This window comes from Urtica dioica, chromosome 2 (genome assembly GCF_054948205.1).
Source record: "Urtica dioica subsp. dioica isolate 48M chromosome 2, U.dioica_male_clone48M_v1_H2, whole genome shotgun sequence".
Lineage (NCBI taxonomy): Eukaryota > Viridiplantae > Streptophyta > Magnoliopsida > Rosales > Urticaceae > Urtica > Urtica dioica.
Genome location: NC_142757.1, coordinates 32,132,273 through 32,204,361, shown reverse-complemented (window position 1 = coordinate 32,204,361; position 72,089 = coordinate 32,132,273). Strand labels below are relative to the sequence as shown.

At 37.1% G+C, this 72,089-nt stretch overlaps 3 protein-coding genes and 1 pseudogene across 4 annotated transcripts; 2 read left to right on the top strand and 2 right to left on the bottom strand.

The window, feature by feature from the left end:
• The first annotated feature begins 18,480 nt into the window (after positions 1-18,480).
• On the top strand, positions 18,481-22,424 carry LOC149404391 (uncharacterized; annotated as a pseudogene).
• A 3,897-nt stretch (positions 22,425-26,321) lies between these two features.
• LOC149404390 (factor of DNA methylation 1-like) lies at positions 26,322-28,869 on the top strand. Of its 2 annotated transcripts, XM_089608052.1 has the most exons (4): positions 26,322-26,495; positions 27,041-27,973; positions 28,164-28,271; positions 28,384-28,517. In XM_089608052.1, the coding sequence occupies exons 2-3, from the start codon at positions 27,079-27,081 to the stop codon at positions 28,265-28,267; spliced, it is 999 nt and encodes a 332-aa protein (XP_089464178.1). In that variant the 5' UTR covers positions 26,322-26,495; positions 27,041-27,078; the 3' UTR covers positions 28,268-28,271; positions 28,384-28,517. The 2 variants fall into 2 exon arrangements, with proteins under 2 accessions (XP_089464178.1, XP_089464177.1); XM_089608051.1 differs by lacking the exon at positions 28,164-28,271 and having other exon boundaries at positions 26,362-26,495; positions 28,384-28,869.
• A 25,819-nt stretch (positions 28,870-54,688) lies between these two features.
• LOC149404389 (F-box/kelch-repeat protein At3g06240-like) lies at positions 54,689-55,876 on the bottom strand. The gene has a single exon (XM_089607507.1). The coding sequence runs from the start codon at positions 55,874-55,876 to the stop codon at positions 54,689-54,691; it is 1,188 nt and encodes a 395-aa protein (XP_089463633.1).
• A 15,213-nt stretch (positions 55,877-71,089) lies between these two features.
• On the bottom strand, positions 71,090-71,512 carry LOC149404388 (uncharacterized). Its single transcript, XM_089607506.1, has one exon. The coding sequence runs from the start codon at positions 71,510-71,512 to the stop codon at positions 71,090-71,092; it is 423 nt and encodes a 140-aa protein (XP_089463632.1).
• Positions 71,513-72,089: the final 577 nt, after the last annotated feature.

Genomic DNA, 72,089 nt, shown 5'->3' with positions numbered 1-72,089 from the left:
GAACGTTCAACTTGGACTTGCTGCCGATGGTTTCAACCCTTTCGGGGAAATTAGTTTGGCGTATAGCATGTGACCGACGTTTTTGACCGCGTACAATTTACCACCATGAATTTGCATGAAGTCCGAGTACTTGATGTTGATGCTTCTGATTCTGGGCCTGAAGTCGCCTGGAAAAGAGATTGATGTGTTCTTGCAGCCACTCATTGAGGAACTGAAAGAGTTGTGGATAATAGGCTTCGATTGGCGAGATAGGCCGAGAACAATGAAGTCTTTTGATTGCGGGCCGCACTCCTTAAAACAATCAATGACTTTCTGACACGAGGCAGTTTATCAAGATTGAGTGGACAAGGGTATCTTGAGTGCCCCACATGCGCAAAAGACACGCCAGCGTAGTCAATCAGAAACAGAGTTGTGTATTACGACCATCATCGGTACTTGCCAAATTCTCACCGTATGAGAAAGCTCAGTGGTCACTACAAAATGCGCGTCGAGAAAAAAAGGCCTCCAATGAGGTTGACCGCGAGTCAGACGAGAGGCTTTAAAAAACCTCGTGAATTGACTTGGGTTACCAATGGAACAGCTGAACAATCTTTCTGATATGACTCCATGCAAGCACTCTCGGGGTCCGAAACAAAAGCAAGATGAGAGCGAACTAGACTCGACCAAGAAAAGCATCTTCTATGAGTTATCATACCGGTCAGAGTTGATGTTAATGCACAACTCGGATGTGATGCACATAGAGAAAAATGTGTGCGAAAACTTACTTGGTACATTGCTCAGCATTGATGGGAAGAATAAGGACACCGAGAATTCAAGACAAGATTTGAAAGACTTGAAATCAAGTCTACTTTTTTTGGATTTGAAGCCCACAAGAAGAGTAGTAGTTATTACTTATATGCATTTGATGTAATAAAGTCTCACAAAGACTCTTACTTGTAATGGTTGAATAATTAATAAAGAGTTGAAACTTTCATTCATTCTTTCTTGTTTGTTTGAAGCTTTATGATAAACCTTATTTTTTAGTCCTTAAATAAACCTAACAATAAATGAAGAGTCAAATACAGATTTGCATGAACAAACTGTTCATGGTTTGCTTAAAACAGTATATTCACAATCTAAGGATCAAAGGGCTAATGATCTCAATTTGATTGTTAGGAGAACCTATGATGTCTGGTTATGAGACATAGAGAGTTGGAGACTCTATAGTTCTTCCTTGGTATCTTCAGAAGGTACTGAATTGACCAGTGCAATTCTAGAGACAGTATAAAAAAAACCATTTAACCTCTTATGTCTCAAAGTCACCATGTATGAATTGCATCATGCTTACCTCAATCCTAAATTGAGACATGTCATTTCATAACTTACATACTCTCATTTGAGAAAGTAAGAGTTCTAGATTCACTATGTGATATAGACAAGACAAATTGATGAAGTACTAAGTTAAGAAGATGTCATGAACAACTTTGTGAAGATCTCATAGATATGGAATTCATGTACAAGATTGCTGAAATGCAATGTATATCACATCATGCTTTGTTCCTTGGAATGTGAATAAATGACCTAATCAGTGTCCAAATTGAGTCATGACTCTTTTGGATGAATCGATGTGACTTGTTAGCTCCTCGTCAATACATTGTTTCTAACTTATTCACAAGCGACAAAGGAGTTGAGGAAATAACAACTAGAAGGGTAAAATGGTAATTCTATAAATCCCATCTAGTTGATGGTATTCATGAAGGGTAAACATAGAAAATATTCAATGGATCCACTCATCACAATTAAGTAGAATTTTGAGTAGAAAATATATTCATTTGAACCGAGAGATTTTCAATGTCAACTCTTTAGTGGAGTCAGTTGACATTAAGCTAGAACTTGGAAATGATTTGTGAACTTTTGTGTCCAAGTATGCTAGCTCAAGCTTGGTTCATTTGGATCCATGAGGTCACTACCACAAGTCATTAGAGTAGGATTTGTTAAACTAGTAGCTAAGTCAAAACAAGTTCGAGTGTTGAAATAGACGAATTTTACGAAAATTGTCTAAAGGGTAATTTTGTCAATAAGTACATGAGATGGTATAAATGTTAAAATAAAATTTTGGATATTGTCATATAATGACAATGTGAATTAAAACACACGGCCAACATAGGATTTGGGCTTTGAGGATTGAATTTCATTTTATGGAATTTTATGTGAAAATTCTACCTGCGCTTTTCTTGTATTGTCTTGAACAAATAAAGAAACATCTAGAAACTTGTTCTAGATGAAAAACTCGTGGACACCATCAAGAGAAAGAGGGAAATTATTTTGTGCATTTATGTATGAAGGTACTTGCCAAAAAAGGAAAAGAGGAAACAAATTTATAGCATATAGCTATTAAGTCACACGGCCAACATAGAGAAAAAAAATAAACAAATTTACAGCCTTGGTATTATTATGATAGGAATGGAAAACAAATATTGTGCCCATGAATATGTGATATTCAACCATAATAGAAAAGAGGAAATTGCCTCTTCAAGGCAATCACCCACATTCACAATGGTGAAACAAGTTTTTGGTGAGACCTTCTCTCTCTAAGTTGGCCGTCCACCTCTCTCTCCCTCTCTTCTTCTTGCTCTTTTGTTTTGGCATGTAGGTCTTCATTATACCTAGCGTTTTGTATTAGCTCTTTGGCTCTAAGACTAGTTCCTGAGTCATTGTGTTTAATAGTGCCCACACACTAAATCCTTTCTAAACTCGAAGACTCTAGTGGTAGAAACTATCGTCGTTACTCGGATTTCAGAAGACACGAAGAAGACAAACTAAGTGAGGAGACGAGCGATTCAACCAATCCAAAAGATTCTCAACGCTCAAGCTTCAAGCAAGGTTGGTACCGAGTAAAAACTCATTATAGTTTTTTTTTAGATTATATGTTTTGTCTAGGTAGTAAAATCGTTTTACATGTTTTAAATAATTTTTTATATTCCGCTGATTACAAGAAGCGATAAATTATTCCTAATCCTAGAACTATTCCAACAAATGTTATCAGAGCTATGATCAAAGTTTAAGCATGTGCATATAATTTAAACTATGAGTATGAATTTTTTTTCTTAATTTTACTCGAGTAATGAATTTGCTAGAATTGTTTTTTAGATTTTTTTAATTTATTGCTCGGGGCTTTAAATTAAAATGCATGTTGATTTTCTACACTATTGGGATGATATTAAAACACATTACAATCAGTTCTAAAAGTTTTTAATTTTTGCATAATCAAAATCGTGTTTTGAGAAGTTTGAGAATTTCGGGTAATTTCATGAAGAAGTAATATTGTCTTGCTTGCTTTATTTATTTACTCGCTTGTTTTATGTTTGTTGTTATTTTCTTTTGTGCTATATTATTACCTTGTTAATAAAACATATTAATAAAACTTAACAACTCAATAAAACATTTCATTACACCTAATTCTTTTGCATTTTTGTCCTCGGCAGAATTTCTGTCCAAAATTCCTTGAGCTTAAGAATACATCTCGGTAAAAGGAGTGCATCTCTCTGCTCGGAACTCGGATTTGAATGGTTCTTGAACCAAATTAAAGGCATGTGAGTCTACTTACCAAATCATTTAAATTAGCTCAATTGAACATCGGAGCCGCCGTCTACGATTGTATTTCTCCGAGGTACTTGCAGTCCGGGATTCCATGATTTCTGAAAATTTTGGATTCCGAATCCCCGGATCCCATTCCGAGAGTTCTAGAACTCGAATGAAAAAAATTTCCTTGAGCAAAAATGTTTTTTTTTAAGTATAATAAACATAATGTGTAAGATTGAAAAGTTTTGATATTTTGAATATTTACTTGAAATTAAGATTTAATGAAAACTAGTTTGAATTTTGAAAAATTGTTTTCACTTTCAAACTTGAAAATGTTTTGTCATCCAAATCAAATTTATTTTTCAAAATGTTTTTAAAAATATATCTATATCACTTATGTTCAAAATTTACCGCTCTTGAAAATTTAAGTGGGAGGTCTCCTCGAAGACTAGTTGGCAAGAAGATGCAAGAAGATGTGTAATATCAAACTTCAAGTGTTCAAGTGAGTTAAATGTTAAAACTTTTCTCACACACTTTCCCTTTCAGAAAACAGGAAATGTCTGAGTATGTACCTTGTACCTTTGTGCATTAACTGCTCTCCGTAGAAACATGTCGATCTAAGAATCAATTTCTAAAATTCCACTCTATCTCTCTATACACTAGAAAACGTGTTTCCGAACATATAAGAGACGATGTGCGAAATCTAAAAACTAAGTGGGAGGGTTATACTTGTTGTTTGCAAACCACGATCCCCAACACTAATGAAAGGTGCAATTGTTACCAGACTAAGAATCACCGTTGTGGCCCTCTCTTAAATGAGAGTACTCAATGATGCTTTTCCCTGATCGTTGATAATAGAGCTACGTCTGAGAATGAAACGATGAGACAAGGCCTCCCCTCGGTGGATTCTTTTTCAAAGTAGATCTCATGGACTAAGTGGTTGGTTACACACTTAGACTCAATCCTTAGTAATCCTCCCTCGAGGCCCTGCGAAAGGATATGAGTGATCAAACTTTTTTACAAGGTGGCTAGTCAAAATTGATGTATTGACATCTTGGCTATGCATTAATGATGAGTCATTTACTTATGAAAGGAGACTCTTTTCGGCCTTCCCTCGAAGAAGTAAAGTATCATTTCGTTCATAACACCTTTGGATTTCTTCTGTCTTGTTCAACCTAAAAACTTAAAGAAACTTAAATCCTAAACCAAAAGACTAATCATAAACCTTTTTCAAAGCAAGATGTCTCTCAACCCTCTCTCAACCATCCTTTCCTCAAACAAACTCGAAGGCGAAAACCACGTTGATTGGAAACGTAACCTCGACATCGTCCTTACCGTTGACAAGCATAAGCGGGTACTCACCACTCCGTGTCATCCTCAGACGAATGTTGATTTGACTTAAGAGGAAAAGGACGCCTTGGCGGCCTGGCTCCGCTCTGATGAGATTGCAAGGTGCTATATCTTAGCATCTATGAACAATGTGCTCCAGCAGCAGCATCGTGACATTGAGACAGCCGCTGACGTGCTCTATAATCTCCATGAGATGTTTGGAGGGCAAAGGCGTCAGGCCAGACAGCAAGCAGTCCGACAGTTTATGAACTGTCGCATGAAGCTTAAGACTCTTGTCAGAGACCATATGATGCTGATCATTAGTTATCTGAATGAAATGGAAATCCTAGGATCGGAGAATGATGGAAAGACTAAAATAGATATGATCTTGGAAACTCTCCCCGAATCTTTCGATACCTTCAAGATGAACTACTTCATGAACAAGCTAGAGTACATTGTTACCGAGCTAATGAAGGAGCTTCACACTACTGGAGGTATCACTAAGAGAAAGAGGAACCAAGGAGAGGTACATGCTACTGAGTACAAAGCCTCCATCTCTGGATCTAAGAAGAGACCTCACAAGGCCGAGATGAAGAACCAAGGCAAGGTTCATAAGAAGAAGAAGCCCCAGGCAGTCAAGGTGGACAAGTCTAACGACAAATGCCACCATTGCAATGAACCCGGACACTGGCGCATGAACTGTCCTGCCTACCTCAAAACAAAGGAAAAATGTATTGTACTTATTACCGAAGCATGCTTAGTAGCTGATAATGTATCAACGTGGATTCTTGACTCCGCTGTTACTAACCATATTTTTTGTTCCTTGACTAGTTTCAAGAAAAGCAAAAGCTTAGAGGAAGGTGACTTCTCCTTCAGATGGGGTGATGGGAGCTCGGTGTCAGCAAAGGCCGTGGGATCAGTGACGCTATCTTTTGAGGATCGAACTTTAAATTTGAATAATGTTTATTTTGTTCCTTCCTTCGGGAAAAACTTGATATATGTTGCTCGTCTTATTGAGCAAGATTATTGTTTAAAGTTTATTAAGAATGGAATTCGAATTTCTCTTTCCAATAATTGTTTCTTCATTGTTGCATGTATGAAGAATGCTCTTTTTTACATTTATCCCACGTAACCTTCGCTTTTAGACACTGAAATAGATAACGATCTATTTAAGCAGCCAAAAAGGATCAAACTTTCTGATTCCTCCGATCTTATAAAATCAACATATTTCTGACACTTAAGACTTGGTCATATCAGTCTAGACAAGATTAAGAGACTTGTGAGGGACGGTCCACTCCAAGCCTCTGCAGTAGGTTCATTGCTTATTTGTGAAACTTGTATAGAAGGAAAAATGACTAAACGACCTTTCTATGCTAAGGGTCGAAGAGCCATTGAGTTATTGGAACTCGTACATTCTGGTGTATGTGGTACGCTCAGTACACATGCACGTGGAGGATACGAATACTTCGTTACCTTCACCGATGATTACTCAAGATACAATTTTGTCTACCTGCTTAAACACAAATATGAGACCTTTGACCTATTTAAGGTCTTCCGGGCTTTAGTGAGGATGTCATAGATATGGAATTCATGTACAAGATGTCATGAACATCTTTGTGAAGATCTCATAGATATGGAATTCATGTACAAGATTGTTGAAATGCAATGTATATCACATCATGCTTTGTTCCTTGGAATGTGAATAAATGAACTGGCCAGTGTCCAAATTGAGTCATGACTCTTTTGGATGAATCGATGTGACTTGTTAGCTCCTCGTCAATACATTGTTTCTAACTTATTCACAAGCGACAAAGGAGTTGAGGAAATAACAACTAGAAGGGTAAAATGGTAATTTTATAAATTCCATCTACTTGATGATATTCATGAAGGGTAAACATAGAAAATATTCAATGGATCCACTCATCACAATTAAGTAGAATTTTGAGTAGAAAATATATTCATTTGAACCGAGAGATTTTCAGTGTCAACTCTTTAGTGGAGTCAGTTGACATTAAGCTAGAACTTGAAAATGGTTTGTGAACTTTTGTGTCCAAGTATGCTAGCTCAAGCTTTGTTCATTTGGATCCATGAGGTCACTACCACAAGTCATTAGAGTAGGATTTGTTAAACTAGTAGCTAAGTCCAAATAAGTTCGGGTGTTGAACTAAACGAATTTTACGAAAATTGTCTAAAGGGTAATTTTGTCCATAAGGACATGAGATGGTATAAATGTCAAAATAAGATTTTGGACATTGTCATATAATGACAATGTGAATTAATCCACACGGCCAAGATAGGATTTCATTTTATGGAATTTTATGCGAAAATTCTACATGGAGTTTTCTTGTATTGTCTTGAACAAATAAAGAAACATCTAGAAACTTGTTCTAGATGAAAAACTCGTGGACACCATAAAGAGAAAGAGAGAAATTATTTTTTGCATTGATATATGAAGATACTTGTCAAAAAAAGAATAGAGGAAACAAATTTATAGCATATAGCTATTAAGTCACACGGCCAACATAGAGAAAATGGGAAAAAAATTTCTAGCCTTGGTATTATTATGATAGGAATGGGAAGCAAATATTGTGCTCATGAATATGTGATATTCAACCATAATAGAAAATAAGAAATTGCCTCTTCAAGGCAATCCCTTCTTCTATAAATATCACACCACATTCACAATGTTGAAACAAGTTTTTGGTGAGACCTTCTCTCTCTAAGTTGGCCGTCCACCTCTCTCTCCCTCTCTTCTTCTCGCTCTTTTGTTTTGGTACCTAGGTCCTCATTAGAGCTAGCGTTTTGTATTAGCTCTTTGGCTCTAAGACTAGTTATTGAGTCATTGTATTTAATAGTGCCCACACACTAAATCCTTTCTAAACTCGAAGACTCTAGTGGTGGAAACTATCGTGGTTACTCGGATCTAAGAAGACAGACTAAGTGGGGAGACGGGCGATTCAACCAATCCAAAAGCTTCTTAATGCTCAAACTTCAATAAAGGTTAGTACCGAGTGAAAACTCATTATATTTTTTTTTTTAAGATTATATGTTCATGCACTTTGTCTAGGTAGTAAAATCGTTTTATATGTTTTAAAGAATATTTTATATGCCGCCGCTTACAAGAAGCGATAAATTATTCTTAATCCTAGATCTATTCCAACAACTTTATAGCTGCATAAGCATGGGAATAGGTAGTGTAAACCACGAGCTTCATACGTTCTGATACCGATGCAAAGGAAGGAGTTTGCTGAGTTTCTCAAGTTCGTGAAGTTTCCTAACGAACTTGTTGGAAATTTGAAGAAAAATGTCACTGTTGATGGGAAGGTGATATGGTTGAAGACCCGTGACCTTCACGTGATCTTGTTGGAGATCATTTGCCTCATTTTCTTGGAGATAATATTCATGACGATATTGAGATAGAAGAGAATGACTTTATATGCGAGGATGATGATTGAGTAACGTTTTAATTTTTTTATATTTATTTTTAATTAAGTTATATTAATAGATGCGACTAGGAACACTCTAATTTCTTTTTCAAATGCACTATGTCCATAAGCTTAGGTGGTGGCGGTGATGATCCGCCGGAGACACCTCCATATGGTGGTCATAGTTTTCTGTCCGAGAAGAGGGTACTGCATTGACAAGATGGAGGCCGATGACTTCTAGGGAACAATTATTGTACATTTTTCTGCAAATAATATTATTAGAAGCTAGATAACTGACCAAGTCGAGGTTTGCGCTTGCATTTCACGGAAGAATCAACGCTTTTTATATTGATAGTTCTTTGTAGTGTTTAATGATTTTCATGTACAAGAGAGCAAAAGAGGGTATGGTATGAAAAAAGAGGATTTGGATCTAAAATGCACAAGAAATTACCCCTGAGAGCCAAAGCCAAAGCTAGAGAAAAAGTCAACTAAGTTTTATGCGTCCTGCACCTTCAGAGCGCGATGCGCTTGACCAACAATGCAATGCACAAGCATCAACCAAGCATCATAAAGAGCTATTGGTCCTATCGCAATGGACACGTTGTCCCCCAAGCGACGCGATGGTAGATTTCAGAGTTGCGCGACGCGCCAAAGGTTGTGTGTGATGCGTAAGGTGACGGAACCAGATATTTAAAGAGCTCATTTAAGAGCTAATTTTGACCCTTGGATCTCTTCCAAGGGCTTAAAATGCTCCGAAAATATCCATTGGATGCGATAAAGTTTTAATCAAGTCTAAATGGATCAAAGTCTCCCATACTAAACATTACTCCAACGTATAGATCTAGGGACCCATTTTTTGAGAGAAAAACCATTAGAGAACTCTTGGAAAGAAGAAGAAGAAGAAGAGAAGAAGAAGAAGAAGAAGAAGAAGAAGAAGAAGAAGAAGAAGAAGAAGAAGAAGAAGAAGAAGAAGGAAGGAAGTGACATCTCATTCATCATCCTCATCAAACTCACTATTTGTTATCCTTTTTTTTTTCTTCTTTTCTTTATTTTCTTGTTTGTTGAACAATCCTTGCTTGTTTTCGAAGTTTCTAGTTGATTTTGATATTTTGGAGATTTGGATCTAAGTTTTTAGTATTGTTCTTTGGTATTCCATACTTTGATCTTGTTTTTACGGTCATTTGAGTATTGTAACAACTGAATCTTAAAATTTGTATAGTGATTTGAGTTTATTTTTTAGTTTTGATTCAATATAATGTCTCTTTACTTTCTAGCTTTCTTATTTTTATTATTGTTATTTTGCTTTGTTCTATATCTATTACGAGTAGCTAGATTTGTAAAGGGACATGACGTACTTAGATAAGTGATGGTGGTTCGTTTGCTTAGGAATAGAGTTAATTTTCATGAGGGAAAAAAAGAAATCTTTGAGAATGGGTCTTGTGTTATCTCTAGTTAGAGTAGTACCTAGCTAGCGAATCTCTAGGAATGTTTTGGAATAGAGAGGTAATAAACATTCGAACTCTACCTCTCGTCATAAATATAGGTGTAGACGTTTGATCGGACCCGAGTGTACTGCGGTTGTGTATTTTAATAGGATCCAAGCTGAGAGTTGTAAGTTTGTCACCCAACTACACCCCTAAAGACTTGAGAGAGATTAGTGGATAATCAAGAAGGGTGAGATTTAGTCTCATACTTTCCCAATCTAAATGTGAATCTAATAACCGAACACATCATTGAATCGACGAAGTCATGTCCCTTGTTTTTACCATATTTGCTTGAATCATTTGAGTTTAATTGCTTGTTTCTATTCACATAACAAACTTCAAAAACCCAATCATTTATTGTTTTCTTTTATAAAATTAGAATTCGAAAAGAAGTTGAGAGATTCTAGTATCGAGTGTCTAATCATCGTTGGATCAAACTCTGCTTTGCATGTGGAATACTTGACAATTCGTACATTTGCAAAAGTGTCGAGAGAAATCTCCTGATAATTCGTGCTCTTTGCCTTTGCTATTCGTTTGTACATCTACGTTTTTGTCAACGTGGTAAGAAACCCTAGAACTTGTGTCTTCTACATTTTATTTAGCTTTTGAAAATTAGTGTGTGATTAATGGTTGTAGGATATGATTTATTTGGTTTGAATTTGTTTCGTACTAGGTCTCAATTTCTAAAAATTGATATTTTTTTTTTACTGAATTAGGGTTTTAATTTTAGGTTTTCATGTTGTTGAAGATGTTTTCTCAGATTTTTGTTGGAAGTAGGATAATGAATCTTGTTAATAGTGTTGAATTGGTTTGTTTGACGATGCTCAAGTTTATGGTTGAACTTATTGAGAATTTAGAATAGAGGTTTTGAAGTTTATTATGAAATTTGTTGTGCGAATTATTGATTTTGTTGTGTGATTATTTATAATTTGTGTAATTGATTTTGTAATTGAAAATTTGTAAAATTAGATTCGATTAGCTTATAATTGTGAGATGTAAAGAAATTTAGAACAATGTTTTATTTTTTGACAATTGTGGAATACGGGGTTGTGGCTAGATGGACAAGTCACTACAGGCCGTCACCGCGGCTATTGGTCTTCTAGGTGTGTCGTTCGTAAATGGCGGGCGTAACAATTGGCATTTCAAGCGAGCGGATTTGACTACGTCAACCTAAGTATATGTATACTCTATATGTTTCTCCCCCTGATTAGTCATTTCACCGAGATTGACCGAGCTCATATAAACATGTGTGTTTGTGAAACTCACGAATGGTCCGTGGATTTTGGTCGGCAAATCAGTCAAGGCAGCAACATTTTAAAATTCGTACCGAATAGAATTTCTAAGCACCGTTTTTTTGCTCGAAGGTAAATTTATTTACATTCAATTTTTTATGGTACTCTAAATACTTGTGTTTAATTCACTTATATGGTATTTTCTCAAAGGTCCTCTGAGAAACCTTGTTCTTGCTCATGCATTACTATAAATAGTTCATTTTGTGACTTGATTACCTTGTTCTTGGTTTCTAACACTCCCATCGATACGCACGGCTACAAGCGGACTACAATGCTCGACAAATCGAGGAATTCAACGAACAATATAAGATTTGAGACATCAATCAAGAGGAGTCAACAATATTTCCACCATACCCTCTGTATATTAGCTATGTACAACCACCACCGGAGTGAACTTGAAAATATTTTAGTATGGTTTAATGGTTTTCTTCAATGTTTTTATTATGTTTCTGAAACTTGTTTAATTACTTTATAATTGTCTTTATTTAGATTTAAACTAGTTTATGTTTTATGTGTTAAAAGTTGTCTTAATTTAGGTTTGAACTAGTTTAGGTTTTGAAATTAGTTTAAAGTTGTTTTTTCATATGTTTGTAATTATGTGGTTTAAAATCTTTTAGGATTTGTATATGTTGAGTTAAAATTATGTATGTTAGATTTGAATGTTTAGGTATTAAAGACATAAAAATTATCATTTTTTAAAGTAGAAAATGTATTTTTGAGGAATAGACGTGACAGGTCGCGATGCCCATTTATGTTGTGGCGACGATGTTGATTTTTCGTGACGGTTTTTCGTTCCAGTGTTGAAACTCTGGCTTTCGTTGCGATGTGAACAATTAGCATCTAAGCAAAACCATCCGAGGTTATGATGTCAATATTTTCCGTCGCAACAAAATTTGTAATTTTAAACTTCTGAGAGCATGTATTATGGACTTGATTATCGTTACGACCCTTGATTTTATCTCGCAACAGATCCTTTCCTCATCATGATGCAATTTTTAAATTCGCATGGAAATATTGATGTTTCAGTCTTCGAGAGCATGTAATTTTTGGAATGTTTTCATCACGACGTCATTTTTCACGTCGCGACTAGTATATTCTCTCTCATGACACTGTATTCTTTCCATTACCGCGAAATCTGTTTAGTCGGGTTTAAAACACGTTTTCTTCACTCAAAAATTGTAGTTCCATCATTTAAAAATAAAAAATCATTCAAAATTACGATTGTTAGACCACATTTAATTGCAAACGGGATCATTTGAACGTATTAAATAAGGATTCATCATGGTGAGGTTTTTTTGTATAATGGATTTATACGATAATGATGCTAGTGACGAAGAAGATGCTAATGATGATATGCTTGGAATGATGGATGATTTGTAATTAGATTTTTTTTAAACGATTAGATTTGTTTGAGTCCTTGATGAATGACGCTGGGATACCATTTCTTGATGGGTGTACAAGTTTTACGAAGTTTTCATGTCTAATAATGTTTCACCTAAAGGCGTCGAGGGTTGGACCAAATCTAGTTTCACACAACTGTTGCAGACTCTTTAAACGAAATTTCCAATAGCTAAAAAAGTAGCATCAAATATGTATGATGAAAAGAAGACTTTTAGCATATTACGTATAAATTGCGAGAAGTTTCATGCATGTCCAAATGTTTGCGTTTTATATAACACATGTACAAAAACTTGGATGAATGTCGTGTTTGCCACGAGTCTAGATGGAAGAAGGGTAATATACATTGTAACAGTGACAGAGTGACTCCAATAAAAGTATATATATATATATATATATATATATATATATATATATATATATATATATTCTCTGATTCATTTTAGTTACAATATTTTCAAGTATTATGGTACATCCGCTTTTTGCCGCGATTTCAACATATGTTTAATAACTCTCTACATGCAAAAAAAAATATGGTGTGATATTCCGATAACCGTATCGAGCGTGAGATGTGAGACATCTTGCTAATGTGTCACAATGAAAATCATTTTTATACGGAGTTTCTAGAATTCAGTTCAGATACTCGAAATTTAAGATTTGCTTTATCGTCTAACGAGATTAACCGTTTTGGATGCATGAGTACTCAATATAAGGCTCGTATTTCTGAACACAAAACTGTTTAAAAGACGAAGAAGCACAAACAAACTTGCATAGGGAAATAATTTCACGGAGGGTTGAAAATTTACCTTATTGGGAGGCACCTCAGCTATCTTCAGGACCTTTGCCATTTTCGAACCCCGAAACTGAAGCGGCCTCGGTAGGGGCCTTTCCTTGTTCTCCATGTTGGCACCCTTCTGGCCGCCGGCCTTAATAGCTTTTCTTGACTTTGCTTCCGCTTTCTTAGCAGTGCGATACTTTCTCATCTTGTTCACATATGCGCAAAGATGAGAAATGAATGAGAATCGAAACAGATCGGGAATGACACAAACAAAGATTCTTACTAGAACTGAGAGGTCGATCCAAATACTAATATAGTAAAAGCGATGCAGCGTGAAAAACTTCCACTCGGTCTGACCATTTAGAAAATTGGCTAACATCTCCTCCTGACAGGATGTGAGTGGCTGAGAAGGAATCACAGTCGCAACCAAGAAAAGAGCTCATCAGAATAGATAAGTAAGAAAAAAGAATAAAAGGGTTAAAAATTTATAAAATCTAACTAACTACAACTCTTAGCTCCCTATTGTTTAATAAGAGTGTCGTCTCGCTTTCCTAGGCTAGCCGAAGACTCTCAGAAAATGAAGTATTCCCTCATCAATACATCCTTTGTAGGGAGTCCAAGGATAATTTTCCATCCATCTCGTGCAGCAAGGTAGACCGTGCCCACTCCATTAGGATTATTCTTGGCCTGGAAGAAAGCATCCAGGTCGGCAAGCTTCAGAGAGATGTCCATTTACGTGCCAACACCTGCATGGCCATCATAACTCGAGTGAAGTTCGGGCAGAGTTGAGGCACGACTAAGGTGAGGTGTTGAGCGTACGTTGAAGATGGGGAATCTAAGGCTACACCCGTGGAGGTAGACCTTGTAACAAACATAATATCCCTCCTTCAAAGTCCTGGCATCCTCACTGGGACCGGCGCGACCGAGGAAATATCAACCTCAGGAGGTATGTTGTAGTCCATCTTGATCAAAAGGAGGTCCTCATTTGTCAGGATAGACGGAGGAAATTCCTTGGCCATTTGCTCTGGAAGAACCGTCGCACTAGAGGAGACCATCTTCTCTTCTCTAAAAATCACATGAACCTCCTACTCTTGCTCTACCTCGCCAACTAGAAAACTGTGGGCTCAAAAACCTAGAACGAACAATTTATGGGTTCGAAAAATTCAAAACCCAGAACCCCCCAAATATAAATCTTACTTCTACGAATCCAGGCGCCCACAAAGAGAAATTCAACTGAAAGAAAAAAGAATCCTAGTCTCTATGCAAACATAAGTAAAAGATTGAAATGCAAAAATTTTTAAACAAAAGCAAAAGAAAAAAATTTCTCTGAAATAGAGTAAATTAAAAAGAGAGAGAGAGAGAGAGAGAGAGAGAGAGAGAGAGAGAGAGAGAGAGAGAGAAATGTACCTTTTTAAAACTGAAGTGTTTGAACTGACCTTTCGATAAGTTTATATCGACCAAAAAAAATAAGAGTTGGAACAATAATGGCCTGAAAAACTTGAGTTATTATAATAGAGCGCAATATTCAAGGAAAATATCCAATTTAAAATCTATTGATACGATCGCCACAGGGTGATATCAAAGAAGTCTCAAATGACTTGGATGAGATCAGCATAAGCATTATGCCACGGCACCGTGAGATCTCCTCGATCTCGTGAACGACATGTCGTACATACCTCTCCTTCCATTTCATTTAACTATGTCATGACACTTAAACGAACTGGGTGTCTAACTGTTGGTGTGAGACTCACTAAGATAATTAAGGACTTTGGATGCGACAAAAGTCGCATCCTTTGGCCCATAGCTAAAGTTTCTGGATGCGACTTGTCTCATCCAAAAGTAATGAAATTAGTTGACTTGTCGTACCTAAAACTAAAGGTGTGCACGATCCGGTCCGGTCTAAAACAGGTCAAAAAAGCGGAGACAGGTTGAACTCCAACATTTGCTGCGTGGTGGGAGTAAAGAACTTGATGGAGTCAGGCTGAACGCCGTTGAGAGTACTAGAAAAGACTTGTTCGCGGATGATTCCAACACCTCAACAATGGACAGAGAGCTCATGAGCAAAGACTTGCACCAAACATCATACTTCAGGCTCCTAACAATTCTCCTCTGGCGGTTTATGAACAACAAGATTATGGTCCCTTATTTCCCCGCATGACCCGTTCGCGACGAGTGAAAACCAAGGCCTTTTAAGGCAAAGAAAATGAGTGAGTGGAAAACCAAAGGAAGGAATGTTGAAGTGGTTATGAAGTTGACGTTGGGTATATGAAGCCGTCGAACTACGACATCGGTGGAAACAAGAATGGTTAACTTCTCTTGACAGAAAGGTTCGGAGTTCTATTCCTCTGGTGTTGGGATATGTCTTCGTGCAATGCCTTCGAAGCTATGCTGCTCGTTAACGCCATCGACAATTCATTTGATCGGCTTCATCGTGGAAAAAAAATGAACCTTCCCCCAATACATAAAAGCACACACACATACACTTAGACACACTACACATACAACACGTAAATTCACACACTCGCACATACACAATTATACATGCAACCCGCATTCACACACAGAACACACAATCACACTTACACACATTCACTCACACATACTCACGCACACCAAACACACACACACACACACACACACACATACACACACACACACACACACACACACACACACACACACACTCAGTCACAAACCACACAGAGAAAATTAGACACACACACACCTATGGTTTAAACACCATCACAGACACAAAAAATATCACTCACAAATACACTTACATTCACATTGTTAACACACACACACACACACACACACACACACACACACACACACACACACACACACACATTCACGGACACACTCACACATTCACAGACACAAACACAACACATATTCACACATACTAGGCAGATAGATAACAAAGGGAGAAGAACTTATAAGATCTTGGATAGCGGACAACATCTTGGGGCATTAGCTCGATCGGGATAATGGCACTGAAAACAATAAATAAAATAAAACAACAGATAAACACATTCACATGTTCTCAAATGTGACAATTTGGCATGTTATATACTAGCTCATAAAATTAGTTTTACATCTGAACACGTAACAACAGTAAAACAGACAATAATAAACTTGCAATGCAATAATGATAAAAAAAAAAGATTTAAAAAGGAAAGAAAGGAAAGCTTTACTTAGATTCGGGGCAGAAGTAGAAGCCAACCCAAAGAAATTTGAATAGTTAGCCACACTTGGAACTTGTAGATAAAACCTGAAAAACAATAACCACCATGTATCTCCAATCATCTTCATATTTGTCTCTAGAGCAAGATTTTAACTCCAGCTTTCCATATATTGAAACACCTTTCCACACCACACACACATACACAATCACATATTGTGCCTAAGATAGAGAGAAAGAGACAGAGAAAATAGAAAGATAAAGACAAAGAGACATGGACAGGGACAGGGACACATACACGGGCGCGAGCACACACACACAAATCTAATTCTATCAGTAATTTGAGTTAACTAAATGGAACTAAATAAAAAATTCGAGACTCAATAACACTAAGGAATAAATAACACATCCTAACACACGCTGAAAATAATAAATAAAAATTAAACACAAATAATCACACACACCGGAGCTAAGCGTTTAGAGTCCAGAGTGTAATTGAGATAAAAGAGAAAGAGTCGGAGAGAATGGAAAGGAAGAGGGACATGGACACAGACACGAACAAACACACACAAACACACCATTCCCGAAACACATTCCAAAAAAAACCCTAGCTCTTTCCAATACAACACATGAAAAAATCAAATCTATTGTGGCATTGATGGTGGTGGATCCGGTGGTGGTGATGTATTCGCTCTGAAACATGATTCTTCAAATGATTTGAGAGAGAGAGAAAGAGAGAGAGAGATTACCTCACCCGGAGAAAGAGCTTTGCGGCGACGGTGGAGCAGCGCGAGGTTGTGACAGAGAGCAAAGGCGTGCATGATAGTGACTTAGAGAAATACACAGAGACTGATGAGCGAGAAAGAGTGTGAGGGAGAGCGAGGAAGAAGGTTTTTCTCGCCCAGGTGAAAGGAAAGAGGAAAATAATTTACTACACCTAGCTTAAAAATCAAAATAAAGATAAAAGTGAGAATTTGGACCCGGCAAAATTTTCACAAATATCAGATGCGACAACGTTGCATCCAATACTCGTATAGACCTTTGTATGCGATACATCGCATCTAAAAGTTGAAAATCAAAATTAAAATCGCCACTTTTTGATAAATTTCTATGATTTTTTTGGATGATCCAAAGTCTTTTAGATGCAAGTTTTGGATGGACCACCTCGAAACATTAGTCACATGGGCCTTGAGGAGTCGAGAGACATTGCTCGAACGACAATACTAAGAAGGACCACCTTTAAAATTCTACAAGGACCAATAACATACGATAAGGTGATGCTTATCTCACCCCAGGAGCACGATTCCCAAAAAATCAACGAGATGATCGTAGTAGACTTGACGAATTTAACGGTCAAGAACGTAGAACGAGCCGTATTCGCACGAAGTGGAACCACGTGAAAGATGTTACAAATTCAAAAGAGACGTTACCTTCATATCATGTGGGAGGATCAGTTCAGGATCTCGTGTAACATGATGCAGCGACGAAGAGAGATCATGGCAACATTGCACCAAAGACAACGGAGGACGTGGGACGTGAGAACAGTTATAAATAGAGTCTCAACCTCCAGAAATCACACGCACAATCCACCACTCTCGAGCACAATTACATTTTTCTTTTGTTATCAAGCAGTTGTTTCGATTCTTTTCATGTCTCCATTGTCGTGATCATCCCACGTATATTTATTGTAGTATCTTCATATTAACAACAAAGCTTTCTGCATTATTTTTTTGTACTTGTTTTTCTCTTGATTTTGTTGAGTCAAATCTATTGACGAGATTCGAGACTTTTTTTATTTCTCTACTAACAAATTTAAATAAACTAATAATTATATTTTTGACCACTTGACCGGTGAAACGAATCTCACTTCATCAAACATTATTAATTTAATTTCAAAATGCAATTTCTATCTTAAACGAACGCCAGAGCAGGCTTGTTTTGTAATCGGATTAGGCTTGATTGGAATGCTAAAGTAGCCTTAAAACGGTGCGTTTACGCTGTTCCGTGTCAAAAGTAAAGAGAAATTTCATTTTCTAGACCCAAAAACTATGAAAATATCACCATTAGACCCGTTACTTAAAAAATATCCAAAATTGGACTTTTGGACACATTTCGGACAAAAATACCCTTATTTCAAAATAAACCCTATCTTCTTCTCCAACCACACCATTCTCACTCTCTCACTCTCACTTTCTCTCCAACCACAACCACACCCATTCCGACGCCCATTCCGACGAAACCACACCCATTCCGACGCCAACCACACCCATTCCGACGAGTTCCGACACGCCTCCGACCGAAGCTCCGTCACGCCTCCGACCGAACCACCATAGCTCCAACCTTCACCAAATGACAAAAAAGGTTAGTTTTTTTTTATAGTTTTTTCATGGTTTGATTAGAGTAGGAATGATAGGATACAAGATTTGAGTGGTTGTTAGTTATTTTAGGTTGATTTGAATGAGATTTGGAGGTGAATTTTTTTTTTTTTTTTTAAATTTCTGGGAAATTTCCGATGAATCCCATCGGAATTCATCGGAAACTGTCGGATCCGACAGTTTCCGATGAATTCCGATGGAATTCATCGGAAATTTCCGACTAGTTCCGACGTTTTCCGACCCTTTCCGACCTCTTCCGATGTATCGGAAATTCCGACGTTTTTTTTTTTAAATGATTTAAGATAAATAAAGAGTTTTTTGTATTTTTTTTTAAATGATGAACAACATAATTAATCTAATTAGTTGTTTGTGTAATTAATGATTAGTTTTTTTTAATGATTAGTTTTTTTTAATTATGAACATCATAAATAGTTTTTTTTTTCTAATTAATGATTAATTATTTTTTTTATTATGAACAACAATTGTTTTTTGTAAGTATATTTTTTAAATGATGAACAACATACAAATTAGTTGTTTTATATAATTAGTTTTTTTTTATTATGAATTCTTGGAGTTATGAAGTTTGTTGTTTTTTTTTTTAATTATGAATTCATGGAGTTATGTTTAATTCTATTAATATTTTGTGATAATTAAATATGTAGGATAAATTGACGTATTTATGCGACCACGACTTTGCCGGTCGAATCACGTACGGTGGTTCGGGGCATATTAAGACGGTGAAAGAAAAATTCACCGATCTCGGTCTACTTCAAAGGGTCGCGGAGAGTCCCTTCGCTCAATTCTTCGAAGGGAGCACACTAAACTTTTCTACGGTACTTCTACACTCTCTTCTTCTACGTAAGATCCATCCAACAAAAAGGGGGGAGATTCATTTCGGAATAGGAAATAAACGCGTGAGATTCGGGAGACTCGAATACGCATTGATACCGGAATGAGCATGGAAGATGGTCCATCGAAGGAGGAGCAGAATGAGCGGAGGAGCGATAGGCTCATTAAAGATTACTTGAACGGCGTGTCAAACGCCAAGTTCGACGCCTTGATTAGCGCGTTCAAGACATGTCAAGATCCAAACGACGCGTACAAGCTTGGATTATGTGTGTTTGTCTTGGGATATCTCCTTGGACTAGAACACAACAAGGCAGTCAACGACAAGTACCTATACATGGTTGAGGATTTGCCGTTCTTCTATTCTCTGCCATGGGGGAACATCTCGTGGGCTGAGACGATGTCTTCCCTCTCAGTAAACTTGCTGCGGTACTACAAACGAGTAAAGGAGAAATCTCTCAAAGAGAATGTCCTACAGAAGGAGGCGAAGTATTCCCTATCAGGGAATTTGCACGCGGTGCAATATTGGGCGTTCGAGGCGATCCCGGAGATTGGTCAGCAGTTCGGGAATAACGCCGGTGTTCGAGTACCGAGGATGAATTCTTGGTCAAGCACTCGAGTGATCACGCGCAAGGACGTGGAGAAGGTTTTGCTCAAAAAAACGGTAATTTATAATTTTTAAAAATATTTTATAACTACAATTATCTAACTTATAAATTTTAATAAATTTTGTTGTCTTGTAGCTCGGTGTTTTTCAGATGTTGAGACCACGGACCGGAGAGCGCGAGTTCTTCGAGCTACTAGAGACGCAACTCAGTCAATCACTCTATCCGACTGAAGGCGAAGACGTGGTTGAGCCACGTAATATCGAGGAAGAGATTGACTTAGTAGAGTCAACAGCGAAAGAAGCCGGCGTGCTCAGACAAGACGAAGAGGAGAAGTTGTGGAGTGATGAAGACGATGACGAAGCCGACGTAAGTTCTAGTTTATAATTTATTAATTAGTTAGGCTAGATTATTTATTAATACGTGATTAGTTTATAATTTATTAAGTAGTTAGTAGTTTATTTATTAATTAGTGATTAGTTTATAATTTATTAAGTAGTTAGTAGATTATTTATTAATACGTGATTAGTTTATAATTTATTAAGTAGTTAGTAGTTTATTTATTAATTAGTGATTAGTTTATAATTTATTAAGTAGTTAGTAGATTATTTATTAATACGTGATTAGTTTATAATTTATTAAGTAGTTAGTAGTTTATTTATTAATTAGTGATTAGTTTATAATTTATTAAGTAGTGATTAGTTTATCATTTATTAAGGAGTAAGTAGTTTATTATTATTCATTTCAGTTCGAACTTCCCGATCATTCCGCACCTCCCGCTCGTCCCGATCATCCCGCTCCTCCCGCTCGTCACGATCATCCCGCACCTCCCGCTCGACCCGATCATCCTGCTCCGTGGGCTTTGACGGAGAATATGTGGAATCAAATGATACATTCTCAGGCAACCGTCCTGAGAGCACTGAGTACGAACGGTCGCAGGCTAGAAAGAATGAGGCAAACTCAGGTTAGTATTAATTTTCGTTTAATAAATAAGTTTCTAATCAGTCGTTTCTATAAATGTTTAGTTTCTTATTCAGTATTTTGTGTCACAATTTATAGCTTGACATGCTTGAGAAGATAAACATCATGTTCGAGGACGTGACAGGTTTACCTCCGGGGCCGTTACCAACTACGCAAGCTGGTTCACGCCGTCGACATCGATCGCGTAGTCCTCCTCCTCCTGGTCCTCCTGATCCCCCTAGTCCTCCTAGTCCTCCTAGTTCTCCTAGTCCTCCTCCACCACCTCCTCTTCCTCCTCCTCCTTCACAGCCGTCCTCTTCGACAATACCGCCTTCTTCGACTCCATCGTCGAAGAAGCCACCCTCTCCGAAAAGGAAACGTTCACGACGGGTCGATGTATCGGAAAAGACGCTACCACTGTCAACCCTAGCGCAGAAGAGGCTGAGGTCGGAAAGCGACTCGGTACGAACACCATCTCAGAAGCGTCACCGAAAAGATACTTTTCCCTCCGATTTCACAGACCCGACGCGGCCGAAATACTCCTCGGAGGTGCGGGTAACGCCGTTCAGACCATTGAAGGAAGCAAAAACTTCTGATTGGAATGACTGCGTGAAGTGGACCCGCACTTCTAAACTTGAGGGAAAGTTCTTGGGCCGAGTTTATGTGAAGGTCGCTGATGTGGAGACCGACTTCTTCAAGCTCCTTTTGGAAAATGGAAAATGGCTAACAGATACGGTAAGTTGAATTACATTGAGTACGTTTATAAAAAAAAAAGTTAATTAATATGTTTGTTGTTTCATACACGATTACAGCATATTGATGCTATTCTGGATATGCTTCGGAGACGTCAGCGACAGTATGCGGAGTATCGTCAAGACATATGTGTCATGGATAGCCGGTGGGTCCAAAACGTATACGGTCGTTATACGAAGCAAGAGGAGAACAAGAAGATAGCCGCAGAACAAGGCACAGAGGTGGAGCTCGTAGAATGGGATCGCAGGGTCGTGTTCGACCCGATGACTGGCTGCAGAGATTCCCAAGTCATTCCATGGACTAGAGCGCGAGAGATATTGTATGTCGTCAACTTCAAGAACATGCATTGGTTCACGTTCCGGGTCAATCTTCAAGAGTGGACCATAACCGTCTTGGATTGCCAGAGAGATCTTGTGAATATGCAACACAATTAAGTTGATTTTAACACGATGATGGCAATGTCGGGGATGTTCACCGAGCATCCAAATGCGGAGCGAGAACTAGATGGCGGCGAAATTCGACTTCCTGAATTTCGATGGCTAGTCGATCAAAAAGTGCCACAATGTGTGACAAGGTATGTAATTTGAATAAGAACAAGATTAAGAGTATTTTGTGTATAAATTTTGTGATTTTGTCTTTCAGTGGTGATTGCGGGATGTTCGCAATCAAGTATGTGGAGCACATCCTTGTTGGCGTGGGGTTCGATACACTTCGAAGCGAGAACATGAGGACGTTCAGGAAGAAATGGTCGACCGATTTATTTTTCCAATTAGAAGCGCGATGATATGTATTCATTAAATATTTGGATATTTTTGTGTCATTAAATATTTTAAAATGTTATGTTACTGTTCGCTATGAAAATATATGATAAATAGTAGATATAAATTATATGAAATTACATAAAGATGAAGTTCACCTTAAACTACAAATATTCAACAAAACACGTACAAAAGTTGTCAACATAGAAATGCGTCTTTAATTCAAAACAAACAAAATAAAAGATAAATGTTGTCACTCTCTCCAAGTGCACGTCTTCCTGTTATGGCCCATACCACCACATTTACCACATTTGCGGTGAATAACAACTTTTTCGCCTTGCGAAGGATAACGATTGACCCTGCGCCTTCCTTGTTTACTTTTCTTCGGTCGACCGGCTTGTTTCTTTTCAATTGGTTCTGACACCTTCATGTTCTTTATGTCATCCGGAACGTTCCATTGGTCTTCGTTCCCAACAGGATATATGGATTCCTTGTACATCTCAATCAATGTTTCCTTCGAATAGAAAGGACTGCATAAAGAATAGATGTCGACACTCCTGTGTTGTGCAGATGCAATGGCATGCTCGCATGGGATTCCAAGTAGTTGTGGTAGGCCGCACGTGCATGTCTTTCTCAATAAATCAACATCAAAGTCACCTCTCTCGTCTTTTACATGACATTCATACATACCGAGTCCATAGGTATTGACGAATTGTGCCTTTCTGTTTAGATGGGCGAGATTGTCTTGAAACTTCGGGGACAGTCTTGTATCACATTTTCTAGCCATTTCTTCTCGATCAAAAAACCACGTTTGAAGTGTGAATCTAATAAACTCAAGCAACGTGGTAATTGGAAACGTTCTAGCATTCCTCGTCTTATTGTTGAAGCTTTCTGCATTATTACTTGTCATTATATCGTACCTATATACACAGTTACATATTAGCGACGGTCTAGTTAAAACACTTGTAATGACAAAGGGAAAAGTTTTAGTTTTACCGTTTTCCAGGAAAAAATTCTCTTGCCCACCGATCAAAACCGACTTCCTCGAGATACTTGGCCATCTCGACATCTTTTCTCCTCAATTGCTGAAAATGAGCTTCGAAAGCCCTCTTATTGAAGGCATAAGCGGCTTCATACAGTTCAATTCCACAATGATCGGTCTTGAATTTGTGCTGGACATTTAGTTTGAGATGATGGAAGCATGCTCCATGAGGGATACCGGGAAACACCACTTCGACGCCATGTATGATGCTAACATGTCGATCGGATATGAACACCAACTCTTCAACGTCTTCACCGATAGCTTCTCTCAACTTTCTCAAAAACCAAATCCACGAAGCATGACACTCGCTATCTACTACCCCGAATGCAAGTGGATATAATTGTGAATTAGCATCCATCGCAATTGCGCATAACAACTGTCCACCGTATTTTGTCTTCAAAAATGAACCGTCTAGTGATATCACCGGTCGACAAGGCTTGAATCCTCTACGACACGCCCCTATAGAAAAGAACGCGTACTTGAATCTATCGCCATCTTTCACAAACGCAGTCAGAGTCCCAGGGTTCTTCTGCTCCAACATGTATAGCCAAGATGCTAACTTCTGATAAGATTCTTTTGGCGTACCCCTTACGTATGAAATTGCTTTCTCCCTGGTTCTCCAAGCTTTCAAGTACGAGATGTCAACACCCCATCTTGTCTTGACTTCCTCTCTTACGTTATGTGCCGAATACTCAGCCATAGAGCTAATATTGTACTTATCTTTAAAGACGTGACCAATAACCCATGGTGCAGCTCCTCTATGTCCTTCTGTTCGAACCACACGCGCACAAGAATGTCTACTCTCGTACGACGTAATCTGCCACATTTCAGACCACTGCACAACACCCCTCAGCTTCCAAGTGCACATCTCATTTTTGCATATGACATACCATCTACTTCTCGAAGAGGATTTCACTCTAAACTCGAAATTATTTTTTAGAGCAAAAACATGAATCTCTTGCTTCATCTGCTTCTTGGACTCAAACTCCTTCCCAAGGTATATTTCTTCTGTGCTACCTATTGCATTCAATGGTTCAATGGTTATAATACATATAACATTACATTTTTCATTTAAGAATATAAGTACATCTTATTCTTAATACCTGTCGAAGAATTTGGCAACCGACTTGGATCGTCATTATGTTCTTCCTTGACAAAATCATTGGTTGTGAACTCAGGGGCTTTCCATGAGTAAGACACGCAATCTGTTGGTGGTACAACTTTATGAGAGTTACATGATTGTTCACCGTGTCTCGATGGTTCACCCTGTCCCGATGGTACTGCAAAATGTTTTACAAAATCTTCATATTCTTCAGTGTTCACGAACTCTTCAAATTCTGTTCCTTTGTCATAGTTGTTTCCATCCTCTACGTCAAACTTGTCGTCATCATCCAGATCGTTGTTGTGGTAGTCATATCTATCACGCTTGTATACTTCATCGTCTCGGTCATCTATTCGACTGTTGAACACATGATTATCATCTCGATCATTTGTAATAAGATTATGTTGTCTCTTGTTGAGTTCAACACGAGACAATTCTTCGTTCATCACATTTTTCCCTTTATCTTTTTTTTTTGGAGTTAACGCCTTGACTTCTTTCGATACCAAAGTTACACAAAGTGCATAACTTCTACGACTTTTATTCTTCGTATAATACTTAACGTCCATATCGTCCTTCAACAAAGCAGGCTCAATTGGCATATTACCAGCCTCATATGGAACTTCAAACTTTAAGTCATACTTTGATCTGTCTATATCGACTCTCTTGTACACCTTGTCGACTAACTCCATGTAGGTTGTCTCTTTCGAAACTTCAAGCGGAAATGTTCTCGCGTTTTTGAACACGTATAAGTGTCCATTTCTCTCCCACGTGCCGTTAACCATCAATAAAACTGCAAGAAATATAAAAAAATGCATTAAACTTTGATTTTTTCCAAACTCATCAGAATAGGTCGGAACCGGTCGGAATTGGTCGGAACCGGTCGGAAATGGTCAGAAACCATCGGAAATTTGGTCTTGTCGGAATTGGTCGGAAACTGTCGGAATTTGTCGGAATATTGGCTTAAATTTCATCGGAATTTTTACATGATTTTCATCCGAAAAGGTCGGAATTCATCGGAAATAACGTTAAATTCCGGAAACTTTTACCTACATCTACCAACTTTATTTTTTCTATACAAGCTATATGACTAAAGCAATAAAAGATGAATGGAGAAGCATACTTACCCATTTTGAAGGAATTACACCAATTGGATACGCGAAATGATGAAAAAATGATAGAGAATGAGAGAGAATGAGAGAAGTAGAGAATGAATTTTTTTTAGAAGTGTTATATGGTCTTGTAAGGGTATTTTTGTCCGAAATGTGTCCAAAAGTCTAATTTTTGATATTTTTTAAGTAACGGGTGTAATGGTGATATTTTCATAGTTTTTTAGTCTAGAAAATGAAATTTCTCAAAGTAAATGTCCTTTTTATTTTGAGCAGCGAATGAACGATTTCTAATCAGCTACGGTGTGGAATATGTAAATCCGTCATATTATTACTCAAACTAGCGTTCTGAGCTTGAGATCCACCTCCAAATCAAGTACACGCGTCGACGTACGGACCTCGCTAAGAGTGCATAAAGAGAATAAAAAGGTCTTACCATTTCTGTCCCTCTATAGGCTCAGCAAACCATTTTTTTGTGCGACTCTTGCTCTTCGTCTGTAAGTCTCTTTCTACCACATTAGAGTTCATGATTTTTTTTTAATTCACCTTTCTCTGTTTTCATAGCTGCTTGAATGAATAAAGTTGTTGCTCTTGAGAAAAGTGATTTTTTTTTTTTGTTAGTTTGCATGCGGAAAGGATTATGTCGTGTAAAAATACATTACGTTGAAAATCTTAGGTCTAATGGTTTCTCATATTTGGTTCTCTTTTCCGGCCGAAGCTTGTACTTTTCTACCACATTAGAGTGGATTTTTTTTAATTTTTTTTTTTTTTTTTACCTTTCTCTGTTTTCGTAGCTGCTTGAATGAAAGAAGTTGTTTCTCTTAAGAAAATTGATTTTTTTTTAGTTTGGATGTGGAAATAATTATGTTGTGTAATAACGTATTATATTATAATCTGTAATTTTGTATGTATTTACCGTTATCTTGTACCACATGTAATTGACATACAAGTGTATGTAATGATCCATGGGGTATCCGTGCATGATTTTATTTTATTTGTTTTTCCTGATCTTGATTCAACTTGTGGTTCTGTGTTTTTTCAGCTTGTTATCTGGTGGAGCTTTAGAACAAAACAATTCGGATGGATCATAGTGACTCGGATGTCAGTGACTCCGAAATCCAGGAATATGCAGAGAAACCATATAGGCAACTGAAAGACGGGACGTTCAAAGTGAAGGGTCTTAACGGCACTCTTCGGTGCCCATTTTGCGCCCAAAAGAAGAAGCAAGACTACAAGTACAAGGACTTGCTTCAACACGCCACTGGAGTCGCTAAAGGCTCGGCCAACAGGAAAGCCAAACAGAAAGCGAACCACCTAGCATTGTCAAAGTATCTCCAAGACTATCTTGCCAACGAAGTCGACGGTTCTGAGCTTCCGGTCAACTCTAAGCCCGCGGTCAAGACCGAGGAGAAGGACGAAGAGCTCTATGTGTGGCCTTGGATGGGGATTATAGTCAACATAACGGGCAAAAAGGACGGCACTGGATTTCCCAACTCTGCTCAATGGCTGATAGAGTTTGCGAAACACAAACCCTCCGAGGTTCTGACCTTCTGGAACGGAAAGGACCCGACTTCCGAGGCAATCGTCATCTTTGGGGCGGATATGAACGGGTTTATGAACGGAGCCGAGTTCGAGAAAGGGTTTGAGAAAAATGGGTTCGGTAAAAAGGATTGGATGAACACGCATAGATCACGGCTCGGTCTGAATATTTTCGGCTGGTGTGCTCGCGAGGAAGATTACAAGGCCCCGGGGCCGATTGGAGAGTACCTTCGCGAGAGAGGAAAGTTGACGACTTTCTCTGAGATCATCCAGGAAGTGAATCAGATCCGAAACATTGTGGTGGCTCAGCTGGTTTATCAGATTGATGCCACCAATGAAGACCTCAACAAGCTCAATTACCAGTATAATCAGAAGGCTGCCGCATTAAATAGGATACTCGAAGAGAAAGCTACGTTGCACAAACAATTCAGTGAAGGTCAATTCTGCCTCTTTTTCTATGTCTTTTTAATGTGTTTCATGAATTAAAGTCATGATGAGAAGTTACTAAAGAAAACACAGTATTGGGTAAAATAAAAAAATAAGTAGATTGGCATACAAGATAATGGGATAGCCCGATGAGAGTCTTACGATTTATCTACTAGTAGTTAATTAATTCATTGTGTTAGGCCACACGAGAGATTCACTCTCTGCAAGGTTTCATCTGGGATTTCTGTGTGGGGTGTCCTTCTGGTTAAAGATTGCGCTCTGTCACCAAGGCCCAGGCTATTGATTAGGTCATCCATATAAATAAATAATATATGCCAAATTGAAGTTGTTTGATTTATTATTATTATTTTATTGTTTTGTGAATAATTTTATAATGGACAATCTTTTTTACTTGATTAGATTCGAGGAGGTTGCAGATTATTGCACGCGATAATATCAAGAGGATTTTGGCGGAGCAAGATAAGCTAAGCTCTGAGTTGGAAAGAAAAAAGAAAAAACTTGATTCCTGGAATGAAGAACTTAGCAAGCGCGAAGCGCAAACAGACCGGGAACGGGAAAAGCTTGAAGAGATAAAAAAGAAGGTAAGCGTATATTGAAATGTCATTAAGATAAGTCGGGAAAAGCTTGAAAGAAATCGAATAGTTCAACCCAAGCGGAAGATAGATTGTAAAATCTCGTCGGAGCTTCAAGGACGGAAGACGAGCCACTCTAAGGAGTTCATTGCTTTTTTGCTTGGCCACTATGAAGAGAGCCCGGTGAAAGGAGAAGACAACAGATCTTGGTTTTTATGGTTGTTCTCTGTTAATAATAAACCAACGATGACTATATCCAGACAGTTATCTACGTAGATTATTATATCTACTATAAGCCTGGTTTTTATTTTTATTTTGTTTGCTTTATTATTATTTAAAGTTTTTATTTAAATCAAAGGTGAACATATATTAACTAATTAATTAATTTTTTTTTTTTTTGAAAAATAGAAATCTATTATTAATCACAAACGTTCTTGATTAATTACAGACTCTATCGAAGGAGGAAAATCCTCCAACCAAATGAGTTTATCATCTATGTAAAGAGCGTAAGTTGCTAACTCATGGGCTGCCATGTTGGCCTCCCTATAAAAGTGAGACAATTTTACTCCTGGAAAGTTAGACAATAAACTAGATACATCAGACAAAGTGGAACCAAACTCATTCTTGAAAAAAGTTTTCCTCTCCAAAGCTTGCACCACCGTCTTAGTATCTGACTCCATAAAGTGGATAGGCAGAAACACGTCCAAAGCCCAAGATAAGCCATAACGGAGACCGAGAGCTTCAGCTTCTTTGACCGTGAATTTGCCTGAGAGATTTTGAGCCAATGCAGCCATAACCAGTTCAGAAGAGTTGCGAATAACAGCTCCAATTCCAGCAAAGTTATAAGTTCTTGGAATTGAGACATCGACGTTGAGCTTGTAGAGGTCGCAACTTGGGGTACCCATCTTGCTTAGGAGCGGTCCTGTTTGGGGTCAGGACCACTCGGCAAGCTAACAGAAGATGAGCGTCTGGATTGGGCAGACTGAAATTCAAGAAGAAAATTTGACGTACGCGAGGTAATCTGGTAAGGGTCCTTAATGTTTTCAAAGATCCTTATAAGTGTCCAGCCATCTACTTATAATTTTTGCTTGATAAGCGAAGATAAGGGAATTTTAGGTATAAGACCACGTTTGTGTTCCTTAACTAATCGTTCATGATTTGTTCCCATGTATTGCATTAGATTCAATTGTATTGCAATTTAGGGACACGATAACACTATTCCATATTTTAGTAACTAAACCATTTATATGTTAATATTTCAGAGTAATAAAAAACAGATAATGTGATCTTTTATTTACCGACTTTTAATATTGTACAGATCTTCAAAACATTCAACAAAGGAGAATCTATGTCAAAATAAAAATAAAATTGAACCCTTTTAAATTATGATGTATTTATGAATTGAAATTTATTTAAAGAATTTCAAGGTGAAAGTGTGAGACGGGGTACTGAGATGTACAAAAAAAAAACAAAGACATCGAAATTATATAATTAAACAGAATATACATGTAGTTTCAGGATAAAACTATTAAATTACAAGATTTAACTATGTACAAATAGAAGTGCTGAGAAGTTGGGAATACAAAAGATATTAGGAAGTAAAAAACGTGAAGCTGAGAGGATACAACTGGCTTAAGAACTGGGAAATATGATCTTAAATTTCCAAAGGCAGGATTACGGTTTCGATTAGTGGCTTGATCCCATAGAAGCAGTTGAATTGACTGATTGTTTTGTTGATTTCTTGTTAGGAATTGGTGGATCTTTGCAGGGATATTTGAGGTCGTCTTGTTTTCCAGCATCAACCGGGTTTTTATAGCATTTTGTTCCATGATTGCTTTCCCTTTCCATACTAGCGAGCTGTTTCGTCAGAGGTATGAGTTCCATCTGTGGTTGTTTTCTACGAGGCAATTAGAATAATAGTTTTAAAAAAATGAGGTGAAGACATAAAGAAAAAATAAAAATTCATATGGTAGATTGATGAAAGAATAAATACCTCAGATGTTGCCAATGTCATGGATTTGTAATGTTCAACATGGGATTTTTGAAGGCCAACATGGGTCTAAGTGATGTGTTTATAGTAGTACACAGACTGGGGGAGTGGTTTAAATATGATGAGGTATTGCCAAAAATGGTGAGAAAATGTTGTTTGAGGGGATCCTCGTCAGGGGCCGGGGTGGTATGGTGATTTTATTGGAAAGTGGGAGATCAGCTGATTTCCATCATTGGAAAAAAGGATATGGATTAGAGGAAGATAAGGTTCGGTTTGGAACCTATAATTTGTATTAATTATATTTATCTATATATGTGTGTGTAATATAAACGAGAATTCTGTTAGAAGAAGAATTACCAAAAACCAGCCACGATCTTGGAAAAGAACTGCAGAGTGACTGTAAAAAAACTGCAAAGAGAAACTGCAAAAAAACTGCCTAAAGAATTGGAAAAGGAAACTGCAAAAAGAAACTGCCCAAAAAAAAACTGCAAAAGAGTAACTAACTATTTCAAAAAAAACATTATTCAGAAAGCAATCTGTAACGTAAGAAAGTTTTGTATATTTTTATCTGCAAGTGATTATATTTTTTAAAACTACTGTAGTTTCTTAAAAGAGAGACAGAGTGAAAAATTTCAGATTGCTGAAGCTATTCTGATTGCTTGTAAGAAAAACAAATATGAAGTGAAGCTCGAACGGCGTTAAAAAAATTCCTTGAAAATGATCGACTAGTCGGGAAAAAACCAATTATTACAGCTCTAAGCCAAGCTAAGTTCCGTTATCAAATTATGAAAAAGAAATAAAGTCAGAAGACATGAAAAGGGAAAAGCACCTTTATAAGACTTTATGTTTATTAACTCATTTGCAGTGTCACCGAGGAAAATATATCAGATTAACTTCCTTTAAAAAGAAAGAAATTAAAAAAGAAAAACTTATTTTCTGTCTGGTCATATTTAAACTAATTTGGAACAGGCATGTATACTGAGGGTCATTGGCCATTTTCATTAGCCCATCACAGTAACATTGGATTCCTATATTTTCTAATCAGAGACTAATTTAGAAAGCTCATGCTTTGCAACATATAAATCTTCAGTAAAACAAATGCACCTCAAAAGCTGACTTCACATTTCAAAGGAGTGTCTAAAAGTGTACACTACACCACATGATCATGGATATTTCCAGGCTCTTCTTCTATCTAAAGCATCCACAAGAGAGCACAGTATGATCAACTAAACTTTGAAGCTTCAAGACAAAGAGGAGAATGAACAACATTGCATGTATATAATATACAACAACATCAACTTGGGAGAACTTGTATCATTTTAGAATATGCAAGACTAAAAAGCGATATTTCTTGTGAAAACAAGATACATGTGCGCACATCAGCTGGACAAGCGAGAATTTTTTTAAAAATAGATGAGGATATGGTTTGGTGCGCAGATTCTACAAAAAACTCAATTCAGTTACTCAAAACAGTTTTTAAAAAAATTTGCATGCTCAATACCCACATGTTAGAAGAAAAATGAAAGTATTGGATAAGAAATTGGTGTCATGGTTGTTCAACTTCTCTTTATTTACAGGGATGCAAGGGATTATTAGTCAAAATGGATAAATATTCTCTATTTTATCTATTATACTACTGTTGTCCAGTTTCGAAGAAGTTGTTCACTATACAAGGTGAAAAACATCTTTGTGTTCTTTTTGTGTACTATATTTGGAATTTGGAAAGCATATAAGATTGTTTATTAGAAAACGGTTACAAGGAACCAAAAAACTTCCACAGAGGGAGACAAAAGCGGTTACAGAAATGAACCGAAGAAAACAAGAGAATAATATTAATATCAATAATTAAATATTTGATAATTTAAGTAAATAACAAAATTTTTGAGAAGATTGGTCTATAAAGTGATTATATGTCTATGAGAACAAAGGATGAGAACCATAATCACGTTGAAAATTTGTTCAGAGGACATAGCAAGGAGAATAAAAAACTACACTGCTGATCAGAAAAGAGCACACTTAAGAAATCCAGTGAAAAGAGGAGCAAAAAAGACAAGAAAAAAACAATTGGCATAAGCTAAAATAAAAAAACTATGCATATATGAACAAATACTAGGTGGGAACTATGAATAAAAAAACCAAATGTCATGAATTCCCTATTGCGTAAAAACTAAGAAAGGAAAACCAAATAGACAGAGGGATAATCCTGATAAGGACCCAAATTTAAAACATCCAAAAAAGAATAGAACTAATAAAAAACGAGTTACAACAGAGGATGTGAAGATGATGAGCAGATTATTCCAAGAAGAGTATCCAAAAAAACACATAGTGTTTACCTTTTGGATTTAAAATCGGGACTAGAAAAAACCAGATCCGAAAACTAAGTGTCGAAAACAGAAAAGCAGGAGCGAAGTCAGACCTGGACTATGAGGGCAAGATCGCCAACTATCGGGGACGCCGAGGAAGAGCCACCAGAAGTTCCTTCCCGACGGATCTTGGGATATGGATTGCTCATTGTCGACCACTGGAAGCGGCATTGGCGGAATAGAAAAGGAAATGATTTGAATCGGTGCCCATACACGTCTCGTGTCTTGACTATAGCAAGTCAGCATAATTCTTTTCACATTCAAAATCTGAGGATCAAAATTATTCACTAGCCTTTTTGGAGTGTTCTAGAGAACCTATGTAGTTGACGGACTCTTATCATCTCCGCCTCTAATCCTATTAAAACAACTACACGCAATACGACAAGAGTTCAAACGATTACATAAATTGTCTAGGTTATCTATTAACCTGAGATGAACTATGAAGACATGAATAAAAGCACGATTCTTTACTCTCTCTCAAGTAGTTAAACAATCCTAAATAACAATTCTAATAGTGATCAAACACTAGAAAGCATTAAGCATATTTCATATCAAGCAACCCATAACAACGAATCAATTAAGCATAATCTGACCCTAATGAACCCCCCATCCATTACCAAACCCGGCTACATCGCAACCTCATAAGAAACTTAGCATCTAATGATGTTCATAATTAACGCTAAACATAATAGAATTATTAAAAGCAATAAAACAAAGATTGAAAGAAAAAGAGAATTCATATTAAATAAACTTGATGTTCAACAATAATTCAACATCTATAAATAAAAAGAAAAGAAGAAGGACGAAGAACGAATTGATTTGAGTTCAAGAGACTCGTCGGAGGCGTCGATTCGAAGAACACTTTTTCTCTCTTCAAAAGCTCTAAAAAACTACCAAATACTATATGAGAAACTAAAGCAAACATAAAGATGAATGAATGATGTGTTTTGAGGTTACAAGAGTAGTATATATAGGCTTAGAGTTGATTTTCGGATAAATATGGGCCTAAAAAACGATTAAAATCAAGTAATTCAAAAACAACGTTGTTGGGTTGCGGAGAAACTGAACAACTGCACTGTGATTTTGAATGGTCCGTAAATTCTAGCTCCGATGTTCGATTTTCGCAAAAAAATATGCGTTGGAAATCTAAGATAAAGTTTTATCAAATTAAGGAACTGGAACATCCAAATTCATCAAATTAAAATCTTTGAATGTTGTAGAAGATCGTGTCATGGTTTTTATTTGGCTTTAACTTATCCAAAAAAGTCTTCAAATCATCCCAAAATTGCTCCATTGCCTTCAAAAACACTTTTAGCTCATGAAAAATCTGTAATAACAAATAAAACCATAAAAATATATCAAAAACACATAAGGATTTGCTTCGATTCAAGTCCGAGAACGAGCGATTATACGTATAAAACACACTCATCACCTAGCTCGAGTGTTAGGTCTCTTGAAATCAAACAAGTTGAATTTATCTCACTACAATGCAAATCAGTTCAAAATGATACCATGTGTTAGTGTTATTTATTTATATGGATGTGTATGATTTATTACTTTATACATGTTATCTTATATGTTTATGCTTCTAAGTTTATCCACGATATTTGTGAATTATGGCTACTATGTAGAAATTACTTTCATATTTTATGACTTTGACCCAAGATTTTTCATGTATGTATTAGACTTATTTCATATCATGAACTTTACCATGCAAATGATTTAATAAATATGCAAGTGAAAATATCAAGTCGGTGACGTATCGGCCTTCGCCAGAGTAGGTTCTTGTGACCACCTCGTAGACCTTTATGTCGTGATAACGTGAGTCGTACGTACATGATCAATAAGGGCGGAATCAATGTTGGCCGCATTGTTTTATATAAGTCTTAGTGCGCACGATACGATACGATCACTAGGAGAATCTGAAATTATAAATCAAGTTATAAGATATGTATCACGTCGATAATACAACTTAATAAAACTTTATGCTATTTATTATTTTGTGTAGAAAAATATTTTGTGACTTTTACATGAACTTCGCTGAGCTTTAGCTCACTTGTTTATATATATATATATATATATATATATATATATATATATATATATATATATATATATGACTTTGAGATGAGATCGTGGTGGCGACAAGAGTAAAGGGTGGGAATGGATACCGCTATGCTAAAAATATTTTCCACTACCAAGTTTATTTTATAAAAGTGTTAAGTATGTTTCTTTAGATTTGAACCTCTCGGAGATAAATAATTATTATAGTTATGAAGAAATGTTTTGTATTTATTTATATGATGATATTTTAGAGTTAAAGTATTTCATTGAAAATAAATATTTATTTCAGTTATAGATTTAAAAAAAAAATGGGTTGTTATGCTCTCCGATTCCCGATCCATCAAACTCATCGATCACCGACCAACACCGCCGCAAATTTTCGCGGTCAACCTCCCGGTCTGACCTATCAATCTCCGCTTTAGGTTTCGTCGTTCTCCACACACTACTACAAATACTGTTTTCCGGTGCGGAAGACATTCGAGTGCGACTTTTCGCACCCAAATTTCGCACCAAATAAGGCTTTCAGGTGCGACTTTTCGCACCCAGCACTCAAACAAGCATTTGAAAATTTTCGCTGATTTTTTTAACTTTGGGTACGACTTTTCGCACCCAAAAGTCTATCAAAACTATTAGGTGCGACATAGTCGCACCCATAGGCTGAAAACATTTTAGCGGCCAACTTTCCCCCTCTTTTTGGTTAAAATATCATTGGGTGCGAATTTTCGCACCCAAAAGTACTGACACGGGTTATTGGGTACGACAAAGTCGCACCCAAAAGTGTCACTGTGTCGCACCCACATGTCCTAGATTTTTCCGCGGCCAAGTTTTCCCCCTCATTTTACAAATATCATTGGGTGCGACTTTTCGCACCCAAAAGTACTGGCACAGGTCTTTGGGTGCAACTTTGTCGCACCCAAAAGTGTCATTGGGTGCGACAAAGTCGCATCCAATGACAAAGTTTTATATAAATTAAATTTCTGCTCGGTTTTCATTCTATCCGAGCCAAAACATTTCATTTCGCCTCTCTCTCTCCGATTTCTCTCCTACAAATTCTCCTACTACCACCACACTCCGAGCTCCGTCACTGCCACCACTCCGAGCTCCGTCGTCGTGATCTCTCTCCGGCTAGGTAATCCCTCCTTCTCACTCTTAGATTCTCATCCTCACTTTGTCTCTCCCCCTTCTCTCTAACACACACTCTCTCTCTCTCTCTCTCTCTCTCTCTCTCTCTCTCTCTCTCTCTCTCTCTCTCTCTCTCTCTCTTTCTCTCAGCCTCCGACCAGCCCCTCCGCTGCAGCCCCTCCGACTAGCCCCTCCACGACCAGCACCGAGCGTCCGCCGCAGCCCCTCCGACCAGCCCCTCCGCGACCAGCACCGAGCCTCCGCTGCAGCCCCTCCGACCAGCCCCTCCGCTGAAGCCCCTCCGACCAGTCCCGAGCCTCCAACCAGTCCCTTTGCTTCATTCGGTATTTTTCATAATTTGATTAGTATTTTGTTTAGTAATTTAGATTAGTATTTTTCATTTGGTAGTTAAGATTATTTGTAATTAAATTGTCCCATAAAAATTGTAATTAGTTTAATACTTACTTGTTTAAGTTGTTTAGTTTATAATTAGTTAGTTAGTTCGTAATTGATTTGTAATGAATTAGTTAGTTAGTTTGTAATTAATTTATTAAATTTGAAATGAAATTTGTTCTAATTAGTTTTAGGTTGTTTAGTTTAATACTTACATGTTTAGGTTGTTTAGCTCTATTTGTTCTAATTAGTTTTAGGTTGTTTAGGTTAATTGAAATTGTCAAATTGAAATTGTAATTAGTTTAATAATATGTTTAGGTTGTTTAATTTTGATTAGTTTAGGTTAATTGAAATTGTCAAATTAAAATTGTAATTAGTTTAATAATATGTGTTAAATTGTTAATCATGAAATTAAAATTAGTTAAGTTATTGTATAATTTAGTTTTATTTCACATATTTTTTATAAATGAGTTGAGATTATTGTATTTTTGTTGTAAACGAGCCACAGAGGTTTTGTTTAGGGTTTAGTTGATTATTAGGATAGTTTTGGATGATTTGTATATGCTTTTAAATGAGTTTGCAGGTTTTTGGTTTGTTAGTATTATAGGGGAAACTCTGCCGAAATTTAGTTTGAGTTTCCAGCTTATTATTCTCAAAACCCTAATTTTTCAATTCGACTTCAAATAACATAAAATTCATAATCTCGTCTTCATTTATTCTTTGTCCCTTAGCAATAAGTAATCGACTTCATTCGTCTTCGTCACTTTGCAACAACTCTTAATAATTGTTAATTTTCCCTTTCGTTTAGCGAAATCAATGTCCAATCCAAGTAGAGATTGGATCACCGAGAACAATCGATTGTCCTTGCAGTATAAAATCGGAGTTAATGAATTTATCCGCGCTGCAAGAAGATTTCCGAACGATAATGGAGAATATCGATGTCCTTGCAAGTCTTGCAACAACGTGAGATGGCACGACATTGGGGTTGTAAGGCATCATCTGCTAAACAAAGGGCTTACCCCGGGCTACACAGAATGGTATCATCATGGCGAGGTCGTGCGTTCCGTCTGTCATCTTGAAAAAGTCCACGGGAATACCATTGGGTGCGAATTTTCGCACCCAAAGGTCGATATTATTCCCCTCCAAATTTTGGCGGGAAGACCATTGGGTGCGAACAGTCGCACCCAATGGTGTGGCTGGAAGGCGATTGGGTGCGACGTTTCGCACCCAAAGGATTGGCGGGTAGGCCTTTTGGTGCGAAAAGTCGCACCCAATGGCCTTCCTGCGGACTTTTTCAGCATCATTTTTCTGACTTATGAGTGCGAATTTGGGTGCGACAAGTCGCACCTAAAAATGTCGCACCTAAAAGTCATGACCATCGGGTGCGGTGCGACTTTTCGCACCCAAGACCTTTAGGTGCGGACTTTTGGGTGCGGAAAAGTTGCACCTAAAGGTATCATTGGGTGCGACTTTTGACTTTTAGGTGCGAAAAAAAATCGCACCCAATGCTGTTTTTTGTACTAGTGACACCCTAAACGGCGCCGTCACCGCGTTCGCTTCCAGCTCCGGATTTAGGTCCTCAAGCGATGTCTCCGGTAAGCCCATGCCAAAAAAGAAAAGAAAGGCGATGAGGACAAAGAAGAGAAGAAAGACGATCAAGAAGATAAAGGTCAAAAGAGGATAACAGAGACAAGTCAGAAGAGAACAATGGAGAAAAACCATAACAGGAAAAAAGAGACCATCCAGAAGAAGAAAAAAGAGGACAATCTAGAAGCGAAGAAAGAAGAGAACATAAAAGAGAAGGAAAAAGAGAAAGTTGATCAGGAAGATAGATGAGGAAGAATATGTCCATCCTGTGTGTTCTTCGGAAACGAAATCGAAAAAAAAGGAGAAAGGATGGACCGTGAGGAAAAGCAGCTTGAGGAAGAGGCATGGGATGATAGCTGAATATGGTATATTGGCACGGTTTCATAAGGCAAAACTAGAGCGCAAATTGAGGATGAGTTGTATGAGGTAAAAAAGTTAAGAGGATAACAAATTCTCATTGAGGACTCACCTCACAAACCGAGAAGTAGACTACCTCCAAATAGGTACATATCTAAATTTTTAGTAATTATAGACCTAAAACTGGGTTTCTTACATGTAATTGTAGACATAGATGCCTATAGTTTATAGTTGTTGTAGTCATACAGGAAACTGTAGACATGTATGTCTACAAGTGCAGAACAATGTAGATTGTAGACATTATTTATAACCTCTGTTGATGAGAATTTCGTACAGGTTCACACCGACTCCTATGCCACGACCATACCAGAAGTTCACAAAAAATCAAATTCGACCCTCAAGGATCTTGTTCTCTCCTATTTTCCAAACGCCATCCGCAGAAGACATAATTATAATAGAAAATTAGATTGATCTTGGCTTGAAGAAAAAACCAGAATATTTATCGCCTAGATATCGATGTACAAGAAGGAGAATGAGAGTTTGCCTTTAAATTGGACCTTTAGCGTCGTAACCATCACGAGCAAAACCTTCTTCTATGCCTTCTGGACGACGGAGGCATGGCTGACTGAGGACGTAAGTCTTTTATGTATCATAGTCTAACATACATCTACAGTTATGCAATTGTTGACTTCTATGTCTAGAGTTATGTAAGTGTAGACTTCTATGTCTATATTTTATATAATTGTAGACATTGTCATACACTACTTGGCCTAGAAGCGAAAGTATAGTGACTTTTCACAGAAGTTCACCATAATGAACGTCTTTTTTATGGTTACGCCAATGAGGGGTATGATGAATGGAAAGCGTGCACCGACAAGGAACAATTCAACTGGAAGAAGCAATATCGCATCTTGGGCTACATTAGTGCTGATAATGAGTGTCAAATCTATTCATGACCATGGGTGGAGATTGATTATATCTACGTACGTACGTTATTGTATCAAGGAATTGTCCCACTGGGTCCTTGTGGTAATTCATGGTCGGTCACGAAAGCTAACAATCTATGACTTGATGTCAAAGAACAAAAATAGAAGAAAATCTGTGAGGAAACACGTGCTCAAACTCGCCGAATTCATCCCGGTTTTTCATTGTTTTGTTAGTGCTTTCGACCAATTAGGCATCATAGACACAAGCTCAGCGGCATTCAGCGTTGTGGAGTTTGATGAAATGCCACAACAAGATAATGGGTAATGTCCTCCACTAGAATTCTTGTGTATTTAATATTTTTTTACACTCTATACTAACATATATATTTACAGATGGGATTTTGCATGTTCGTGATCAAGACAGTTGAGTTCTTGACCCACGGCGTACACCTGTATGTTTTAGATCAATCCCTCATGACAATGTATAGGCGGAAGCTCACGATACACTTATTCCATCATGGATCGGTGAAACTTGCGATCAATTACGAATCTAACAAGGATTTTCTTACTGATTTGGACTAGGATGGGGGTTGTTCATATTTTTATATGGTTTGTATGAAGTTGAATTCTAGAACTATTTTTATATTTTGGTATGGTTTTGTATGAAGTTAAACTTTATAACTATGTGTCAATTATACAATATATTGGATGTAGACATCAATGTCTACAATTTGATCATTTGTCCATAACCTATCTCTACAATTTTATTCCTTAATGTCTACCATTTGTTCAATTGTGGACATCAATTTCTACACTTTTATCATTTTTCGATAACCTACGTGTACAATTTTATTCCTTAATTTATTCAATAGTGGACCAATATCTACAATTTGTTTACAAATATGATAATTTTCCAAATTTAGATCCGAACACTTAATTTAGGCATTCAAGACGTTTATAACACATAATGCATTCAAGATGTTAATAAGACATAATGCAATAAATTCAAACATATAATTTGCATTCAAGTTCAAAAATAGAGGAAATAAACTCCAAGTTCCAAAACAAATCATTCAGTAAATACACTCCAACATCAAACAGTTAATTCAATAATTCCTCTCAGAGAAAGGAACATGACTGTTCCAGGTAGTCCGATTGTGATGAACTTCTCCACATAGCGAAAACTTCTTTCAAATAATCTCTTCCCCTTGAGAAGGTATCCGTCTCTTCTTCGGTATACCGGTGGCACGTGATTTGTGTGTCGGGGGCTCAATTACAAAATTCGAGACCTTGGCGGGAATAATCTAGGTGTAAATATCACCATGAGGATGATGTACACCTGCATAACTCACTTTCAAGGACTCTATAGTATATTAATTCGAATATAGCCCTCAACTGGAAGATTACGAACTCCGCGTGCATCAATAGCATGAGGACATATGAAATTGTCTAGTTGAAATTCACGGCATGAGCATCTTTTTTCGTGTAAATTCACAGCCCATGTTTTCCCGTCTCTATCACCTATCTCAAACTCAAGGTATGAGGACGGCCTCACCTACAGCAAAATAATAATAACATTTAAGTCTACAAATATATGTCGATAATTATCCATAATTGTAGACATATATGTCTACAAATAACAGTAATTGTAGACATATATGTCTACACTTTTACACAGTATATAAAATAATAAAAATGACCAACATACCGCCATTCCACAAGCTGTTGCATAGTTCATCTCTAGTTTCTTCTAGGTCTCTTTAGTGAGCAATGTTGTTGTTTTTGCTGCCGTTTCTCTACGTTCATAACACCATCCAGACTTCTCTGTCAGAACCATTCGAACAACTTTGAAATAGGAAACTCTCTAGGCTTAACGTTGAACGCATTCAATGACTCCGCGTTATTTTTCGTCATGATTTCGTACCTTTTTTCACGAAAATAGGACCAAACATCCTTCTCCAGGTAAGAGCGTATCTCTGGACTTTCAAGATCCAACATGCACATGTATTTCTCAAATTTCGGCTGATCGTATGCCTTTGTTGCAGCTTAAAATTTTAACTTGACTTGCTTTGTTATGTCCCCTTTGAATTTTGCCTTCAAGTTACCAAGGAGATAATGCATGCAAAAACCGTGTTCACGGTTAGGATACATCTCCTTGACTGCATTAATTATTCATTGGTGCCTATCATATACAAATATCATATGCTCCCTATCCCTAATTTCATCCTTCACATTTCTCAAGAAGTAAATCGAAGTATCATTAGATTCGTTAGATTCGTGACAGAAGGCGAGTGAAAAACTTTGACCATTTTTCGTCCATGGCAAACGCTATATTCAAAGTTCATTTGTAATAGTTCTTCAAGATTTGAATATCATTGTTTTGAATCTAGATTTTCCATAATTAAAAAAACACACATAACAATAATTACTTGCTTTTCGATTTTTTTTAAACAAATTTAAAATTTAGTTAATCCAATATAAACACATATAAACATAATTTAATTCCATATCAAACCCACAAATAAAAGCGGAAAGTACTCCTCCACCAAGTAATGAAGTTGTCAAAGGTATTGCCCAATCAAAAGCAAGGATTTAAGGCACTTCCTAATCAGATCGTGCCACGTGTCATCTCTCTTTTCAAGCTGCAAAACAGCCCACAGCACATGGCAAGAGATGAAAAAAAAATCTTTCCCGTTTAGCTTTGACGTTGGCCTCCAGAATCAGCCAAAATAATGCAATTTTTAATTCTGAAACTCAATATTTATGTGTGTAGTATTTAGTTTCCTATTTATTATGGGGAAAATAACACATTTATAACCTGTGTTTTAGTGAAATGTCGAGTTTAACCCTCAGTTTTCAAAAATGTCAAATTCATACCCTCTGCTTAACTAAAATGACGAAATTATACCATCTGTTTAACTAAAATGACGAAATTATACCCTGAAATGAATAACAGCGTCACAAATATCTCTTTCATTGATATTAACTCTTATATAAGAAAAACCAAATCAAATCTAATCAGTACTCTAACTTCCAAATTCTCAATTTTGAAATAAAAATAGCCTTAAATTGAAATTAAATAATAAAACTCATACCTCCTAAGAGATGACTTCATTCCGTGTTTGAATTGTAACTCTAAATCCTGGATTCTCTGTTCGAATATGCGATTTTGATGACTATCAACTATCGATGTTTAACCCTTTGTCTCTTTCTGTGTTCTTCACAATTAAGAGACTGTTGTTTATTTTTTAGTTTTTAAATAAATTACATATATGGCGCGAATGAATAAAGATAATTGGTGTTTATATATAAATATTATAGTCAACGTCAATGAAAAGTCAATAAAAAGAATATTCGTGACACTGTTGTCTATTTCAGGGTATAATTTCGTCATTTTAGTTAAACAGATGGTATAATTTCGTCATTTTAGTTAAACAGAGGGTATGATCTCGACATATTTGAAAACCGAGGGTTAAACTCGACATTTCACTAAAACACAGGGTATAAATGTGTTATTTTCCCTTTATTATTTGCCACCTCTAAAACACTATAATTAAGAAGTTTTGCTTTGGTTTTGGATACTACATATTTTATTCCGAATATTAATGAAATAATATCATTTTATCCTCTCATATTTTTTTCTAGAATTTTGTGAGAATGAGTTGTGTTCTTGACTAAATTTCTAGCAAGGCTAAAGGTGATCTCGATTGTGTGAGTTTATCTCCGTATAAATCGTATTCTTTTATTTTATATTTGTTTATTTCATTAAAAAAAGGAAAAAAAGAGAAAGAAAAAAAAAGCAGAAAAAAGCAAAAATAAAAATAAAAATAAAAAATTGAAAAAAGTGATGAATTATTATATTGGCTCTTAGATCATTTGTGCATATATCCGTGTTTAGTCGTGAAGAAATCTCAATATTGAATTTGTTGTATGGTTGGTGGAAGGCTCTTAGCGGTTGATTTTTCTATCTTGTGATCAATTTTAGTTTGCTCGGTTGTCCTTAAAAATAGCCTTTCACATATTTTGAGTGTCGTCTTTCATTTCCGACTTCACAAGAGAGAATTCTAGCCTGCACAAAATAATCAATACCCGTGAGGATTAATGAAGTCGAGGCCGACACTTGAAGGTTGTTCAAAGTTATTTTGTATCAAGCATTGTGGTAAAATGATTGGTTTGAGATGTACACATACACACACTCTGTTGTTATTTTGATGCTTAATAATCTCTTTGATTGAATTGTTTAAGCAACATTGTAAATATTTTCTATGACATGACTGGTCTTCGCTTGCATTGCTATAAACTAGCAATAAGTTGGTTGGGGGTTGTGATTAGTACATTAAAATGTACTATTTTTGTGCTTAACTGTTAATATTTACTCACACAAATTTTGATTTTTTTATATATATTTTCTTGATTTTAAAGATTATAAATTTTTATTAGAAAATATATTATTTAATTCACACATCTTTTGTTTTGTAGAGTTGAATGGAATATGTCATCTTCACGTGCATCACTTCACTTTCCCTGCTCATTGATGATTTGCACATCAATTCCATATCAACTCGAAATCAAAACAATGAAGGAATACTAGAGGTTACGAGATAGGTACCCGAGCGTGGCTACAAATCGATTGAAAAAAATAATACATTGGTAAAAAAATTAAATTTGTATGAAGTTAATAACAACAATTTATTTGATAATTAACAGACAAATACACAAGCCCGTTTATGTATATATATACATATATATATATGTAATATATATATATAATATAATATACATACACGTTTTTGTCTTTGCTATTATATTTAATTATCAATATATTAAATTTTAGCTCTCGTTATTTCCATAATTATAATTAGTTAAATTTACCTCGTATAGAAAATCATATAACCACATGAAAAAGTGGTTGAAATTTTAAACAAACTTTCAAATTAAAATACAATAATAAGAAGTTATAAATGTGTGATGTGTCTAAAATAATATATATATATATATATATATATATATATATATATGATAACATGCATTTTTTTTTATTTTCGATGATATATAATATATATATATATACAGTTTGATTAGTATATATATATCATTCGTATTAATTTAGTGTATATAATCTTTATGTTGATAATTTAATAAGTTAATCATAACTATACATACGTTTTCTGAATTTGTTTCGTTTATATTAACAATCTTTGGTGATTTATATTGTGTATTTTCCCAGTGACGTTAAAATAAATTCTTCATAATTTTAGTTACTTTCAGGGTATACCATGAAGTTTAACATGAATGTAAATCTATAGTAATTAAATAAATTGTTGTTTAATTTTTCTTATTATTCAAATTTGTCTTGGGAAATGATATAATAAATAACAATTATTAGCTAAATATAAATGTTATATACTTATTTTAATATTTGATGACTTTTTTAATAATAGTTACAAAATATAGGTTTTTTTTTTATTATCTAATTTAACATCTAGTAATTATAGTACTTCAATTATAATGTTTTTTTTTTTTTACGAATATTTAATACCAATCGCTAGCTTATAACGGTGATTTTTGTTTTGTTCAATTTTTTAGGAGAGACTAAACCAAAATGTTGAATATCTTGATATGAGCGAGAGTTTATGCAACCTCTAACAAATGTCAGTTGGGCCCGCAAGTTTTTTTTTTTTGTTGTTTTTTGTTAATTATAATATGTGATAAGTGGCTAAATAAAGAGCAAATGGGACCCATACTGCAGTTGTTATTGGATAGGAAAAACATTGTTCTAACTACATCGTACCTCTTTAGTATATATCAAGGTTTAAAATTTCGGGAAAATCGGACGAAAATCAATCCGAAAATCGTTTTTTTCAAAGTTTCAGTATCGATATGTACAAAACCGTTCACTTTCTGTTTTTTCTTGGATTCCAAGGAAACCGTTTCAGTTTCCGGTGTTTTCCGGGGAATCCGTCCACTTTCCTATTGTTTTTAGACAAATTTTCACACATTCCGACGGAAACTTACTGGTAAGTGGTCAAATACCGACAATTCTTAAAATCTGATGATATTTAGTGCTATTCACGAAATTTGTCGTTAGTTTTTTATGATTTAGTTCAAATTCTTAGTTTCTAACTTCATTATTGTGTTTAATTGGTGTTTGTATTTAATTTTTTTTTTCAATTTTTTGGTTACATTAGAAAATACGATTTAGATTTGAATATGTTTTTTATTTTTGTTAAATTAGTTGTAGAATATGAAATTTTATGTATAATTAGTTGATTTTTAACATGAATATCATCATTATTTTGATTTTGTATTATGTATTGAACTATGTCATTAAGTTTGCATCGGATTTTTGTTGAGCTATTATTGTAGATTTTTTCAATTTTTATCCTATGTTATATATGGATTTTTTTAAATATTTATTCACTACATTCCTTTTGGTAAGTACGGTATTTAACGGTATTCTCAACGGCACAATTTTTTTTTCCTTTTCTACTTTCCACGGTATTCCTTTCGGATACCAATGGTTACCAGTAAATTCTGAACCTCGGAACAGTAACGGTAACGAGATTTTGATCCTTGGTATATATAGCTTTGTATGTTCACCCATACCGTTCAAGTTCCCAAATTTGCATATATATAGATAAATTTCATTTTCTGGGCCTCAAAAGTGGAGAAATGTCAAAGTTAGACCTCAAAATTGTAAAATATCTAAAACTGGACATTTGACAAAAATCGGACAAAAGTGCCCTTTCAGCTTATTTTTCCATTTTCACTCTCCCACTCAAAATGATTTTTCTTTCTTTCAAATTTAAGATTCTGAGGCTCAAAAGAGTGACAAAAAAGTAATATTTTTGTTTTTATTTCATGTTTGAATAGTTGTAACATGGTTTTAATAATGATTATAGTGATAATTAGATGATTTGGATCGGTTTTGGAAAAGTTAAGATTTTGAATTTAAAATTTTTTCCAATGAAATCCGATGAATTAAGATGAAATCCGATGAAATGCATAGCTATTTACGATGACTTACAATGAAATTCGAAGATTTAAGATGATTTTATGTTTTTTTCCCGATGGATTCCGATGAAATCAGATGAATTCGGATGAAATTCAAAGTTTTAAGATGATTTTAGATGAGTTCGGATGCATTCGGATGATTTTATGTTTTTTTCCCGATGGATTCCGATGAAATCAGATGAATTCGGATGAAATTCAAAGTTTTAAGATGATTTTAGATGAGTTCGGATGCATTCGGATGAATTCCGATGGAGTCGGATGAAACTTAATGATTTAAAATAGAAAAATGGACTAAATTTTTGTCCGAATTTGGATAAAAAATCCAATTTTAGATATTTTTCAACTAATGAGTCTAAACTTGATATTTCTCCACTTTTGAGGCCCAGAAAATGAATTTTTTTTATATATACTAGTAATGGCTACGCGCTACGCGCGAATGATCGTATAATGTATACGAGTAAGTTTGAAGAAATTCAAAATCGTTTTTAGGAGCTTCAAGTAATAGGTATCAATTATGAGAATTTTGGTCTGATGGGCAATGCAAGATAGCTTTGCAATGAACAAAACTATGCACTTACCAATTATTTGAACATAATTGTACATATATATAATTGAGAAACTATGAAGTAAATGACATGGAGACTTTAAATACCATGAATATAAGGTAAATATATACTTGTCATTTCAAGTTCAAAATGTTGTTCAGAATACAACCAACGATCGATTTTTGACATACCTGCAAAATCTAGATCGATAACAGAAACATTTAGATAATACAATATAAAAAAAAAAACAAAAAAACAAAAAAAAAAAAACTTCAAAAGCAGCCCACATTCTACATCTATAATAAAAAAGAGTGAATTTAAGGGCAAGTCATCAAAAAACATAGTTTGATTTCAACAAAAGTAACACTTCAGTTGGTTTTTTTTTTTTTTTTTTCAATTTTTGGCTTTTTCTTGAGCTTGGTGTTCAGACCTTCACGGTTAGAAGCACCGACCTTGGAGGAGTGACCATCACTTTGTTGTGCCTCGTGTTGGGATGTTGTAGATATGACCTGATCTTTCTCAACGGATTTTGGAACGAAAAGTTCATTCGATTCTGTGTATTTTGTCTAACTTGGAACAATGATTGGATTATCTTGTTCTTCAGATTCTAGTTCAGTGAGTGCAAGAGATGTTGAGATGTTGGGCAGAGTGTCATGTCCAGTTTCTCTAGGTTCTTCAGTAGCAAAATTACAACCGTGAACTTTGTCTTCATGGCATTAGGCATATCATTTTTTGGAGTTTTGATATACACAAGGAAGTTGTTCTTGTGTGATAGCTCATAAAAGGACTAAAAGGACTGTGGATGCACTTGATTAGGAGCCTAATTAAGAAATACGAACATGAACTAGTCTTCACGCTGTAGTAAAAGAATATGAAATTCGGCCAACTTTGTGACTTACCATTGATGTTGCATCAACGATGTCCGTTGCTAGACATGAGAATATGTTTTCAGCAGTTGGTCCAAAGAGAGTAGCTGATATGAGCCATGTTGAGTCTTATATCCACTTCAATTCTAGGCCTAGAACATAGTATAATAATTTGTTATTTATTTATTACCGCAGAGAGTCAAGAAGTGTACGTTGTTTGTATATAGAAAATATGAAAGCTAGTTTGTCGAACCATGGAATAGCTCTTGCTTGTGGACTATCACAGAAAATGAGGCTAAGTTGTAGACTTTAAATACACTCCGTATGCAATATAAGTTGAAATTTCAAATAGGTGTATATATAGAGGTTAAAACTATAAATGATTGTTACATTAATTCTGATAATAAAAAAAAAATTAACCAAGACAATACCCAGGAGATAATAATAACAAAATATTAACTTTGAAATTAAAAGCACAATGAAGATTGATATAATAATTCGATGAGCTATATGATTAAAATCACATGACTTCATATTAAATAGTTTAAATGACAGTGACATGACCAGGTTTTTATTCATAATAAATATTAAAAGCTTGTTTTTAGATTAAGAAAGGAAGTGCTTAGACTTTAGCCTCTATAATTCTAATAATAAAAAAATAACCAAGACAATACACATGAGATAATAATAACAAGATATTATAAAAATGATAAAAATTCAAAATTTATTAGGTAATCATACGGGAGTCAACAGCCGTGCACAAAAGAAGTTGACGTTTTTTATTTCTTTTTTCATTTGACAACAAGGTCCTATTCTTCCGCGCGCTAGCCGCACAAGCTAGTTTTTCGGAATCGGAATTTTTTCGAATCACGTATGATAATAAAAAAAAGTAGATTAATATAATCAAGACAATACACAAGATATAATAACAAAAAGACATTTTTAAAAGGGATCAACAAAATGATGATTTATTAGGTAACCATACCCAAGTCAGCAACCCTACCAGAATGCAAGACTGTGCAATTGCTGCGATCATGAACTGTATCTACAAAAAAATATGAGAAAAGTAGCAAAAACAAAGAAGTTTAGTTGCAGAAAAGAGTACTCAATTTCTAAGAGAACTGTAGTAGCCGAAGTTTTGTAAAAATTTAAATGTGTCTATACACAGGAGATAATAATAACAAGATATTAAAACAAGGATAAAAATTCAAGATTTATTAGGTAATCATACCGGAGTCAGCGGCCGCGCACAATAGAAGTGGACGTTTTTTTTATTTCTTTTTTCATTTAACAGCAAGGTCCTCTTCTTCCGCACGCTAGCCGCACGAGCAAGTTTTTCGTAATCGGAATTACGTATGAGAATAAAAAAGTAGATATAATCAAGACAATACACAAGATATAATAACAACAAGATATTTTTTAAAAAGGATCAATAAAATGATGATTTATTAGGTAACCATACTCGAGTCAGACGAATGAGGTAAGTCAAGCTGACGTTTTTTTATTTCTTTTTTTCATTTAATAACAACTATGTTTGGATATGAATTTACCCACTAATCATAAATGCTACAGTGTTCTTTTTATCGAATTCAATAATCATTTATCTTCAGTGGGTAATATTCCTAACAAGAATGAGTTGGAGTAAAGTAAATCGCACAATTATGTTTGGATAGGAATTTACTAACTGAGAATAAATCGCATGAAAGTTTGGGAACATGTAAGACAGATTTGAGTGTGATTTCCGGGGATGTAGTTATTGATCCTTTCCCGACTACGGGAGATAGTGATCCATCTACTACTCTAACTTTGTGGTTTCCTAGGCTTGGTGAGTATGAGGAGTAAGTAAGTGAATTGAAGGTCATATGATCGGTTGTTCCTGAGTCTATGATCCATGAATTAGGTGAGTAGCTATTGACACTTAAGGCTAGTGGGATGTTACCTTTTCCGGATATATGAAGTGGAAGGGATGTTGGTACTACTTAGCTGAGAGGAATTAATGAGACTAATCAGTTGCTCTAGTTGCTCTTTGGTGAAGAGCTTTGATTCCGATGAAGCGCCGATTGATTTTGATGAGTCTGACGCAGTGGTGTTGAGAGCTTTGCCATCTCGAGAAGCTTTTAAGGGTTTCCAATCCAGAGGCTTGCTATGAATCTTCCAACACTACTCACGGGTGTGTCCTGATCGTTGATAATGATCACACCATGTCCGGTTGTTGCTCTTCTTTGCATATTGGCTTGATGAGGACTCATAGGCATTAATGTTGAGTGCCGAGGACTCGAGAGTGGAGGGAGACGGGGATTGATCATTCATCATGACATGGCGCCGAGTTTCTTCTCGTCTGACCTCGGAAAACACTTCTCGGATGTTGCGAAACGGGATTCGGCTCAAGACCTGGCTTCATACACCATCAAGCTCGGTATTCAGCCATGCGAGAAAGTCAAATACTCTATCCTTGTCCAACATCTTTTGTATCATCTGCTGGTCCTCTGTGCACTTCCAAGAAAACGAGTTAAATAAATCGCATTCATGCCACAGACCTGTGAGGGTGTTGAAGTATTGTGTCACACTGGATGTGCCTTGTTTGGTGTCATGGATGCGATTCTTCAGCTCGAAGAGTTGCGAGGCATTTCCTAAGTCAGAATATATCTCGGCAACTGAATCCCACACAGATTTGGCCGTGGGCAGGAAGAGGTAGGTTTTCCGGATTTTCTGTTCCATTGAAATGATTAACCATGACATGATCATAGAGTTTTCCATCTCCCATAGTGGATAGGAAGGATCTGTCTGTGCTGGTTGTTTGGTGATGCCAGAAAGATACCCGAATTTACCTTCCCTTGAATAAAAAATTTCACAGATTGAGTCCATTGAAGGAAATTTAGGCCATTTAATTTGTGAATTGTGATGATGAGGGAAGGGTTGGTTTCTATCTGGTGTGGTGGAACAGGGTTTGAGCTTGTCGCTGAACTGGAGATTTCACTCGTGTCTGTCATCTTATTTGATGAGGAAGAGGAAAGAAATTAGGATGTGTTTGGAAAAAAAACAGAAAGGAAGGTGTTCAGAGTAGGCTCCGATATCATAAAATAATGTTTGCAGAAATAATTGAATAATTTTATTACTTCCTGATGGTGTATTTATATAGCCTAAAAAATAATATCTAGAGAAAATCAAGGAGATTTTATCTAATTAGGAGTAAATAAAATAAAATCTGTATCCCTAATTAATTTCTTATATTCTGGAATAAGTTACACGTAATATTCTAAGGAGAGAAATAAATCAACCATATATTCTAACAAATCAATACCAACTCATGCTTGATTAGAGTAGTAGTTGGTGATGTCCTTTTCGATGGATCAGACGAAGTGGTGTTCCTCCGTGCAACTTTGGAGAAAGTCGACGTTGCTGAGCCAGACACCGAAAATGAATTCAAACATTAACGTCGATTAAGAACCTGGGTTTTTCTTGTGATTCCTCTATATTCAATAAGCCAAATCACACTTCTCTAATACTTTGATTTTACTATTTTCCTATACCTTATAATTCATTGTTTAAAAAAAAAAGCTCACCTAGGAGAGGGCTTCTAGCCCGAGCCTGCAACGATATCGCCGTCGGAGTCGAAGTTTGAAGGCGATTAGATTGAAAAAGAACTAACCATGGAGTTGTGGCAAAATCTCGATCGAAGTCAAAATGCAAGGGAGAGTGTGTTTTGGGGCTCTCTCTCTTTCTCGTAACCTTCTCACTTCCTCTTCCTTTTTCAATTCTAATTTTCTCTCCTTAGGGTTCGTCGTTTTTTGTTTTTTTTTAAGAACCATGGATGTTGTGTTGTCAATGGTGCCCACAAGAAGAGTTGTAGTCTTTATTTTGTACATTTGATGTAATAAAGTCTCACGAAGACTCTTGCTTGTAATTGCTTATTCATTAATAAAAAGTTGAAACGTTCATTCATTCTTCATTGTCTGTTTGAAGCTTTATGATAAAACATTAGTCTTTAGTCCATAAACAAACTTAACAACTTACGAAGAGACAAATGTAGATTTGCATGAACAAACTCTTCGTAGTTTGCTTAAAACGATATATTCGCAATCTAAGGGTCAAAGGACTATTGACCTCAGTACGATTGTTATGAGAATCTATGATGTTTGGTTATGGGGCATTGAGAGTTTGAGACTCTACAGTTCTTCTAGGTATCTTCCGAAGGTACTGAATTGACCAGTGCACTTCTAGAGACAAAATAAGAACAAACTATTTAACCTCTTATGTCTCGAAGTCACTACGTATGAATTGCATCGTGCTTACCTTAATCCTGAAATGAGACATGCCATTTCACATTCTCATTTGAGAAAGTCAGAGTTCGGACTCACTATGTGATTCTGAACATGACCTATTGGTGAAGTACTAAGTTGTGAAGATGTCATGAGTAACTTTGTGAAGTTCTCATAGATATGGAATTCATGTACAAGATTCCTGAAATGCAATGTATATCACCTCATGCTTTGTTCCTTGGAATGTGAATAAATGAACTGGCCAGTGTCCAAACTGAGTCTTGACTCTTTTGGATGAAACAATGTGACTTGTTAGCTCCTCGTCAATACATTGTTTCTAACTTATTCACAAGCGACAAATGAGTTGAGGAAATAACAGTTAGAAGGGTAAAATGGTAATTTTGTAAATCCCGACTAGCTGATGATATTCATGAAGGGTAAACATAGATAATATTCAGTGGATCCACTCATCACAATTAAGTTGAATTCTTGAGTAGAAAATAAATTCACTTGAACAGAGAGATTCTCAGTGTCAACTCTTTAGTGGAGTCAGTTGACATTAAGCTAAACTTGGAAAAGGTTTGTGAACTTTTGAGCCCAAGTATTTAGCTCAAGCTTTGTTCATTTGGATCCATGAGGTCACTGTCACAAATCACATCGAGTAGGAATAGTTAAACTAGAAGCTAAGTCAAAACAAGAACGAGACAAGTTTTATGAAAATTGTCAAAAGGGTATTTTTTTCTTTTTGGACATAGGATGAAACGAATGTCAATAAATTTTTTGACATGGTCATTTGATGACTCACATCCACTCGGCCAAGTTAATTTATTTGGGCCTTGTGGATTAATTTCATTTCATAAGAGTTTTATTGAAAATTCTTAATGGGTCTTTCTCATGTTGTCATGAACAAATGAAGAAGCTTCTAGAAGCTCCTTCTGGAGAGCCTCTTGGCCGCCCATCACCCAAAGAAAAATGGAGATTATTTTGTGCATTAATGTATGATGATAGGTGCCAAAAGAAAAAGAGGAAACAAATTTGCATCAAGATGCATAGGGAATTTCGGCCAACAAGAATCAAGGGAGAAGTGAACAAAAGAGGAAACAAATCCAATGCCTTCTAGAAGGCATCTTGGCCGTGTGACTCATGAAGGAAAAGAGAGAATATTTGCTCATGAATATGTGATATTCTATAGAAGAGGAAACTACCTTGGTGAAGGTAAAACCTCTCCTATAAATAGAGCCCTCATTCTTCACATTTTATTCATCCAAAGTTTAAGAGATTGAGAGCTTCTCTCTCTAGACTTGGCCGACTTCTCCTCTCTCTCTCTCTCCCTCTCTAGTTTTCTTTCGTTTTTGTTTTGGCACCTAGGTCCTCATTTGACCTAGCGTTTTTAGCTCTTCGACTTTGAGACTTGTTCTCGAGCCGGCGTGTTTAAAAGTGCCCACTCACTAATTCCTTTTCTCTCGAGTGATTCTTGTGATAGAAACTGTCGTGGTTGCTCGTGTTGCCGAGGAAAGAAGAGAGACGTGCTGCGAGGGGAGACGAACGTTGCAACTTTCCAAAAGCTTCTCAACGTTCAAGCTTCTAAAAAGGTTAGTAAATTTATTATGCTTATAATAGTTCTTATTTACGTGTACTTGCTATTTGTCTAGGTTAGTAAAATTGTTTTACTTGTCAAAAGAAAATTTTTAAAATTCCGCCGCTTACCCGAAGCGTTAAACTTTTTCTTAAACCCTAGATCAATTCCAACATGTTGGTCGGAGAATGGGAGAAGAAAATCGAGGGTGGAGAAGAAAATCGAGGAGAGGAGAAGAAAATCGAGCAGAGAAGATAGAAGGCCGAGAAATTGTTGACCAGAACAGAGCCACGTGTCACCCAGGGAGTAGGCCAAAGTAGGCCAATTTAGCCACGTGTCGCGCAAAGAAAGGGCCAACGGAGTGCTACGTGGCAGACTCGGATAGCAGCTTTAAGTACGGTAGACTCTTATTATCTATTGTATGGATATATATATATATATATATATATATATATATATATATATATATATATATATACCCATATATATATATATATGTTGCGAACTCAGAGATAACAGCTTTGTATGATTTCCAGTCAACTATAAACAGTTTTACATCTTGGACTCTTACTCTTTTCTTTCAACTTATGAAAATTGTTGCCATTGCTACCGGCCGTCTACATTAAACAAACCGACAAACACGAAAGAAAAATAACAAAATTATAAAAAAGGAAATTTAAAATCGAATAAAATATCACAGATACATTCTGTCAATAAAAGAGAAAATAAAAACCAGCATATGTGGTGGCGCGATAAACCTCTGTTTCAGCAACGTTAAGGTTTATGTTACCATTTATACCCCATTACAAAAAAATAATAATAAATAAATAAATAAATTATACGTGGTTTCAACAATCACTTAACAATATCATAAAAACATTATGCTTTCATGAACAAATAAATTTACACACATGATAAACAAAACAGGAGAATAAAAATCAAAATAACACTCTTAGTTTGGCAGTCTGGTATAAACCCATAATATATTTGAAAGGTGTTTGCTAAAACAATCTATCAATAAAATAAATAGAAGTAGCCGAGCACCAAATATATAAAATTATTAATAGAATTTAGCATCCATCATGACTGACTGACACCAAGGTGGGAACATAGGTGGCAACACTGAAGAACCAAAAAGGCTCAAGTAGTTCCACGAGGACAAGACCGCTATCTATGTCGCTATTTATTTGTGGGTTCCACAAAGCAAGGTTGCTGCTCTGTTGGGACTGTTTCTGAATGATCAAAGACCCGTTGCTCAAAAGTCCGCAAATATCAGGGCGATTATCGAACACGAAAAGCTTGGACCAACAAAGCCCATTATTACCATTGTCGCCATCGCTGATCAACACCCACAAATCAAACACATCATTCCGCGGCGCGATCATAGCCAGTGAGTCCTCCTTCCACCTTACAAGTTCAATGCCCTTAGAGTTATAAACAGGGCCGTCAATTACATGTCGCACTTTGTCGTTCCGGTACGTAAACGACAAGAGCACAAGATTGTACTCACTTTTGATAGTCCAATCTCCTCGAAAAATTTCTTGCTTGGCAAGGAAGTAAAACGATCCTTCAATCGAAACCCCCCTATGTTTAGAGCTCCTGAGCTTGAATCCGGAGAGGGGTTCGAGTTTCCTCCATGAATTGGCTCTCGTGCTGAACACGTGGAAAATAAGCAGCCACACAAAATAATCACCTTCTATTTTCCTCGTTTCCCCTACTCGTAGAACCTTGTGATCGTCGTTGTCTTCGTCAAACCCCAAATCCAAAATTGGGGAACGATCGGGAATGTTGATGTAGTCGTTTACGGGCTGTGAAAGAATCCTGAATTCTCCCGTGGCCGGGTTTGACAATATCAATGGCTTTGAGAGAAGAATAAGGCCGTTAGAGGAGCCGATTAGGTTGATGTTGTTGATTTTTCGGAGTTTCATAGATTTTAATTTGGCCAGTAAATAAGAATTTTCAGACTCTACATCTGATGGAATAAAATCAGTTTGACGTGGAGCGGAGAGCAGTAACAATTTTTGAACTTCACTCTCATGGCGTACTCTGTCAAACCCGGATTTCTTTGCTAAAACGATGAGGGAGATTTCATTGGAGGTACGAAGCATCTGATGGCGACGATGAGCTTTCTTCAGATCGTCGTCGTTGGTGATGATGTCCAGCCACTTCTTCGACACGCATTTGAATTGGATGAGAGATTTCGCTGGTAACTTCGGAAAAATCTCTGCCAGCAGTAGTTCTTCCGGTAATGTTGCCATGTTTCGGTGTTTTAATAAGCTCACAAGAACCCTTATAATTTACTGTGAATCTTAAATACTTGACTTAGCCTGCAACGTCATATATGCATGTATATCTTAAACAAGTCTGACATATTGCATGCAGTTCAACTAAACAACATAAATAAACATAAGCAATAGACATACATCAAAATATCTATAAAAAAAAGCTAGAAAGTAGAAACCAGGTGACTCAACTGAAAACCACAATACACCATTCGGAAACTTGTTTTTCAATTGAGCACAACAAACCGTTCGGAAACTTGCTTTCAACTGAACACAATATACAGTTCTGAAACTTGTTTTTTCAACCGCACAACACAATATACAATTTAGCAACTTGTTTTTTTTAACCGAGCAACACAATACAATTTAACTAAACAACACAAGTATACGATGAGCAAATTGACATACCTCAGTACCTTCGACTAAACCAGAAAATTAGCATTCCTATTATTAAAATTGGTAAGAAGAGGTGGTGGCTTTGGGTAGAGTGGCGGCAGAGGAGGTGGTGGCTGAAATGGGGGCAGTGGCTGTGGTTAAAAATAAATAAATTAATTAATTAAAACAAAACGAAAATCGGTAATCGAAACTAGACCATTCTCACAAAACAAAAAATAAGAATAAAAATAATCCAATATTAGAATAAACGTAACGATGATCGAAATCAGAATTCCGAATTTATTACCTTACAAAACAGGAACTATGTCGTCGAGATGATACGATTGTGTGTGGATGATACGAATATTTATTTATTTATTTATTTTTTGTATTGGAATATGAATTTATATTTATATACGAGAAAAAGGAAACAAAAATTTAGGGTTTCAGCTACGGTTTAGGTCTATTATTATCTCTCCTCATTTAGTCCTCCTATTGGTGGGCTTTTTCAAAGTCGGAGGACCACTTATTTTGGTCCCATAAACGTCCATATCCTTGTAAATATTTTTCATAAATACTAGTTTTGCATAGCATATATATATATATATATATATATATATATATATATATATGTTACTGTGATATACATATCTATTTTCAGTTTTTGGTATATCTATTAACTATTAGTAAAGTATATGATTAAATATTCATTTTGAATATACACGAATGAATCAAGAATTTACTTTTTAAAAATTTCATTTTACATTTATGGAATATTGATTATGTATTGGAGAGAGATTCAATTATTGTAACCATATACATTATAATCAATAGAAGTAGCACCATGTATATTCCATCTCCATGTCCATGTATACGGATTGGTATGGTATAGTATTATGAAATATGAATATAATATGCATACATAATATACACACGTGTATATATATATATATATATTACAAATTAGAATAATTGGATACCACAGCGTCAAGTAATAAAATGATCTCTCAAATAATAAAAAAGAAAAATTATTTTTTTGGCCCCTGTAATTCGTCACTCGTAATAAGTGTCCACCCCAACTTTATTTTCTATGTTTTTGCCCATTGATCTTTGTTATTTTCCATATTTCTTCCTTCCGTCCATTGTACCGTCAAATTTTTTGGTTAAATGGCCATGGGTCACGCACGTGATAGGCCAAATAAAGAGAAACTACCGAGTTACCCTCACGTCCGATATAGGGAAATTGCTCTATTTGCCACTCTTTTGATAACTTTTTCTCACATTCCACTAAAACCTTAATTTGTCCCAAAATGCCACCATAACAAGAGTAAAAAGTCAAGTTTGCCCTTCACTATCTATTTTCTTTACAAATTGGCATCTATGTTTACTCAACCATTTTCTCCCGAAATGAAGACTGATTAATACTCAGTCAAAACCCATTTACCCCGAATTGTTCTCCTATTTCTCATATCAAACTCAAACTTTTCTCATTTTCCCTCTCTCTCACGTCAAAACTGTCGAACTTCTCTCTCTCTCTCTCTCTCTCTCTCTCTCTCTCTCTGTAACTGCATGTAACCTCCGGGAAACCGTCGACTCAAACCCACCCATTTCGTCTCTACAGTAACTCTCTTTTCTCAACCCACTCAAACCCATCACATCTCACCCGAACCCCTAACATCGAGAAGAAAAACGGAGGACTCAAATCCATCACCCCCGCGTCCGACACCCCCGCGTCGGAGTCCTCGAATCGTAACTAAAGTCCCGGAGGAGCCGGCAAGTTCAATGCCGGCTCGGAAACGGAAAACAACAACTTCGCCCAAACCCCGGACGAAAATGAGAACTTCAAAGGTTAGTGTTGTTGATGAAATTTTCTTGATTTTTCAGAATATTAGTCTCTGAACATGGGAATCGGTTCATCTCTGAATATTTGTTGGTGATTTTGTCTCTGAATACTTGTTGGAATATTTGTCTCTGAACATGGGAATCGGTCTGTATTGTTGTTGTATTTGTCTCTGAATATTGTTGTTGTATTTGTCTCTGAATAGATATCAACAATGTTGACATCGATGTCAACATTGTAGACATATATGTCAACATTGTTGAAATCTATATCAACAGTGGACAATGATGTCTATGTTGACATCTATGTCAACATTGTTGACATCTGATGTCTACAATGTTGACATCAGATGTCTACAATGTTGACATCAGATGTCTTCAATGTTGACATCTATGTCTACAATGTTGACATCAGATGTCTACAATGTTGACATCAGATGTCTACAATGTTGACATCAGATGTCTTCAATGTTGACATCTATGTCTAATGTCAACATTGTAGACACATATGTCTTCAATGTTGACATCTATGTCTGATGTCAACATTGTAGACATAGATGTCAACAATGTTGACATCGGATGTCAATATTGTAGACACATATATATGTCTACAATGTTGACATCTGATGTCTACATTGTAGACACATATGTCTGTTGGAATCGATATAGGGTTTAAGAAAAAGTTTAACGCTTCGCAAAGCGGCGGAATTTTTAAAAAATTTCTTTTCAAGTAAAAACAGTTTTTTACTAACCTAGACAAAGAGCAAGTACATATAAATAAAAACTATTATGAGCTAAGAAGTTTACTAACCTTTCTTGAAGCTTGAACTTTGAGAAGCTTTTGGAAAGTTTGCAACGCTCGTCTCCCCTCGCAGCACGTCTCTCTTTCTTTCCTCGGCACCTCGAGCAACCACGAAAGTTTCTATCACTAAATCACTCGAAATAAAGGAATCAGTGAGTGGGCACTTTTAAACACTACGACTTAAGAACGAGTCTTGAAGTCGCAGAGCTAAACTCTAGGTCAAATGAGGACCTAGGTGCCAAAACAATAAAACGAAATTGACTAGAGAGAGAGATGAGAGGGGCGGCCACAAGTTCTAGTGAGAGAGACTCTCAATCTCTAACTTATGTGGAATGAATAAATGAGAAGAATAAGGCTCATATTTATAGGAGAGGCTTTACCTTCAATAAGGTAGTTTCCTCTTCTATAGAATATCACATATTCATGAGCAAATATTCCTTATTTCCTTTTCTCATTTGAGCGTGTGAGCCTTGGCTTCTAGAAGCAAAATTGTTTCCTATTTTACTTGCCTTGGCCGCCCATGTCATATCCTCCTAGAGGAAATTTGTTTCCTCTTTTTCTTTTGGCAAGTATCTTCATACATTAATGCACAAAATAAACTCTCTTTCACACTAAGGGCTGCACGAAATTTGGTCTCCCATTCACTTGGGTTGGACGGCCAAAAGCCTTTTAGAAAGGCTTTCTAGGTTTTTCTTTAATTGTTCATGACAACACAAGAAAAGCCCATTAAGAATTTTCAAGTAAAATTCTATGAAATGAAATTAATTCACAAGGCCCAATAAACATGTTATGGCCGTGTGATATAATATGTCATCATATGACATTGTCAAAAAATTTATTGACATTCATTTCATGCCATGTCCAAAAAGACAAAATTACCCTTTCGACAATTTTCGTTCTTGTTTTGACTTAGCTTCTAGTTTAACTATTCCTACTCGATGTGATTCGTGACAGTGACCTCATGGATCCAAATGAACAAAGCTTGAGCTAAATGCTTGGACTCAAAAGTTCACAAACCTTTTCCAAGTTTAGCTTAATGTCAACTGACTCCACTAAAGAGTTGACACTGAAAATCTCTCGGTTCAAATGAATTTATTTTCTACTCAAGAATTCAACCTAATTGTAATGAGTGGATCCACAGAATATTATCTGTGTTTACTCTTCATGAATATCATCAGCTAGTCGGGATTTACAAAATTACCATTTTACCCTTCTAGCTGTTATTTCCTCAACTCCTTTGTCGCTTGTGAATAAGTTAGAAACAATGTATTGACGAGGAGCTAACAAGTCACATTGTTTCATCCAAAAGAGTCAAGACTCAATTTGGACACTAGCCAGTTCATTTATTCACACTCCAAGGGAACATTGTGGGCACCATTGACAACAATGTCTACAATGTTGACATCTTATGTCAACATTGTTGACATAGATGTCAACAATTTATTGTTTTTTTTCTTGATTCTCATATCATTTCCTTATCTGTTAATCTTTATTTTCAGGGTTGGTCGAGATTTGTTCCCGAAGGGAACATTGTTGACCATAATTTCAGTTTCTTTGGATCCCTCGAGAAATTCGAGGAAGCTGCAGATATGAACGAAGAAGAGAAGTCATTGTTTAGCAACTGCTGCTTTGGCCAGTTTCTGCAACTACCAAAAATCAACCGCTCTTTGAAGATTATCAACCACTTGCTAATGAGGGTTGGTAGGTATGATGGCGAGGAGGAGTGCGGAGATGCACTATTTATTGAGGTTGCCGGACAACCACGTGCTTTAATTGATTGAGCTAAATTGATTCATAAACTCTTATTTATTTAATATCAGTTTTTGTTAAAATTATGGTACTTTAATGATTATGGTATGTAAAACTTTAACTTAATCTTAGTTTTCTGTAAAAATTATGGTACTTTAATGATTATGGTATGTAACTTTCCCATTCACTCATCGTGTATGCCTTTGCGGCACCGTAAAATTTCCACTTCACATCCTTCGAAATCCCCTTAAAATCAGTCTTCAAATTACCGGCGAGATGAAACATGCAAAAACCATGATAACCATGATAACATGCAAAAACCACTTCACATCTAGTGGATGAATTTAAATTTAGTTCTTCACTTAGGCAAGCAATTCACAACATTACACATATATAAAACATAGTGTAAATAGACATATTAAGCAGTTTCAAGCATTCAAGTCATACAAAAACCATAAATATTACGAAGTTTAGACCAATGATGTGGGGAATTCATCGTCAGAGTCATTTCTTGTTGATCCTCATCCTCCTATAATAGAGAAGTTCCTCTCTCTGGGTTTTCAGCATAAACAGTCGTGTCCCCTTGGGCACGACTTCCATAAAATCTCTTTTTTTCTTCAACTGAGTCTCCCAGTCGTCTCCGATGATTTCTTTCATAACACTTTCGAGACACATGATCGGACCCGATTCAGTTTCACTACAAAAAGTATCCAAGTACCATATGTACTCAGCCTGGCTCATTTGAAACTCCGTGAGTTGTGCATCACCGAGTTCCGATCCGCTTGCCTTATTAACATCAATTGACTACAATTTTAGTAATTGTCTACAATTATAGGTATGAATGTCTACAATCATAAAAAATAATAACAAAAAATCAGCTTTGCTTGGCATCAAAATGTACCTCATTTTTAGAACATTTTCTCTTTTGGGGCTCGAAGTCGTCATAGCTTGTCACCGGAGATTCAATGGAGTGTTTTTCTGACATTTCTGCATATTTTTTACAATATTAGAGTCAACAACGTTCATTAGTTGTTGACATCAGATGTCAACAGTTGACGTCCATTGTTGACATCTAATGTCAACAAGACTTCCAAAGGCTTTCCATCTCACAAGTTCACACCAACATTAAGCAAAAACCCACACTCTGATTCACAGTCACAAAAACATGCAATGTAGAACAAAAACTCACCATCATGTAATGCAAGCAAAGGAACAAAATTGTTGGCATTTATGTCAATATTGTTGACATCTAAAGTCAACATTGTTGACATATATGTCAACAAATAATGAACGTCATCTTCAAAAATCACATAACATACCCATAACAAACTCATGCTTTTAAACAACAAAAACTTCATTATTTCAAGATGAAAAGCTTTTTTTATACCCGAAAAATGAAAAAAAAAAAAAAAAACGAACCTAGGGTTTTATTTCGTGGATTGCAACTTCTCTTTTCAAAAATCACATAACATACCCATAACAAACCCATAACAAACCCATGCTTTTAAACAACAAAAACTTCATTATTTCAAGATGAAAAGCTTTTTTTATACCCGAAAAATGAAAAAAAAAAAAAAAAAAAAAAAACGAACCTAGGGTTTTATTTCGTGGATTGCAACTTCTCTTTTCAAAAATCACATAACATACCCATAACAAACCCATGCTTTTAAACAACAAAAACTTCATTATTTCAAGATGAAAAGCTTTTTTTATACCCGAAAAATGAAAAAAAAAAAAAAAAAACGAACCTAGGGTTTTATTTCGTGGATTGCAACTTATCTTTTTTTGGTCGGAATGCTCCTCCGACAATAACTGAGCTCCTCCGACGAATTTTTTGAGCTGTGTTCACGAGTTTTCTCAGCTTGGACGAGATGCGGGAGAGTGAGGGAGAGAGAGATAAGATCAGGAAGACAAACAGAAGAGATGGACAGGAGAAATGGGTTTTGACTGAGTCTTCATTTAGGCTGAGTAAACATAGATGCCAATTTGTAAAGAAAATAGATAGTGAAGGGAAAACTTGACTTTTTACTCTTGTCATGGTGGCATTTTTGGACAAATTAAGGTTTTAGTGGAATGTGGAAAAAAGTTATCAAAAGAGTGGCAAATAGAGCGATTTCCCTTTGATATATTGATTTCATTATTTAAAGGAATAGAATAATAATTATCAGAATAATATAATACTTATTACCCCCAAAATACATAAATAAAATAAATTGAAACTCCCAAATGCTCTTGATCTAGGCACTAAGACAAATAACAGTAAAGGATGCGACTTTTGTCACATCCAAAAGTCATAAAGTCGCATCCAATGGTCTAAATAGATGCGACATTGGATGCGATAAAGTCGCATCCAATAGTCCGTATCTGTTGACCCTGTATTCGACTGGTCGCATCCAAAAATCCAGGTTTTGGATACGACAAGTCGCATCTATTATCGCATCAATAAATATTCCACTATATTTATTTTTGCGGGATATTAGACTATTGTTGATGTCGAAATCTCAACAATCACAAATATTATTTAAGATATATTTATTTGATTTATTTAATGGGTCTCAAAAAGACGTTGTATAAGAAACAAATGATATTTAATTGAAAGAAATATTAATACGAAATAATAAAAGAAGAATCTTTATTAATATCGGCTACTTACAAGGAGGTGAAGTGTCGAACTCAAGTAGGTGAGCTCAACAGATTTAAAGAATTTGAATAAGTACGTAATATAGAGTGAAAGCTTGTGTGTGCGAAAATGGATACAACAATTATTATTTATATGCGAAGAAATGATCGTCTCTTGGACATGTGTTGATCAGCTCGTTCTCGCCACATCGCGGAATGGTCAAGTCTTAGATCCTATCTTCTCGGTGAGATTGAGGGTTGACCATGACTTCGTTACTTGGCTAGGTCAACATGGGCAAACTAGATCATTCTTCTGTAAACTGGGCTTGGGCTTTTCCTCCTCGAGCTAGACTGGATTATTTATTGGGCCTTTGGTCAATCCAAAGCCCAATAAATAATAAAATTTATTTTTTATACCCCCACAATTAGAGCCCCCAAATATTTCCAAAAAATTTTGAATATTTTGAAAATATTTTGTGTGGAGAGTCTGAACTGTCTCAAAATTTGGAGGGAAGTTGCTAAATTTTTTGACACGTGGCTTCGTGTGATGGCGCGCTCTTGTTGATGATTGACACGTGGCACGCTCTAGTCATATTGGAAAAGTCGGAGTCGAAGAGTCGCGGGTGTTTGTTGATATTCTCGCGGATATCGAATATTTGATTTGATTTTGAGAGATTTTCTCGGAATGCGGCTGGATATAATTGTATATAAATACATGCAACGAAAAGACATTTCTTCTCATTTATATTTAGAGCATCCGAAGTAAAAGGTAACTTTTTCATACTCTTACTTATTTTGAACTCTCATTTTCTCTCTGAGTTCTTAGTTTCGTATAGACTTCGGCTAGTTTTTGTTCTTAGTTCGACCAGCGAACTCAAACAAGTTCATATCTCTAGTCACTTCATCCCCTACAACCGTTAAGTTTAGATGTCGAACTCAGGAGTTCGACCATCGGGGTGTAACCTCTTAGGGAACGAGGACATCATTCTACCTTCTGCTATAACCTCTTTAAATTTAAGGGGGATTCGTGAAAAGTACCAGATACCTCCAGAAATCCAAACCCTTCTTCCCCCTCCCGGAGCCACGGGTGACACCATCGTAAAGGACTTCTGTTGCATATACGAAATTTGGCTAGAGTCTTGCGAGCTGAGGTTTCCTATTCACCCGCTTCTGTTCAACATCGTCGAGGCTCTCGGGTCAACCATGCGTCAGATGTGTCCGAACTTTGTCAGGATGGTATTGGGTCTAATAGTTATGGCCCGAGAACAAAAGGTCAAACTCACTCTGATGGATTTAGTCTGTCTTTGTGTTGTCAAGGCGACTCGAAATACAATCTGAAGTGTTTCTATCTTTCGAAGGCCGCAGGTAAGGGAGTGATCTCGGGCATTCCTTCGAAGGACAAGTATTGGGGGAGGCGATACTTTTACTTCTCCGTTAATGAGCACTCTTTCAGGAGCCGAGCTCAATCCTTCTCGTCTAAATGGGCGAGCTCGCCGAGTATGCTTAGATTATATATCTTGTCTTTAAAATAGTTAGTGAATCACTCTAAATTTTCATTTATTTTGTTTTTCCATGAAAGATCAAGGCACCCCCTCAAGGAGACGAGTTCGCCGAGAAATTTTCAAAGCTTCAGGAGGGTTTCGGTGAATGGTCGAGCTTCACCCCGTACAGGTTCACCTCGGCCAAACTTTGGGCTTACCCAACTATGTCGAAAGATCTCGAAGAAGGTTAGTTCGATAGGAATCGAGTTCGCCTTTTTCTTATTATTACTATTTTTTACTAAGTCTTTTTAGACATAGGGGACAATATGAACACGCCAGTGAGTGCTCGTGAGGCGAGGTAAAACAAGAAGGGGCTCGCGGCCTCGACCTCGACTCCGGCGCCGACGGCACCTACTGGGGACTCCGACGTCGAAGTGACGGGAGTCGGATTGGTGTCTTCGGTCTTGGTAGTCCCAGTGGATTTGGACAAAGTGCCGAGGCGGCTGAGACCGCGGAGAGGGTCGTTTCGGGAGCCGAAGCCCCTGAGTCCGCTGCTCCCGTGATCGAAGGGGAGCACGCCGCCGAGGTCGCGGCGGCGCCTAAGAAGAGAAGGACCCTGGCGGGTCGAACTCCTAAGGGCGAAGTGCCCGATGAAGGAGAGAAGAAGAAGAAGAAGAAGAGGGACCAAGTCCCGGAGACTAGCAAGGAGGCCGAAAAAGATCCTGCTGCCAAAGTCCCCACGGCTGCAGTGGTTCGGGCCGACAAAGGAAAAGGGGTTGCTAAAGGGAGTATGGCATCATCAAAGTCGCAGAGTGGCGGCCGAGCTGATTTTGTCCCGACCTCGTCCCGAAAGAAGAAGGATGTCTCCAATTTTCATTATGTGCAGGATCATATGTTGTACGACGACATATATTCTTCGGCGAGGTTCCTCCGTCAGCTGACCTGGTTCGACATGGCGCTCCCGAAAGTGCTCGAGCTCGCCGAGTCGGACTGGTACAGAAAGATGGCTTCGGCCATCATCGTGGTAAGCGTCTTATCGTATTATATGTTTGTAATCGAGCTGTTATACTTTGAAAAAATTCTTTAAGAAATTTCTCAAGAAGTCGTGCTGAATTTTTAGTTGAAATTTTTTATGTTGTCGAACTCTTATCTTAGAAGAAATTTTTGAAGTCGAGCTGACATATATATATATATATATATATATATATATATATATTATTTCAGTTGTCGACCCAACTGAACCGAGATGTGTTTCGTTATGAGAAACGCATCCTCGATGCTAAAGCAGAGCGGGAACAACAGGTCGATGTTCAGAAAGGGACGAAGTCCCTTCACGTCGAGGTCGAGGCGATGAACGACAAGGTCGCCACACTTCAAGAAGATCTTCTTGCCAAGGATGTCCTTCTGGATAGGGCGAAGCAAAGGAACGAAGAGCTCTACGGCAAGGCTCACTGCCTGTCCGTGGACCTCAACGACAAGAAGGCGAAGATCAAGAAGTAGGGTGCCTTTGCGGACGGCTTGAAGAGGGAGAAGGAGAAGCTCAAGGTCGACCTGGCTGCTTGGGACAAAGTGCTGAAAGATGCTCTCAAGGAGCTCACCAAGACGAAGAGGACGACAAAGGCAGACCAGGATCGGGCTGTGCACGCGGCAAAGAAGGCGACTTTGCTGCGATACCGGGAGCACATTCTCAAGTATCGAGCTCAGAAAGAGAAGACGAACGAGACCATCCTTGTCCTAAAAAATTTTGAGCAGTGTCTGGGGAACAAGGAGCTGATCTCGGAGGCACTCAAGGGTGAGATCTCGGAATGAGCTGGCGAAATGAAGGATACCGAGGACAACATCGCTCAGTACAAGGTCGAAGAAGTTCCTTTCACTCCCTACTCGGACTGATCTCCCGCCGACGTCCCCGCGACCGACGTCGAAACTGCTTTCATCGATGAGCATGGCTCAATGCTCGGTCAAACTGACGAGGTCCTCAACTCGATCCCGGAGGGGAATGAGAACGTGTCGGCGTTCACGCCGACTCTCAAGCGAAGAGACGTCGAGGTCGAGCCCCGAGACCAAGCCTATGCCCTTCTTTACTTCGTCAGCGAGGAATTTTTTTTGCTTTATTTTATTTTGAATTTTTTTTTTTTTGCTTTATTTTGATAAATATTTGTTTTCAATAATTAATTTATTTGGGGCCCACATGTTTTGGGCGGAATCATTAATTTGTTGTGATAATTATTGGGGGCTTCGGTACCATTTTTATGTTTATTTGTATTTTTATTTCTATTATTTGCTCTCGACTTATTTATGAATTTCGCTAAGTCTTTTAGGTCGCCAGACCTTTATATTGTGAATGTTTTGCGGATTTTGACTAAGTCAATCAAGTCGCCTAATCGATCTGAAAAATTTCGCTTAGTATAATGAAGTCGAAGTCTTAACAATTTTAACTCGTAAAATTTGCTAAGTCTTTTAGATCGCTGAGATCTAAAAAGTTTCCCATAAGATTTTAGGTCGAAGTCATATAGAAATGTTTTCCAATGAAATTTGCTAAGTCTTTTAGATCGTCGGAGATCTAAATGTTTCCCCTAGGTCGAAGTCATTGAGTGGCCCTTTTTTCTATCAAATCTGACAAGTCTTTCAGGTCGTCTGGCGATCTGAAACGTTTCCTTTAAGATTTAGGCCGAAGTCAATAGATGAATTTTACCAAGAATTTGCTAAGTTTTTTAGATCGTCGGGGTCTAAAATATTTCCCTTAATGCTCTTGGGCGAGGTCGAGCTTGACGGGGAGCGGCCTCTAACTCAAATGTTATTTAGGAATGACGCATTGTGATGTCGAGTCTCGCCATAGGCGTCGTGAGATATTTGCACTGCCGAGCTAGTCTGGTCTCGAGAATGTTGGTTGAAGTGCGAGTTCCGAAGCTCTGTTGATATGTGACACTTGAAGTTTGCATCACATAGGGGAATATATCGTTTTGGTGAAGAAAGGGGGGACTGTGCCTTTGAGAAAAACAAAGGCTGCCTACGTACCCTTACGTAGGGATCAAGTCGGATGTAGTTCAATTCTTACTGGGCTAGCAATAGTATTTCTTCAGGTTTATCACGTTCCATGATCTCAAAATGGGGACTCCATTGAGTGTTTCGAGTTCATAGACACCAGGGTGCCCGACTTTGATGACCTTGTAAGGGCCTTCCCAATTCGCATCTAGTTTTCCGGCGTTTTCCTCGACAGTGTTTTGAAAGACTTCTCGGAGGACGAGGTCTCCTATCACAAAATTTGGATTGGCGTTCTTGTTATAGAACCTGGCGATAGACTGTTTGTATTAGGATAGTCGTATTAACGCTAGCTCCTGTTTTTCGTCTATGAAATCCAAGGCGTCGCATAATGATTGCTCATTCTTTTAATCATCCTCGTGGGCATGCATTGTCCTAAGACTATGCACCTAGTGTTCGATCGGGATGACTGATTCGAGTCAATGTATTAGAGAAAATGGGGTTTCCCCGGTCGGCCTCCGTGGGCTGGTCCGATAGGCCCAGAGCAAGCCTGGTAGCTCTTTCGTCCATCGTCCTTGTTTAGCCATAAGCCTTTTCTTGATGGAGTTTACGATGGTCTTATTTGTTGCCTCAGCATATCCATTTCCCTGAGGGTATTATGGTGTCGACATCCTTAGTTCAACATTGTTGTTGTAGCAAAACTTTCTTAGTCTTTTGGATATGAATTGCGAGTCATTGTCTGCCACGATTTCGTGAGGTGTCCCGTGCCGACAGATTAAAATTTTCCAGATAAAGGCCACCACGTCGATGTCTTTTACTAAGACAAAGGCACTTGCCTCGACCCATTTTGAAAAATAATCTGTCAAGATTAAGAGAAATCTTAATCCGCCTGGGGCGGCTGGCATTGGTCCCACAATGTCCATAGACCACTTCATGATGGGGTATGGCGCCGAAATGGAAGATAGCTTTTTGCGGGTGTTTTTATGTTAGGGGCCTGTCGTTGACACCGGTCGCAGTGACACGAGTGTGCCTTGCAAACAGCTAACATTGTAGGCCAGAAGTAGCCCTGTCGTTTGATTTTTATGGCGAGTGTTCTCCCACTTGGGTGGCTTCCTCATTCCCCCTCATGTACGTCTTCGAGGATTTTCTTAGACTCAACCAATTCGATGCATCTGAGGTATGGTCCTGCGACACTTCTTTTGAATAGGCAACCACTTATCATGCAAAATGTTGTACTTCTCAGTATGAGTTTGTGGTTTGCCATTTTTTCAGTCGGGACTGTACCAGTGGTTATGTAATGTGTGATTTCATCTCTAATCATCCCTTCTATAGTTATTACTGTAGTAACAGTAGTGGCTATAAAAGGTTGTTTGATTGTCTCGACTGATAAAAATTTTCAGGTTTGGATCCGAAGTGGATCCTAAAGCGGTGAGAGCATCTGCGGAAGTATTTTTGCCCCGAGGGATTCGCTTTAGAGTGAATTGTTTGAACTGCACCGTGAGGTCTTTTACGACCTTTAAGTAGGCTTCCATTCGCTTATCTCGTGTTTCGTATTCACCGAAATATTGATTTCCTACGAGTTGCAAGTCGCAAAAAGCTTGAACTTGTGTAGCTCCGACGGCTGTAGCTAATCGTAATCCGGCTATTACTGCTTCGTACTTGGCTTCGTTGTTGGATGCGACAAAATCGAGTCTAAATGATTGTTCAATTATCTCGCTGTGGGGGGAGGTCAAGTGAATTCCTACCATTGCCCCTTGTTTTGATAATGCCCCATCTACTTTCAATGTCCAGGCGCCCTCAATTTCTGTTACAGCGAGATCATCTCTTGGGAGCTCAATTAGAAAATCCGCCAAAACTTGCGATTTTGCGCATATTCTAATTTGATACTCGATGTCGTATTCACTTAGTTCTACGGCCCATTTAATCAATCTTCCTTATTGGTTAGGACTATGTAGAAAACTCCTAAGTGGTTGGGTCGTCATTACTATTACGGTGTGAGATAAGAAGTAAGGTTGAAGTTTTTGTGCGGTGGAAACGACTGCTAGGGCCAATTTCTTCATAATAAGATATTGTGTTTCGGTGTCGACTAACGACTTACTTACGTAAAAGATCGATTGTGGGTCCCCTTGATCTTCTCTGACGAGAATTTCACTAACCGCCGCTTGGGAGACATCGCGTATAGGTAGAGTGGCTCTCCCTCTACAGCCTTTGCGAGAATAGGGGTTATCGACAAGTCTGTTTTCAATTCTTTGAATGTGTTCTCACATTTTTCATACTATTCGAGCTATTTATTTCCTTTGAGGAGGCGGTAGAATGAGAGGCATTTGTCCGTAGATTGCGAAATGAAGCAGTTGAGGGCGGCGATTCGGCCTGGCAATCTTTGCACCTCGCGCTTGTTGTGAGGTGAGAGCATTTCTCGTAGGGCATGTAATTGATCCGGGTTTGCTTCGATCCCTCGCTGGGTTACTAAGTACCCGAGGAACTTGCCGGATGATACTCCGGAACATTTGGTTGGGTTAAGCTGCATTTGGTACTTGTTGAGTACTTTGAAACATCCTTCCAAATATTCGACGTGGTCGTTCTCCCTTAGGGATTTTACAAGCATATCGTCGATATATACTTCCATGGTTTTTCTTATTTTTTCGGCGAACATCTCGTTGACTAACCATTCATAGGTGGCGCCAGCGTTTTTCAGTCAAATTGCATAACCTTGTAGCAGTATGTGCCTCGGTCCGTTATAAATGTCATTTTTTCTTGGTCATCGGGATGCATCAAGATTTGGTTATACCCTGAGAACGCATCCATGAACAACAGGATTTTGTGTCCCGCAGTTGCCTCGACTAGCTGGTCGATGTGTGGCAGGGGGAAACTGTCTTTTAGGCATGCTTTGTTTAGATCCGTGAAGTCGATGCACACATTCTATATTCCTATCTTCTTGATGACGACGGTGTTAGCCAACCAATCAAGATATTTTACTTCACGAATGGAGCCAGCTGTTATGAGCCTATCTATCTCATCGTTGACTACTCGTGCCCTATCGGGGCCGAGCTTGCATCTTTTTTGTTTTACGGGTTTGAAACTAGGATCGACGTTAAGTTGGTGGGACGTAACGTCGATACTAATTCTCGGCATATCTTCCATCGTCCACGCAAATATGGATTTGTTTCGTTTTAGGAAGCAAATCAACTCTCACCGCATATTTTCTTTGAGCTCGGCTCCGATTCCCAAGCACTTGGCGGGATCGAGGCAGTCGAGCTGTATTTGTACTGTCATCTCAGTACTTGGGGAGTCCAACTCTTTAGATTTTGGGTCTTCTTCGCGAGTCGGCTCAATGTTCATTAATTACTATTGCTCCTCAATGGGCGGCTTGGTTTTTAGCTTATGGCTCGTGAGGTAGCAAATGCGAGAGGTCGCCTGGTTCCCTTTAATCTCTTCTATTCCTCCAGGCGTAGGAAAGCGGATACACTGATGGAAGGTTGAAGGTACCGCCATCATCCTGTGTATCCACGGTCTTCCCAATATGATATAGTAAGGAGATGGACATTCCAGAACCTGGAACTCTACTATTTTGTTTATTCCTTCCGTCGTTACGGGTAGCTTTATGGTTCCTATCGAAGGAGTGGTTACCCCGTTGAACCCCGTGAGTTGGGTCTGCTCCCTTTCTATCTTTGACTCTTCTATCCCCATTCTTGTCAGGGTGTCTTTGAAGATAAGATTCATGGAACTTCCTCCATCGATGAGGACTCTAGCGACTTCCCAGTTGGACATGTCGATCGTGATAACGAGCGCATCGTCATGTGGCTCTGTTGCTCCAGAAGCCTCGCTTTCCAAAAATGTGATTTGGATCTCTTGCTACGCCCCGGGCCAGGTGGTTTTGTTCTTCAGCCGTCGCTGATGAGCTTTGATTGAGTTAACTGAGTTGCTGCAGAATTTTGAGCCCCCCATTATGAAGTCCACTCGATGCTTTATTTGTCTCGGCGGGGAGTCGGGCTCCCCTTCTTCAGTCGGTCTTGATCTTTTTGGTGAGGGATTACCTCTCCCTCGGTAGTTGAAGACCTTCTTTTTAGGTGGGGGACCTAAATCAATATTTTTAGTTCTCCCTTTGCGTAGTTTCGGCCAAGGCTTTTCGCATAGTCTCGCAGTTCACCGTCATATGGCCGTTAGTTTGATGGAACTCGTAATACGCGTTCGGATCCCTCGTCCACTTTCTAGCTTGGGGTCCCCCCTCCTTACTTTTGTCGCCTATGTTACAAGTAAAACCCGAAGGAGCGTGTTATTTTCTAGTTTGTGGTCCTGCGTCATGGGGGTTTGTCCTTTTAGAGTTATTTCCTCCGTTTCCAGGTCG

Bases quoted from the DNA above. Each gene is read 5' to 3' on its own strand.
- LOC149404389 (XM_089607507.1), bottom strand. From the start codon at position 55,876: ATGGCAACATTACCGGAAGAACTACTGCTGGCAGAGATTTTTCCGAAG.
- LOC149404388 (XM_089607506.1), bottom strand. From the start codon at position 71,512: ATGTCCAACTGGGAAGTCGCTAGAGTCCTCATCGATGGAGGAAGTTCC.
- LOC149404390 (XM_089608051.1), top strand. From the start codon at position 27,079: ATGGATCATAGTGACTCGGATGTCAGTGACTCCGAAATCCAGGAATAT. The intron at 27,974-28,383 runs GTCAATTCTGCC...TTACTTGATTAG, and splicing joins GCACAAACAATTCAGTGAAG to ATTCGAGGAGGTTGCAGATT.